This window comes from Chelonoidis abingdonii, chromosome 14 (genome assembly GCF_003597395.2).
Source record: "Chelonoidis abingdonii isolate Lonesome George chromosome 14, CheloAbing_2.0, whole genome shotgun sequence".
NCBI classification, from domain to species: Eukaryota; Metazoa; Chordata; order Testudines; family Testudinidae; genus Chelonoidis; species Chelonoidis abingdonii.
Window position 1 is genome coordinate 14,481,011 of NC_133782.1, and position 72,089 is coordinate 14,553,099.

General features: G+C 38.7%; 2 protein-coding genes across 6 annotated transcripts in view; one reads left to right on the forward strand and one right to left on the reverse strand.

Annotated features, from left to right (window-relative positions):
- Positions 1–2,118: 2,118 nt before the first annotated feature.
- Positions 2,119–38,082, forward strand: ZNF217 (zinc finger protein 217). 5 transcript variants are annotated; one of them, XM_032774704.2, is made up of 7 exons: positions 2,119–2,252; positions 2,839–3,024; positions 19,074–20,837; positions 26,631–26,756; positions 27,417–29,015; positions 34,141–34,266; positions 35,914–38,082. In XM_032774704.2, the coding sequence occupies exons 3-6, from the start codon at positions 19,433–19,435 to the stop codon at positions 34,248–34,250; spliced, it is 3,240 nt and encodes a 1,079-aa protein (XP_032630595.1). In that variant the 5' UTR covers positions 2,119–2,252; positions 2,839–3,024; positions 19,074–19,432; the 3' UTR covers positions 34,251–34,266; positions 35,914–38,082. The 5 variants fall into 5 exon arrangements, with proteins under 5 accessions (XP_032630595.1, XP_032630596.1, XP_032630597.1 ...); XM_032774705.2 differs by lacking the exon at positions 2,839–3,024; XM_032774706.2 differs by lacking the exons at positions 2,119–2,252; positions 2,839–3,024 and adding an exon at positions 2,279–2,769.
- A 24,818-nt stretch (positions 38,083–62,900) lies between these two features.
- Positions 62,901–72,089, reverse strand: part of TSHZ2 (teashirt zinc finger homeobox 2) — a 268,268-nt gene continuing 259,079 nt past the window's right edge. The window contains exon 3 of the mRNA XM_032774703.2: positions 62,901–64,781. The gene's annotated coding sequence lies outside the window, so the exon portion shown is untranslated. The remainder of the gene's footprint in view (positions 64,782–72,089) is intronic.

Consider the following 72,089-nt stretch of genomic DNA (forward strand, 5'->3'; position numbering starts at 1 on the left):
GCCCAGTTTAGACTAGGAAAACAAATTGTGGTTTAGAAACTGTTAGCTAACACGTCTAAATTAGGGATTGCCTCTGTTTAAACCCAGAATAATTTTAAATTTGATTTAATTTAAAATGATGCAGACAGGCCCTTTTAGTATCATGGGTCTAATCCAAAGTCCACTGAAATGTGGGACTGATTTCGATGAGCTGCAACTCAAGTCTTTTAGGCCAGGTCTACACTACGAGATTAAATCGATTTTAGATACGCAATTTCAGCTATGAGAATAGCGTAGCTGAAATCGAACATCTAAAATCGATTACTCACCCGTCTTCACCGCGCGGGATCGATCCGCGTGGCTCGTTGTGTCGAATCCGGAAGTCCGGTCGTCTAGCTGGAGTTCCGGAATCGATCTAAGCACGCTCTGGGATCGAGATATCGCGTCCAGACTAGACGCGATATTTCGATCCCCGAGCAATCGATTTTAACGCGCTGATCCGGTGCGTAGTCTAGACGTGGCCTTAAACTGTCTCCAGGAAAACAGGAGAAGCAACACAACTGGCAACTCACATGTCCCTTACACTATTCACTTCAATAAGGTGCTAACTTCAGGGTCTAGCTGAGAATGCAAACTGCTTTGCTAACAGTATTATGCAATTCTATTTAATTATAGCATCTAAACCACTCAGTTGGAGCTGAGACACTTAAAAATATTATTTTAACTCTCCATTACTTGCTACTTTGCTGAGTTCATTCCACTTTGGCATATATGCTAAAATCTTTTTAAAGAAACATAACCCACCAACTTCAGCAACTGAGCAAATATGTGAGCAACCATCACAACATGTTGCAAGAGTGTGGAATAAGCTCATGTTCTCTCTTTCTCTGTGTTACCATTTCTTTCCACTAGGTGTGTTCCAAAATCCTTTCAGTAATTTTTCACTAATTTTCCTAAGTAAGGCTATGACTGACAAACACATTGTCTATCTGCTGCCTTTTTTATGTATGCATGTTTCTTTATTGTGGAAAATGTGAATCTGTTCTAAACTTTAATTTATGTAAATTACTCTGCAGTAGCTAGTGGTCAACTGGAGTGTACTAGCAAGACAGAAGAAATAACTGTTTTCCCAGAATGATCAAAACAGGAAACTAATGAAAAATACTCACATGTATGTTATTTACATTTGCTAACTTCCATTAAAATATACCATAGTCATAGTCCAAAACAATGTGCCCTTATAATACTGCTATTGTGGACTATTCGTCTAGAATATTGTGTGTGCATAATATATATAAAGCCTTACTGTATTCTAGAATAATAGTTCTTTTATATGTTTTGTAATTCAGGAAGATAGTCATTCTTCCTGAATTACAAAACACATAAAAGAATGAAAACTAATTTACTCTTGATTTCTTAGCTGTGTAAGAGAAATATAAAAGCAAGTAATCCCATTCTTACACAGCTCCTTCAAAATGGAGTTACTTGGTAGCACAAAGGAAACAACTCAAATGGTGTTAATGGTCCCCATTCATAGCAACATTAAAGACAATTGGTCTGATTTTTCAGAGGTGCTGAGCAGCACCCGTTGAAGTCAACAAGACTTGTAGCTGCTCAGCATCTCTGGGAATCAGGCCAAAAAGGAGCAATTAGCTATTTCTTAGCACTTTAATGGTCTCAAGTCTGTTTCCATTCCCCTCTTTCCCAATTATTCAGTGTATTTACAATTTAAAAAAATATCCACTCTGCATCTGCTCCCCCCTGCTCGCCCCCATCCTCTCTGTTCTGTGCCCCTGCATCTCTACTGTTCTTCCTCCTTTTGCTCCCATCTCTCCTGCTCCTTCCCCATTCTGCCCCCTGCACGCTCTTCATCTCCCCTGCTCCCCCTTCTATGCCCTCCATCTCCCCTACTCCTTCCCTCTTCTGCCCCTTCCTGTTCACTCCTTATTCCCCCCCACATTCCATCACTTATTCCCTTGGTTTTGGCCCCTCCCACTTGTCCCGTACGTTTCCCAAGCTCCGCCCATGTTCGAGGCGGCTGCAGGCTGCAAGGCAAGGGGAGGGGTTGGGGCCTCCGAGTGGGAGTGGTATCGGGGGCGTGGCTCTGGGCGGGCACTGCTCAACAGCTGCGGGCTGAGGGGAGTAATTTATTACAAACAGTGGCCCGAGCGCGCTGGTGTAGCGGTGTCCGGGCTCCTTTCAGCAGCACCACGGCGGGGTGGCTAGACCCCCTCCCCCTCAGGATGCCGGCTGGGGAGGCGGCTTGCTCCCAGGTGAGGGCGGGAGTTCAGCTGAGGGCACCCCCAGAGAGGTCAGAGTTGCTCAGTTGCCTTGAGGCGATACAGTTTTTTCCGCTCATGAGGAGAAGGGAGGTGGGGGGCGAGCGTTTTGTAGGGGAACTAACCGCCTCGTGAGACGGAGACATAGCCCCCATCGCGAGCCCCTAGGCGCGCGCGGGGGGGGGTGTTTTGCATCTTAAATCAGCAAGGTGGCCCATCACCGTGGTATCTTGGCGCCTTCTTTTCCATTGAGGTGAGGTGAGGTAGGGGTATTGGCCCCCCAGGTGGGGGGGGCAGGTATGGCTGTGGGGGGACATAAGCCTCCCCTCCAAGACATGACGCCTGAGCAGAGCCGTAAAGAGGGTCAGGTGTGTGGAAGTAAAGCACAACAGCCCCCAATCTTCCCTGCCCCCTCCCCTTTCTTTCTCATTCAAGCCCCAACTCGTGTGTGTGTGTGTGTGTGTGTGTCAGTTTCATCCTCTGCCAGGCAGTGGAAGAGAAGGAGCAGCAGGTAAAGCAACTTCTTTCCCCCTTCTCTCTCTCTCTTCCCCCCCTCCCCCCCCCATATACCCTCTCCAAGGTCTGATCTTCATCCCAGAACCCCCCGGGAGGGTGGAAGAGGAGGAAAAAGAAAAGGCAGATGAAGAATCAACGTATCTTCTCTCGTCTCTTCCCTCCCACCTATAAAGTTGTCGCTTTCTCTGACTTCCCTCTCTGCTGCCTGGGATCACCTCCTCCCTGCCCCCCATTCTCCCTCTCCCTCTGTGTAAGTAGGTGCTTCAAACTTCCATTCTATACCTAGGTATTTGTTTTAAATATTCAAAATGTCGACCTCTTTAATCGGGGGGTGGGGAGGGAGGGAAGAGAAGAGAACATTTCTTTGTGAGTCAGGGATGTTCCTGGAAGAAGGGTTTGGTTTGTAGTGTGTGTGGCTTATCGGGGGGCGGAGGAGAAGAGATTTGGTAATGAAAAGTTTATTGATCAGTCTTGTCAGTTTCTTTTTGTTTCATCTTACTGCCTGATATGTGAAGTCTAAGAGCCTCCAGATCATTTAGTTGGTATTGTTTCTTTTCTCTTTCTTTAAACTAGGGGAAATAGGAAGTTTTAAAAATAAATAAATAAACCCCAACTGGTTTCTACAACAACAAAAGACGTTACCAAATGAGGACAATACAATTCCTTAAGTATTTGGAGATTTGATTTCACTCCCGGTTCTTAATATCTGGTGGGAGGTATTGGATTTTAAAAAAAAAAAGATTATATACCGTTGTGTTCCTGGGCATGTGTGACTTGTTTGTTTTTTCACATATAGAAATTCTAATACCAAAGCAAGCTCTTCTGTATGCGCTCTAATGAGCCATCCCATAAAATATGGTGTGTGACTTCTTGTAAGTGTTTGTTTGAACTGAAGTGTAATAGTTTTGAAGTGGTAGCCAACAAAATCTCTATGTTAGGTTATTGATCTACTGATGAAAGGCGTTTGGATTTGAAAAGGCTTTAGTGTGTTTGAAGTTTATTATTTTATTTTTTAATATATGGGTAGTTTTTTTATTTCTAAAATGACCTTGAAGGGTTTAAAGCTACATCAGTTTCTGCTCGGTGAGTTTGAGGGGAGGCAGCGCTTAGAAGGATCTAGTGCAAAGCGAAAATAGAAATAGGAACTAAAGTAGATGCAGTGAAATGTTTTCTCATAGAAGTATGTGAAAAGGGAAGTTTCTGTAAGTCTATATGAGAGAGAACGGGGAAATAACGCAGTTTCAAATGCAATGAGAGAGGATATCATTCTTCACATTTTATTAGGCCTTGAATGCAGGACTGATATGATCTGGAAGACACTGAAATAAAATGCCTAACTACAAATTGAATAGCAAGCATTGACTTGCTGACCAGTGCTTACATTGTTGAGGGCTGGTTTTGTGTCTGCAAAGGTATCAGAGCATAGGGCTATGACAATAGCTTGCAAATGCTTTCACGCCATGTTTTATTACTCTTATGAGCTCTTTCATTAACTGTACTTTGATTCCCAAACCTAATACTCTAATTTGTGATCTATTTAACCATTTTATCTGATCATGTGAAGGGACAGTTAAACTGCATTCTTCAGCAAAGGGGGAGGAAAGGGTGAAGTGGTGTTTTTTTTTTTGTTTTTTTTTTCCCCCCCCCATTCTAGTTTTGTGAAATGATGAGTCAATATTTATTATCTGTGGTAGCAGTGCTAGTTCATGATGGATCATTAATGACTTAGTTAATCTAGTATTAACGGTTCTTCTAAATTATAGAGAATACTAGCTCTCTGATTTAATGTTTGAAATTCATTACATCTTTTGGCCTTTTCTTTGAATCACTGAAATTTCAGGTTGTGTTGTAAGTTTTAATAGTTATAAGGAGGAATAGCAAATAACTTCAGAAATTTGACTATTACAGTAATTGTCTGGCTGTAAATCAAATCAAACTTCTGCACATTCTGGAGTTGCTGATTTTATAGATATAAAAATTTGTTTTGGAGTGTGTGGAAGTTGGGTTTTTTGGAATCATTAAAATGTACATAGTTAGTTAAAAACAGTAGATCTCATTTTTAGTTAAGGTTGATTCAGTTATGTCTTCATCACTTTAGAGTTGGTTGAATGACTTGACGTGAGATTAAGCACAACAAAAGAAAAGGCAGGGTAACAGCTGCCTTCCAGTACTGGAGCACTAGTGCTCTTAGCAGGAAGGCATTTTACCTTTTAGTATTGTGTGGTGTCAAGTAAGTTTAAATGTTAACGTTTATATTCATGATATATCATATGAACAGTCTAACAACATTGCATACTTAAGTCCTGTATGTTCCTATTGATTTTTGTCTTTTTAAAAACACAATATTTTAAGATCTGATATTAACTACTGGATCTATCTCATTAACTTTTCAGACAAAAAGTAGCAAAATGTTCACCACTAGTTTGTACTTGCTTAGTTACTGTGTGGTAAGAACTTTAAGGTGTGTCCTTAATGGCAGCTGACGATTCTTGCAGAGAAGTCTTGTTTATTTTAGGTAGATGTTTTATACAGAATTTCCAGTGAGACAAATATTACTACATTGACTGGACTCATTCTTTCTGAAAACTGACTGTAAGGCCTAGAAGAATAATTTTACCATGGTGTAATCAGAGTTTATTTTTAAGTCAGTCATTAAGGCTCCCTGCACGTTTTAAGAGCTTTTTCACTTCCTTTATTAAATATATTCTCAGGTACTACATATATAATATTTGCTTTTTTTTTTCAAATGAGTATAGAGAAGCTTAATATAAATAAGCATTCTTGACCTACATTCTTATTTATCAAAATGAAAAGACGCTTTTGTTGTAAACAAGTGGGTGTGAAATTTTTTGGGGGGGTTTGTTTACATTAAGGGGTCTATATTTGTTTCTTGTATACAAGGCTACTATAACAGGCTTCCTAGAATAGCTTCTAGGTTTTAGAAGTTTGGGTCAGGAATACTTGTTTTAGATTCAAAAATGGATAGCTCTGGGGTTTTTGCTTTGTTTTGGTAGAGAAGGGTGGGGGAAGGAAGATGAGGGGGCAAGGGTGAGTAGAAAGAGGAAGCTAATAAACTTCAGCACCTTTATCAGACCATCTGACAAAAGGTTACTTCATTTTGACTTCTAGATTCCTTAAACCCCATAATTACCTTCTGAACACTTCTTACTAATCTTTAAAATATTTGACTAGCGTATCTTTTATTCGTAATGTTAATTTAGAGTTGCATTGATAGAAGATGAATTGCTTGGTTTTTACATGATCAAAATAAAGTGCTAAGTTATCACTGTTTTGCAGAGAAGTGGTTTAAAAGAGAACTGGATTTCACTTGACTTTCAAAATGGTGATTACTGTAAATTTTGAGTTACAAGAATCTGAGGCTTTGTAATTAAGAAGCTCTGGGGGAATGTTAAGTAAGATTTAACCTTTATGTTTCTAGTCCTGATTTTTTTTGATGCAGTGAGTAATGTCTTAGTACAAGACTTCCATACAAGATATAGAACACTCAATACTTTAGCAATAATGGTTGGTTGGTTTGTTTGTTCGTTCTTAGTGTGTGGGAAGAACAGCTTTTTTCTCCATACCCTTTAGAGGTAAAGTTCCTTTCTTTAGGGGAATCTGGAAGAGGAGTGACCTTTGAACTCACTTGCACACTGCTTTTGGGATGATGAAATAACTAAGGATATTTGCCAGTGTCTTACACTGATCTTGTCTCCTTTTTTTTTAATGTCTAACTGTTCAGTTTTTAAATATAGTAAAAGTAGCACACTTCTGCCACAGCGGGGCTGCCATTAGCCAGGCTTACTACCCTGTTTTTATTTTTGAGACTCCTGATTAGAACATGAGGCGTCCAATAAGATACTTGTTTCTGCTTTTCATAATTACATTTGTTACTCCAAATAGTCTCAAACATGCTATTTACTTGTAATGAACTCCCTAGTATTTCTAAGGACTCTCCCTTTTTGTCACTGAAGTTATCTTTAAAAAGTTCAAGAGTTCTTTCTATTTCTGTTGCACTAGCAGGATTAGGGCCCCATTGTGCTTGGTACTGTACAAACATTCAGAAGGACATGGTGTCCTGCCCCAGGAGCTTTACAGCCTAAGATACAATGTAGGGAAGAGGATATAATCAAACTATGTATAAGTCTAAAATGCATGTTATATAAAATTGCACATCAACTATACCCAACTGCTTCTCAGCCTGAACTTAATTGTGTAAACTTCTTGTATGTGTCATAGAAGGAAGTGACTCTTGAAGGGCTTGGAATCAACAAAACAAACTGCTTTAATTTTATTTTTGAAGTGAAACAAAATATTTAAAATTTTCATTGCTGATCAGAACACAGTGACATGACAAGTTTGGTACCTGTTAAGTGGATGGCTGCAGTCTTTCTTCGAAGATTTTCATTGTGGTCATGTGACTTGATTGAGAACAAAGTTACTAATCTATTATGCATTCATATCATCTTGTTTTATTTCTTGTTGGTATATTTGTTGGTGAGACCTATGAAGTGATGTGAAGTACCTTTTTTATTTGAAATTAAGCTGGTGGTAAGGTGTTTGCAGTATGTGTTGAGTGAGGAATCCAATAAGAATAAGTACAGGTGAGAAACAGGTTAAAAAGATAATGAGTTAAAATCATTGCAGAAGATTGGATCAGTTATCAAATGGCCTTTAAGTGGGTATATCAAGAGAAAGCATAACAGGAAATATTACAATTGGATACAATATGTAGAATATTTGGGGAAAGTCTATTTTGATAAGTCATGCTTAGTGTCTTGGGTGGACTTCTAAATATGGTGTGTAAGTGAATAAATGACTGGATAACTATTTTCCTAATTGGTACTTTTAGTTGCACAAAATATACAGTACCTAAGTCTGATTTTTTGTTTATGCACAATGGGCACTCTTAACACTTTACTACACAATGTTTAAGTGCAATTTCATCACTTATCACACAATATATCACATCATATAAACTGCATACGGAAAACTGAAGACTCATCATTGTCCTTGTATCCCAACTTTACTTTATATAGTCATGTTATTTGCCTAAAACAGGTGTTGGGGAAATTCCTGATGTATGCTAAACTTTTTTTTTTTAGAGGTGTGGTGGTTTGTGGGGGGGAGGGCAGAGGGAGAGGAGGAGATAAAAGTGGTGGCAAACTATATGTACTAAAATCCACAATCTCGTTTTGAGTATTGTGTTGGATGGGGAGAATAGTGTAAGCTAGACATGAAAAATCATGGTTTTAACTGGTTGTTGCAATATTATGTGGTGTTTCCTTCTCTCTTCCCCTCCCCCCCAGTAAAATAGATTAAAATTTTAAATTGCTGTCTAATGTTTTTAAAGGTTGACATTTTGAGGGCCCTTCTTTAAAATCCTGCTCTTGGAGAATAGTAGACAATGCAGTTTAGTTTTGTGAGCTTGACTTCACAATATAAAACTGAGAACTGCTGCTATTCTTATTGCATATACCCATCAATTTGATGTTAGTAAATTGATATCTCTGAGATGAGGGGCAGTTCAGAATTGTCACATCGATATCTCTTTAGAGGAAGGACAATCCACAAGTTTCTGCTATATGATCTCCTTCCTGGGTAGAAAAAGAAGGCAACTATATCTGTGGGTCTTCTAGCTATATTTCTAGTTTCTGTTTTTCTTAGTATCATCAGTCTCTGACCCTGTGGCTGATTTGTGTAGTAGAAGTGTCTGTCTTAGAGACCATGCACTTTTTTTACAGTGTAGACAGAACCCAATTTTGTATAAAACTTGGAAACCGTAGGTCCAAATTCAGGTGGTGTATGAAAAATGATGCCCACTTAAAGCTTCTTGCTTGAGTGCATATTCTGCCTCTTCTGCTCAGATTTCTGTTGAGGGAGGGGTCTGAGTTTCAGTCAGATGGCAGCATTGGGAGGAGATTAGCGTCTGCCAACACTATTTCCTCAAAGGAGCCCTTATTCCACAGGCAAGAAGTAGTTTCCCAAGGCAAAGATTAACTCTGTACAGCTAAAGAGATCATAGAAATATCCAATCTAAAGGTATGGGGAAACTTCTATCCTAGGAGCTCTGGAGAAGCTCTTGGATACATAGGAAAGCAGTTATCTCTCAATAATGTAATGAGGCTTTGAGCCCAACTCAGGGAACTGCAGCTTACCAACTCTATCCACTGAGTGAGATTAAGCAAGGCTAACATCTTATGGTTAAGAAGCAGAGACGACCAATCCTGTTACATCCTTGTAAAGAATATTTCTCCATTGAATAAGGAAAACTAAATATAATACACCCTATGCAAGATCAGATTTAAATTATCTTGCTTCACCAAGGCTGCCTTGTGTGGAAAGAACAATATAGCTATTTTGAAAGGTAAAGGCTTAGTGCAGGTTTAAATGCATGAAATTTCTTGACTTAATGGAATTGTATCATCTCATGGCAGCAGTGAAATATATCATAGGACTTATAAACAGTGATCAGTATAGTGCTTTCTGATGATTCTTAGTACACGTATTCACCTTTTTCATGATGCCTAAAGTATACTTTTGTTTCATGGACTATAAGAAATCCTTCCATCATTCTGCCCAAATCTGAGAGAAGGAACAGTTGGCAGTCAGAACAACACTTGTGAACTTTAAAAACAAATTCTTAACTTGTCCAGTTCTTGGTATTTTTGCTAAAATTATACACTGACCTTCGGTATTGCTCAGTGGATACTTGGATGCAGAAAGGAAGTTTGTGCAAGCCTGTCACTTCTGATCTTCAGCAAAGGAAAACTTCTGATCTTCCTGATTTAAGAGTCATTTCCTCTACTGAGATGCAGAAGTTCTGTTGTCTCTCGAAACATTAAAGAGAGACTCCACACAGAGGTCTGTGGTGAGAATACCTTCAGAGATCAAATACTTGTTTCTATAGTATAGACCCCAAAATGGGTGTGGGAACTAATTATCTGCTAGTTATTTCCAACTGGAGGACATGGCTACATAGAAGAAGGTCTTTGACTTGCATTTGTGCAGTCTGGTATACCCATGAACTTTATGTAAAATTACAGTATAAAAAAGTAGAGAAGTTCACTAACTGTATTCACTAGTATTGAGAGATGTTTGAATATTCGTCTTTATCCTCCCTTTAACCTCAGGTGCATAGGGCATCCACCAGTTTCCACCATTTATTTCTGTCTTTGCAGGTGTGTTTAGGCTTCTGAGTGTCCTGTTAATGGATTTGGCTTCTTTCTGTATTCTACGGTGTCATGTTTCATTTTTCTGTTTTCAGGTAGTGTCCATATTATCTCTTACCTTGGAAACCATGTTAGTGACATCCTTAAAGCATGTCCTAAATATGTCCATCGTTGTCTTGCCATATTTGTGCTTTAGATTGGTTTGTTCTACTTAAAGTTTCTGATGTTGCAAGAAATTCTTTCCAAAAGACTCCAAAGATCTTGCACAAGCATTTTCGTTTGAATGACTTGATCTTATCAATTTCTGTTTTAGCTTTCCATGACTCTGCTCTATAAAGGAGAGACAGACATGATGCTGGTGTTTAAAAATTCATATCAGCATATAATGCACACTGTGGTGAAAACTTGTGTGGATTGGTTTCTGCTCCCTCATATCTATATTAGGGCTAGTCTACACTGGCAGCACTTTAACGTGGCTTATGTGGTCATGGCAGGGCACTGGGGGAGAGAGCTAGAAGATCTAGTTGTCTGAGGGGCGTAGCGACCAGAACTAGATACACTGGTGCTTTACAGCGCTGAAACTTGCTACGCTCAGGGCGGTGTTTTTTTCATACCCATGAGCGAGAAACTTGCAGTGTTGTAAATTGTCAGTGTAGACAAGCCCTTAGTAGTATTGCAGCAACCCAGTGGTGTCAGACTGGACAAGCTAATCACAGTTTATTTTTTAACAGTTCTTTCATATAAAGAAAAACTTGAACCATTTTTAAGGGGGTTAGTATAGTTAATAGGCTTTTAAAGCTTGTTTTTAGCGAAACTTGCACATGGAGGATGAATTGTAAAACCAATAAATACAATTTCTTCAACTGTCCATGAAGCTTAAGCGTACAATTTATTAGGGTTATGTCTACACTACACAGTTTTTAGCGACACGGCTGTGTCAGCACAGCCATGCTGCTAAAAGTCGCATAGTGTAGGTGGTGTTGGCAGGAGCGCCGACAAACAAAAAACTTCTACCCCAACGAGTGGCATTTGCACTGAGGGGGTGTGGGCTCTGGGCTGGGGCCAAGGGGTTTGCAGTGTGGGAGGGGCTCTGGGCTGAGGTTGGGGTGCAGGATGTAGCTCCAGGCTAGGGCAGAGTGTTGGGGTGCAGGAGGGGGTACAGGGTGCCTGCTCTGGGGGGGGGCTCAGGGCTGGGGTTTGGGGTGCAGCATCCCACCAGGCAATGCTTATGCCCCGTGGCTCCCACTTGATGGTGTAGTGTGGCTAGGCAGGCTCCCTGCCTACCCCAGCCCCACGCAGCTCCCAGAAGGGGCCAATGCGTCCTGGTGGAGGGCGTGGGACATGTGGCTCTGCATGTTGCCCTTCTCTGTAAGCACTGCCCCAGCAGTTCCCATTGGCCACAGCTCCCTGTTCCTGGCCAATGGGAACTGTTGGGGGGTGGGGTGCTTCAGGCAGGAGCAGCCTGCAGAGGGAGACCCCAGCCCCCTCCCACACCTAGGGCTGTGGTGTCTGCTTCTGGGAGTTGTCTGTAGCCAGGGCAGGCAGGGAGCCAGCCTTAGTGGCAGCCCTGCTGCGCCACTGGAGGGTTGGTGACCATTGCCCTAGAAAGTGGATTAATTAGGAGAAGCTTTCCTTCATTTAAGTGCAACAGCAAGCACTGATGCACCCTTTTAAGTATAGACCTATTGTGAGTGTCACAGCTAATACAAGATAGGACAGACTGTTTAGCATAAATAGTTAATGCATTTCAAGTGACCATGTAAGGTGAAGTGTCCTGTTAACACCCTCATGAGAGTAGTAGGCTGTTTAGGCTCTCCAAGTTATAGCCATTAAACTATTACCGTATTTACTTGTTCATGAGCCCGTTTATTTATAAGCCAACCCCCGCGCTCTCTCCCCCAATGGTTAGGTAAAAATAGCAAAAACCTTTCATAAGCCGATCCTATATTTCAGGGGTTGGCAAACTTTGGCTCCCAGCAGCTCCATTGGCTGGGAACTGCAAAATGCGGCCACAGGGAGCTGAGGGTTCCATGCCTGCAGACGTTCCAGGTAAATGTGACAATATATTATATATTCAATTCAGTGATTCCATAGTTTAAAATCATATTTTTGGTGTAGACCCGTTTATAAGCTGACTCCTGCTCTTTGATGCATCACTTTTTTTACCAAAAATATTCAGCTTATGAACGAGTATATACGGTAATTGTAATAAGATAGAGCTTGGAGATAAACTACTGATATCACCTGATTTTATCTGTGGATTCATATTAGTAGTCAGCAACATAAATGGTACTGTATCAGTAGTGCCAAAAACATTAGTTGCTTCAGAGGATTACTAACAGGATTTTTGTTCAATGCTGACATTATAGAGGACTTTCAAAGCCCTCTAGGTCCCTAGTAACATAGCAAAACAAGTTCTGCATATCAAATAAATGTAAGAAATAATAGCTTTGAATTCAGCTCTTGGATTTAAGGGTCTGTTAATTTTAACTGTATAAGAGGCAGTCTCCTTTATTTCCACTGGGAAAACTAGAAGTGCTGGTATGTTCTTGGTTTTTAAACAGATGTTGCGATGTTTGTGGGATAAATAAAACTTTAATGGGCCTTTGTTCCTGCTTTAACTTGTTATAATGTTGAACAATACATAACTTTACTAGTAGCATAGTATACCAAAAATATGCTAGTAACTGCTTTAGTACTAAGCACATAATCATGACTCCTTTTCTTCACTTAATTTCTAGTGTGTGTTAAACTATAACTGGAAGCTCAAAGGATGGTCTTATTTGACACGTCTCTTGGGGCAAGGGGGAAAGCATGTTGACTTAGAGAATTTTGAAGCAGAAAGGAGTAACAAGGGAAATAAAATTAGTCCCAGTAGGTCATCTCTAAAAGAACCTTTTTGAATACAGTATAAAATAATTTGTGTAATTTAATAAAAGGAAATCAAGCCTCTTCGCTAGTCTTGCATGAATGCTTTGAATGTCTTTTTAATTAATGGATTTTTATGCAGCAGCCTTTGTTGTTGTTTTTAGGTTAGGTAACAGCAACTGAAGTGAAAACACAATGGTCTCAGCCATTCATAGGCATCATCATAGAATATTCATTACCATAGAATCTGGGCATCACTATAAACCTGGTTTGTTTGTCTAAGGGTGACATAAGTAAATGCGTTGTGTTGTACACTAAAATTTGCTAAACTCAGGTTCTGGTGGACTTTTGAAGGGATTAAGTTCAAGAGGGAGCACCCTTCAGGTGAGAGTAACTTGGCTGCTGCTTTTGGACTGTAAAAATGTTTTCATTGACCATTCCAAGAATCTTGCTTAGCATGTCTTGTCTTCTGGGATGGATGGGTGATGGAGGGGATATCGGTCTATAAGGCATTTGAGCTCTGACTGCATCTTGAGAAACTTACCAAGGTTTATAAGCTGATGGGAGAGGAAGTCAAGAAGCCCAGATTACCTCCGCAGCAGAGCAGCAAAGGGAGGAAAATGCATATTTATCAGCTTTCAAACTTGTAACTTTTCTCCCCCAGCTATTAAAAGTAAAAGCTTCCATTTCCCCACTCAAGATACTTCTACCACTGTGAGGCTGATGGGTCAGTATCACTTCTCCCCCAGCCCCTTGGCTGCAGTGAGGAACAGAAATAGTGAAGAGAACTTAGCTACTGTATCCTTTCCTTAGGGCAGGTCTAAACTACCACTCTTATGTCGATATAACTTGTGATGCAAGTTACAGCAACCTAAGTACTGAGAACTTATACGGACAGGAGCGCTCTCTCCCCTAGGCATAGAGTCTTCACCAGACATCCTACAGCTGCTTCTGTGTTGATGTAGCGCATCTAGTGTAGACTTCTAGTGTAGTCTGCATTTTGGCATTCCAGTCAAGAGCAATTCCTGTGCATATCTACACTGCAGCTCATAGCTTTCCCCAGGTAGCGTCAGTTTTAAATTGATGTGATTCTTGACAGTTTAACTGCTGCCCAAAGGATTCTGAAGAGCTGTAATGCAGTAAAACAACATTTTTGGTCCTTGACTCTAAGACATTATCTTCACTAGGAAAAATACCTTTTTTTTTTTTTTTTTTAATCACGCATTAGCTCACAAATGGTAAAATACTACCGTGGCCAAAGCAGTTTGTAGTTTTTACCTGAGTTTGCAGGCATGGTAAACTGTTGTCTGCTTTACAACAGTTTACCTTGCCCCGTGAACACAGGTGAAAACTACAAACTGCTTTGGCCACGGTAGTATTTTACCATTTGTGAGCTAACTTGTGGTAAATTCTTCTTCTTGGTGCTTCCACTGGTGGAGTCAGCCATTTGGGGTTTCTGCCTCAGAATGATCACAAAAGTGCCAATAGCACAACCAATGTTCTGTTGTATCAATGTAGTCTTATTCTGAAAGTAAGTACTGGCAATCTGTTTACATGTTTGTCCCTCACTGACTTCCCAATTTACTTCAGTTTAGAAGTAAAAATGTTTTCCTAACTGCTAGTTCTATTAAACTCAATCTAGGATCTGAAAGTCAAACTGTATTCTTTCTCTGTTTCTTCCATCATCACAAGTATTAATGTTGTTGCAGATTGGATTCTACTTTGGGTTAACCTTGTTTCCAATGGCTTTGCCCAGTTGTAGCTGCAGGATTGGCCTTGCATTTGGAGTTCATATTTTGTTTGTTGAACCAAAATGTATTCCAACTCCGTCTTTGTCTCTGTAGTGTTCACAAGAGTAAAAAGTAGTAATTGTATAACTAAATTAGATGATAGTATTTTGAATGTGTCATGGACCATGAGTTGTGTGCCAGTTCTAGATAGAGTAAAACAATGTTTTACTTATTTTAAGTGTGCTTTTATTTAATAATTGGATAAATTTAATATTCTGATTCCTTTGGGAAAGGATTTCCTTAATTTCAGTAGGAAATTGGTGCTGCTATTTGTCTGAATTAATCTCTTGTCTAGTATTGATTTATTAATACTTGATTTCCAAACATAAAAGACATGCCCTACTCTTAAGATCTTTCTGACTGATGGAGGAAGTCTGAAATGTATCAGCCAGAAAACTCAGTCTTGTTATTTTAAAGCCCACCTTTCAATTTTTTTGACATTTACTGTTTACTTCAATTTGGTAGTTGAAATCTAATTCTCAATCTACCTGGAAGAGTCAACATTTTTGATGGAAAACAGAATGTGATCTCTAACTAGATTTCATGATCTAAAAATTACAGGTGAGAGACTCTTTACCAAAGGTAGCTCTTGTCATATTGAACCACATCTCTTTTGACAGCAATAATTGCCCTAATGGTAGATAAATATTTCGGACACTGAAATAGTAAGGTAGATAAAGTATGCTGTATTTCCTCAGAATGATGTGTTGAGGGTTAGTAATGACCAGATTTTCAGAAGTGCTCACATGTAAGTACCCATTAAGAAAAATGGAAGCTACTAGGTGCTAAGAACTTCTAAAAATCTGGCCTAAATGTGTAAATTACTTTGAAAAATCACATCTTAAATCTTCAAAGGAACCAGCTGCCATGACAGTGAGTCTGAGCTTATAGACCTGGGCTTGCAGTATTGGAGCTTGGGTTCTGAAGAGTGAATTATTAAACATGTGTTCATGAAACTTGCAAAATTCATCCACTATTTCCCAGCACATCCAGAGAATTCATTGTCTCTAAATGGGTTCCAGTCTGCAAGGAGTTTTTGGTTATCTTGTTGGATGGGAGTTAGAACAAAACTTGGCCCTGGAATTTGATATGGAGGCCTTCAGTTTCTACAAGAAAGTATTTTTCACAATTGGCAGTTGGTGAAAGCAGGTTTTGGTCTGTTACTAGCTTCATGGTGGTATTTCTCAGTTATGTAGTATACTGCAAGAAGGATCAAAGGATAGATGGATGAAGGACCCTCTCCTTCTGAATATTTGCCAAACTGACATGTAGATGAAAGTACATGGAAAAGATGCTTTCCCTGTAACTGAGTGCTTCTTCTAGAGAATTTCATTGCCGCACAACAAATTGAGATTGTCTAGGTGAAATAAGTTCTTAACCGTCTCTGGCACCAACAGCTTGACCTAGAACATATGTCAGTGTGCGGCAGATGCTGTTTAGAATGACTCTCTCATACACTTCAGAAGAACTTAATGTGCACACATTGGTATTAATGAATAGCAACTCTTTCTAAAATGGACCAGTTTCTATATTTTGCCTGAACATTCACTAAAGAGTTAGGGTTAAACAGATTTTTTTTTTTTTTTTTTTTTTTTTTTTTTAAATCCATACCTGGATGATAGCCCTCTTACCTAAGTGGCTTGCTGATACTGTGCTATTAGCTGCTCAGATTTTCAAAGCTGCCTATTCATCTGTCTTACAAATAAAATACCTTCATTTAGGCAGCTTCCATTATACAACAAAGATCACATCTGAGCTCTGCCACAGAATACCATCGTGTCCTGTATCTAATAATATTCCAGGAATGTTGATCTGGGTGTCACTCCAAAGCCTAAAATGTCTTAGTCCCATGTGAAGTGATGGAAGCAGCTACAAGCATGGTTGAGAGCTTTCCTTTTTTGAGTGTGTTCAGAATATCACCAGGTTGAATCATCATTGAGTTTCATGGTCTGTTACCACCCAGTTTTCAAGTTCTTGACCATTTTATCTTCTGAATTCCACTTGTGTGGCATACAGTTGCAGTAAGGCCTGTACTGGGTAACTTTAATATGCAAAGAGTCCTAGACCACTGTGATAGCGGTTAACCCCGCAAAAGGCCCTTATTCTACAGCTAATTTGCATGCAACAGTCCCATTGGTTGTAAGAAGGAGACTGCATAAATGATGAATTATTTTGCCCAGCTGCCACACCCATGCACTCATTTGACACCTGCGCAAATCCCCTAGATACAAATCAACACAACCACCTGCAGAATGAGCAGCATACAAAATTACCCCTTGTAACAGCACACACCCCTCATTCAGCACCCCCACAGAGCTACACAACACAACGAATACACACAATTACCCCAAACATACAGACGCTCCTTACTTAACATCCACACAAATCAATGCCTCTCCCATCATAACATACATATTCACTCATCCTTACTCATACTTACCATAAAATGATAAACTTGAACAGCAAACCATGGATCCATCACTAGTATATAAATACAGCTTATACAATTACTGAAGACACTGAACAAAGCAACAAGTGGAGATATAAAATAAAAAGTTACTGGTGAGTTCATATGTTTGTAATATACTTCAGTATTTTAGCTCCATGGTGAAATTTTGCATACTGCACCAAAATTTTCTAAAAACAGTCCTATATCACTATTTGTTAGTCAACCTGACATTTAACTAGAGTCAAAATAATAAATGAAATCTTTATGGCTGAAGTTCACTCCCAGAAAAGAGAGAATTAAATTAAGCTGACTGTGTCCTAGATTCAACCTGCTTAGTTATTACAAAAATTTCGAGACTGTATTTAGACAGGAAGAGTTGCCCCATGGCAGTGATAGATTCAGAATTGAGACCTCTGAATTCTACTTGAGGCTCTGGAGCCATCTTGGGCAAATAACTTAATCTTTCTGCCTTAATTTCACAGTCTATAAAAAGGGTATAATTAACTTACAGGAGTATGTTAAGGCTCGTGGTTTATGAAAATGTTTTTTGAGGTTTTCAGATGAATGATGGCACTGTAAAGAATGTTTACAAACAGCATTTGCTAAAACACTGAAGGAGTCAAGTACATTGAGGGGAAAAAATGATTACGTCCAGGGTAAATTTAGGTTGGATTTAGGTGGCGTGTTAGCTAAGCCCAACCTAAATTTGACCATTTCTCATCGAGATAAAGTACTGGAAGTATAACCCAAAAAAAACTGTTTTCAGAATACCGTAATGAGAACTGACATTATGTGGGGCGTAATAATGTGCCACACACAAACTGACTGGTTTGAAACATAGTAATTCAAGTTGTAATTTCTGAATCTCTTGTGGGAAATTCTTGATAAATAGTGGTAACTTGGGAAACTTCAAGGTTTAAGGTAAACAAATAAGTCCAGAACCTCTCTCATCTGAAGAAAGCAGTGCATTCAGAATAAGTAGGTGGTGTGTGTTAATTCCTTAAACAAAAACACACACACACAGTCCTTTGGACTCTGCTTTATCATTTTTATTTTGACTGTCCAAACAAGATTTATTGCAGTGAATAGATTTAATTTGTGTGTAATGATGTTTACAAATGTACAGTAAGTATAACTGGTTACATCAAAAATTTTAAATACTATTTAAGTGGTAAATGAGATTAAAAACATACAAATTAATTATTTTAAGCAATTCTAAATTGGAAGCATTTGCATTTACATTTTAGAAGTTGGGGTTTTTGTCATTCAAAATGAAGTGTCTGTGCAGTTTATGCACTTAAACACTAATACCTAGTTCATTTTTGTATACAATCTAATTCTTTAAGATTTTTTTTCACTAGAGTGACAGATTTTTAAATAGTGGCATTAATGAGGCTGTTAGTACAGGTATTTATAGTGACATTTTACTGTCTGCCAGTAATGTGAAAATAATTTCAAGCTGATCTAAGCTTGGAAAAGTTTTTAGAATTCTCCTCCTTCCTTTCCATAGGCCATGAGGATAAAATCCAAAGTTGTACAGTCTCTCTCTCTCTCTCTCTCTCTCTCTCTAAAAGGGAGTTTTCACAGCACTAACGTGTAACTACCTCAGCTTGTTGCATCACTTAAAAATGCATTAATATATGCACTGAAATAAGGATTTAGCAGACTTGTAATCTGAAATATGGGTCATGGTGAGGGATTTTTTTTTTTAAATGTAGCTGGGTGAAATGTTTTTTATATAACAAATTAGTATAGAAATTAGCAGGACAAAAATGAGTTGGTGTTCAAGATTATGCTGCTTATTCCCAGTAGGTCAGGGAAGAGATGTAATCTAACCCTTCTTTATGACATATTGGAAACATAGCTTGTATTTTCAATGAGTGCTACAGGCTTCTTCAATATAAAACTTACCTGTGTATTTGAGAGGTGATGATTAATGGCTCTTTAAAAAGTCTTACTGGTTTCATTTTTTTTTTTAAAAAAATTTTTTTAAAAGCTAGTTGTGGTTCTGTTTCTATAGGTGCCGGAGTTCTCTGTTCTACTGAGCCGCTTTTTGACTCTGTCCTGCACAACAGAAGTATTTGAAATATTACAAAGGGAGAAATAAGTGCAACTGACGACATCTACAGACTCTTCAATGTTAAATGAACTTAAACAGCAGAAAAAGTAGCTCAAGGAAACAAACCAATGGGTATACTTTTAATGGTGTATTCCTACAGATCAAAATCAATCTCCTTCGACATCTGTGGCAAGAACTTCCACGAGGTAGTCTTCTAGGCTAGCATATCTGCATGCATATATGAGTAGAACCTTACAAGTGTCCTTATTGTGACCTGAGACATTGCATTAATACATGTTAGGGAACGAAACCCAGGAAATATGCCAACTCAACCTCTTTTAGTATATATGGAGGGACCAGATGGGATAGCCAGTACTGTTGGTGCTCAGATGGAGAATAATGATGCCTCAATGCTGATAAAAGGGACCAACACAATTTCTTACAAAAACATGCAAGAGAAGTTCTTGATGCAAGCGGAGGGGTGTATGCCTTCGGATTGCATGTTCTGTGATCAGACTTTTAAACATCCTGAAGAACTTGGTAAGCATGTCTTAACTCAACATAGACCAACGCTTTGTGAACCAGCAGTTCTGCGTGTCGAAGCAGAATATCTTAGTCCTCTTGATAAATGTCAAGTTAGAACAGACTTGCCATCACCAAAAAACAACGAAAAGGACAATGAAGAATTTAGCTGTGAGGTTTGTGGGCAAACATTTGATGAAGCTTTTGATGTTGAGACTCACATGAAAAAGCATAAGGACTCTTTCACATATTGGTGTAATGTATGTGGAAGAAGATTTAAAGAGCCTTGGTTCCTCAAAAATCACATGAGAACGCATACTGGTAAACCTGGTTCAAGAAATAAGCTTCAACAAGGTTCTGAAAGCCCAATAACAATAAATGAGGTGATACAGGAGCATGTAACTGAAAATGTAACATCACCTTACAAAATCTGCATGGTTTGTGGTTTTCTATTTCTCAGTAAAGAGAACTTAATTGAGCACAGTAAAGTGCACACCAAAGAGTCGGCATCCAATGATAGCTCACAAGTCACTGATGGAGCCAATAAAGTAGTGGCTCAGAGAGAAGAATTTCTGCAATTTTTGAACTTAAAACCAAATGTGACTCCAGAAAAGAGTAAATCAGAAAAACCTGTGAAATGGATAGCTGAACTGGATCCATTCAATACATATCAAGCATGGCAGCTTGCAACCAAAGGTAAAGTTGCTATTGGCCGTGGACAGATTAAAGAACCAGGGCAAGAAGGAAGTACAGACAATGATGATTCATCATCTGATAAAGAAGAGCTTGGTGAAATTTGGAATACAAATAAAGGTAGCCAGGTTAGTCAGACAGAAAATACTGGGAAGTCAAAGGTAAATAAAAATAGCAGTTGTCCAGGAAATGGTACCCTGTCTCAAGAGAAACTGAAACATCCCAGTGGTGAAGTGCCTTCTATGGAGATGGATCCTAAATTGTCACAAAACAAAGAGAAACCAACACACTGCTCAGAGTGTGGCAAAGCCTTTAGAACATACCACCAGCTAGTTCTTCATTCAAGAGTACATAAGAGAGAGAGGAGGACTGATGCAGAGACTTCAGCCACTTCTAGAACCTGCTGTGCAGACTTAATTGTAACCCTACATGAAAATGGAGTAGTAGACCGAACAGAGGGAGGCTCTGAAGATGGATCTGAAGATGGACTATCAGACACACTTCATTTGGGTAAGAAGTATATATGATCATTTTAGATTAAAATAGCATAGATATCTGTAATTTTTTTTTCTAGTATGAAGCAAGGAAATGTTAAATATCTGCCTAATTTGTCCATCATAAACAAAGACCAGAGACATGAAATGTTAGAGGGTTAGTATTGCCACTTTGAGATCTCATTAACGTACATTAAATATTTTATGTCCTTGTGTTTATGCTTTGAGTTTAGGAAATTATGGCGGTAAATTAATTTATCAAACTAAATAGCAAGTGCAGGCAATGGTTAGGGGGAGAAAATCACTAAAATAACTGGTAAAGACTTTTTTAAATAGTTAATTGCCACAGAAAAAGAATTAGTTGTCATTGGAGGCTTGAAATTAAATGAAATATAATGTACAAGCTTAAGTTAGCATGTCTCTTTCTCCCCCGCCCCCAAAAGTACCATCTAGGAAAAGAACTAAAATTGTATAATCAGTCTTCTTATCCCCATTTCCAAGAATGCTTAATTTTATTGGGTTCCATTCTTGAGAAACTGCTCGGCAACTGTAGTCCAAATAGTGACTTTCTTTTGAAAAATAGTCATAGAAGTATAGGGCTAGAAGGGACCTCGAGGCCATCTATACCATTCCTGAGAAGTTTCTATCCAGTTTTTAAGAACATGCAATGATGGGCATTTCACAACCTCCCTCTAACTTATTCCAGTGTTTGTTTATCCCCATAGTTAACATGTCTTTTTCAATATCGAACCTAAATCAGCGTAAGCCAATTACTTGAACTATTCTCCATGTCCACTGAAGGTAGAACATCGCTATCCTGTTTTTAACAGCCATTAACATATTTGAAAACAATTATCATGATCCTCTGTCCCCACTCATCTTGTCTCAAGACTAAACGTACCCAGTTTTTTAACCGTTAATCATAGGTCAGGTTTTCTAAACTTCTCATCTGGATTGTCTCTCCAATTTCTTCACAACTTTCTTAAAGTGTGATGCCCAGAACTGGACATAGTATTCCAGCTGAGGCCTCACTTCTACTGAATTGAGAGGGACAATTACCTCCTGTGTCTTACTTACATCACTCCTGTTTAATACACCCCAGAGTATTAGCCTTTTTTGAAACTACATCATATAGTTGGCTCAGAGTCCATTTGTGATGCTCTGTAATGCTCACATTTTTCTCAGCAGTACTACTGCTACTACTAGATGGTTAAATCCTATTTTATAATTATGCATTTGATTTTTTCCTTTCTAAGTGTAGTACTTTGCACTTGTATTTGCTGAATTTCATCTTGTTGATTTCAGACCACTTCTCCAATTTGTCAAAGCTGTTCTGAATTCTAATCTAGTCCCCCAAAGTGCTTGCAACCTCTCCCACCCTGGTGTAGTGTGACCAGAGGAGACATGAAATATCGGGACATGGGGGCAGGGTGGTCACTGGCAGAGCCAAAAAAAAAGCCTCTGGAAAAATTGGTGGGGGCTGAGTACCCACTGGCAGCTCTCCACCCTGCTCCCCACTGCGCCGGTTCACCTCCGCCTCCCCTGAGCGGGCTGCCGTGTCCTCCTCCTCCCCCCTCCCTCCCAGTGCTTGCGTTGCCATACAACTGATTCACGCAAGCCTAGGAGGGAGGAGGAGGAATGCAGCATGCTTGGGGAAGAGGCGGGGCCAGGATGGGGTTTTGGGGAGAGATCCAATGGGGAAGGGAGCGGGTAGAGTCGGGGTGGGGCCGGGGCTGAGTTGGAGGCACGAGCCCCCTCCGCTTATGCGCCAGAGTTCAAAATATCGGGACAATTTGCGTCCCGACTGAACATCGGTTGGGACGCGGGACAAACAAGTAAATATCGGGACAGTCCTGATAAAATCGGGACATCTGGTCACCCTACCCTGGTGTCATTCTCAAATTTATTAAGCGTACTGCTTTATCATGTCATTAATGAAAATATTGAGTAGTGCTATGCCCAAGACAGACCCCTATGGGACTCTGCTTGATACATTTCCCCTGTCTGACAGTGAACCATTGACAACTACTCTTTGAGTATGGCCTTTTACCCACCTTCTAGTAACTTCATCTAGACCATATTTTTCTTGTGTATGAGAATGTCACGTTGGACTGCCAAAAGCCTTGCTAAACTCAAGATATATCACATCTACAACTTCCTTAATCTACTAGGCCAGTAACCCTATCAAAGAAGGAAACTAGATTGCCTTAGCATGATTTATTCTTGACAAATCCTATTGGTCATTTCTCATAACTCTGTTATCCCTTAGGTGCTTACAAATTGATTGTTGAATCATTTGTTCCAGTAACTTTTCAAGTATTGAAGATATACTTGACTGATCTACGGTTCCCAAGTTCTCTTTGTTACCCATTTTAAAGATAGGTACTATGTTTGCCCTTCTTTAATCTTCTGGGACATCACCTGTGCTCCATGAGTTCTGAAAGATAATCGCTCATGGTTCCAGTATCCCTTGAGGTAGTTCCTGATGTACTCCAGGGTGCATTCAAGCTGGCCCTGTCACTTGAGTGCATCTAATTAGGAAAACAGGTTGAATTCTATTTTAGCTTGTGTTCCTTCCCCCTTGTTGTTAATGTTAATTCTGTTAAGTGTCTGATCACAATTTACCCTTTTAGTGAAGACTGAAAATAGGAACACCTCAGCCATCTCAATGTCATCTGTTGTTCCCTTTCCTTCCCTGCTAAGTATAGGACCTACACTTTCCTTCGTCGGTCTCTTGTTACTTATGTGTGTGTGGCATTTCTTATTGCTTGTTGAGTCCCTTGCTAGGTATAACTTACGTTGTTGTGCCTTCATCTTTCTGATTTTTGTCCGTACATCCTTGTACTGTTCTTTTGTACATGTTTCCACTTTTTGTAGGATTCCTTCCCCTACTCCCCATGTTAAAAAGGTCCTAATGGAGTCCTGATGGGCTCTTTCCTCCATGTAGGAATAGTTTGCTTTTGTGTGTCTTTCACTTTGAGAGCTGGCAGTTTCTCCTGAACTTCTTTTCCCCTTAGATTTTCTTCTCACGGGACCTTAACTATCAGTTCTCTGGGCTTGTTAGTTTTTGTTTTTAAGTTAGTTGTCCTTATTTTGGTGCTCTCACTCCTTCCTTTCCTTAGAATCAATAATTTCATGATCACTTTCACTCAGATTGCCTTCACCTTCAGCTTTACAGCCAATTCTTCCTTGTTAGTCAGAATTAAGTCTACTTAATTACTACTTCCACCTTTTGAAACAAAAAATTGTCCAAGAATGTCCTGGGCGCAGGGCTGTGAGGGGGGGGGGGGGCGGCAAGTGGGGCAATTTGCCCCAGGCCCTGGCCCCACAGGGGCCCCCATAAGAATATAGTATTGCAACTTCTTTTAATGGAAGGGGCCCCCAAAATTGCTTTGCGCCAGGCCCCCTGAATCCTCTCGGCAGCGCTGCCTGAGCGTTTTGTATTTTGACATTTTACTTTTCCAAAAGATGTCTGGGCAATTTGTCCTCCCTTAATATCAGGTCTAGTGTTTTTTGGATATTTCTGTTTGTTCTAGAAATGTTCCCTATACCACCACCACCTCCTCCTGATTGGGTTGTCTATACTAGTCTCTGACCTTGACATATCCCCTCTTTTTGTGTTTCATTTTTGTTTTCTCCTTTTATTTTCTTCAGACTTTCAAAGGGGCTGCCTCTAATCTTTCTGGACCTATGAACAAGTGTATATTTCTCATGTCTAATGTAACACCTTCCTTTTTTTCCCCTGCCCATCCTTCCTGAAGAACCTATACACCTCTGTCAATATTCCAGCCATGAGATTTATCTTGCCCAGTCTCTTTGATGCCAATTAAGTAATAATTTAGCTTATGGACCAATATTTCCAGTTTTTCTTCCCCATATGGCCTTGCATAATCTGGAGAAATATTGTAAAAAAAGTTATTCTTCATTTTCTGCCTTTATTGTGGAGACAGGCAGAGCAGTCTAGTGTTTAGTATCTGCAGATATTAGAACTTTAAAAACTGAAGAATTAACTCTAAACAATTTGGTCGCTGCTCTTGTATGTAGCATATTCCCTTGAATGATGTGAAGTTAGAAAAATTCAATGTTTGGGACCAACAGCCTTAAGTTACCAGAAAGAGGAAAGGTAGGCAAGCTATTGGCATGTGAATCGACTGAGAGACAGGTATGCCTGAATACATTACTTGGAAGAAAAATGCTAATACATTACTTGGAAGAAAAATGCTAATACAGTTTCCTTGGCCAGAGCAGTCAGGATCAAACTGTTTGTTACTACTGAGATTCAAAGTTCTAATCCCTTGTAGGACAGGAATAATGGAACATTAAAACTTTAACAATTACTCTAGAGTTAACATGTATTGTATAGCAGATTAGGGTTTTACAAAAAAGGTAGCAAAGATGGTATTTTAACTGGTTAGAATTTAACTGTGGTCTTGCACCTTCATTTTGCATGTCACCTACTTTGTGTCCGCATTTAAAGAAAGGATACTTGCATAACCTCAAGACACAATGTACAGAATGTCCTGGCACACATTATTGCATTTTTTCCAGTTTTACAAATGTACAACCCTTAGTTTGGCTGCTGTGATACTGATTGAATTAAGAAATGCTAAATGTACTTTTTGTTGTTGATCCTTCTCAGTTGCTGTTATCTTCCTGCATAAAATAGTTATCACGAGATGCTGAGTCATAGTTCCAATGCAATATATCAGTTTGTATGGGTGTGTTTAAAACTACTATCACAAAATTTTCTACTAAATACTTTTCCAGCAAAACTGTGAGCAATTTTAAGCCACTTCAGTATTTGACAAACAGTAAGTGATTAACCAAGTAAAAGGATGGATTTACTTTATAAAAAAAAAATAAAAATAAAAATAAAAAAATTAAAATTAAAAACAAAATCCTTTCTAGTTCATTTTGACCCGAATAATGACAGTTGGTGTCCTCAAAAATATTCTCAGTGCAGCCTGCTTTTAAAAAAAAAAAAAAAAAAAAAAAAAAAAGTTGTTGACTTTGACTTTTATACTAGTCATGAATACAACTTTCTCCTTTTCCTTGTTAGACATCAGGCTGCACTTGCTACCCTCTAGTGGTAACTATTGGTGCTTAAACTTACAAAAAGAGAAGTTTCTCTAATTGTGAACTTGGGAAGAAAATGTTATTCTCTGAAACACTAGTCATGTCACTTCCTTACCCCAGTATGTTTGCCAAATCTCAACTTAAGTATTGATAGTTCCTAGGGACAAAAATGAAGACCATTTTACCAAGACCTGTTGATACTAAAATGGTCTCCCACAGGCACAATATTCCATTGATTTAGTACAAATTAATTTCTGCAGCAGTGTACTACAAGTCTGTATCTTATCTTTTTCTAGTTTAAATTCCTATCTTAAAGAAAACATTTGGTCTGTTTGTGACCCATAAAGGATTTATAAGATATGGCATACATAGTGGAGAGGCATAAGTGATTAAAGTTAATGAAATGTATTTGTTCAACTCTTAAGGCCTAGCTTTGCATTTTGTTTCAATCCCAATGGATCTTTCATCAGTCACAAACCACAATACTATCTGATGCACAACTGGAAGTCTCTTAAAACTTTCTTGACAGTTAGTTTAGTTAGCAGGCGTGTAGCAATGTAGATCAGAGGGGTTTTTGTAGATTTATATTTGGCGTTTGCATCCTCTAAATGGGGGCAGGTGATTTCTAGTAAACACTTGTGCTTTTGAGGTTGAAACACATGGAGCTCAAATTTGCATTTACTCTTCATAATATAGGTTTGCGTGTGTTTTGTTTTGTTTTTTTCTTACAAAGATAAAAATGAAGATGGCTTGGAAAGAGCAAGAGTTAAAAACCTTGGGGCGTCCAGAGAATGCAGCTATTGTGGAAAATATTTCCGCTCAAATTATTACCTCAATATTCATCTCAGAACTCATACAGGTAAAGAATTTAAAATCTTTAGGAGAAGATCTGCTTAATCCAGATCAGAGGGAACTTTAGATTCCTGTTAAGGACAAAATAAAACTATCTACAAAATTGCTGAAATTAAGATCTAAATTCTAAAATATCCAATGTTGCAACTGAACTGTAAATGAAACATAGCCTTAAACAGCTATGGGTATTTATTTTAATTTCCTAAACTCAAATCTACTGTAAATTAGACAAATATCACACTAGACTCTTATGTCTCTGCTACACTTTGATTTGTGACACACATCCTGCTTTTCACCCTTGTTTAACCCTGTCTAATTATCAAACTGCTTTTAAAAATTCAGAATATAACTTCCAAGTATGTGTGTGCCACTGCTGCAGTGTCAAGAGACTGGTGTCCCTGTCTTCAGTAAAGCTTCTTTTCCATATCCCACCCGTACTTCCCCTCCAAAGATACTCTCTGAGTCCGTGTATTTTAATGAATGTGTAGTTCTTAGGGATCATGGATCAATTTGGGGTCAGCATAAGAAGTGTGTGTTGAGCAGGGGGAGGAGAAAAGATCACCTGTATCTTTTTAGTCTTGTGAATTCTAAAACCCACTGAATCATTTAATTATGTTGATTTTAAATCAATATGAATCAAATTTATTCTCCGATGAAACTGTTTCAGGTGAAAAACCATACAAATGTGAATTTTGTGAGTATGCAGCAGCCCAGAAAACATCATTGAGGTATCACTTAGAGAGGCATCACAAGGAGAAGCAGGCCGATGTTGCAACAGATGTGAAAAGTGACAGCAAAGTTTTGTTACAGAGTCAGGAGATGGACCTCCTGTCAGCCACTGATGGTGCTCAAGAAATCAAAAACTTGAAAAAGTTTATTGATGGTGCCAAAGATGCAAAGGGCTGCCCACCTGTAAAGCAACAAAAAGAGATATTTTCTTCCTTTCAGAGCATATTGAGTGGTCCAGTCATCTTGACCATGAAAAATGATACTCAGGACTCAAAGAAGAGTGCAGTTGGTAATAGCTCAAATCAAATGAATGAGAACTCAGATGCTCCTTACCTGGAAAAGCTAAAAGCAGAGGAAGAATTAATGGAATCGCAGGCAAATGATCCCATTGATAAAAAAGAGAGAGATGCTTTAGTGACATTGGAAGGAGATGATATCCAGTTGATTGGTGCCTTAAAGGACAAAAGTAACATGGAAGAAATGAGAGAGAGCACCGAAAAATGTGCAAACAAGCATATAGTGGGCTCTCAGGAAAAGCCGTTAAATTTATCTACTGGGACAGTGCAAGAATGTTCAGTGATCTCAACTGCTAGAGGCTTGTTAGCAACCAGCACCTGCCCATTTTGTACTTATAGAACATTTTATCCAGAAGTCCTAATGATACACCAGAGGTTGATGCATAAATACAACCCTGACACTGTTAACAAAAATGGTTACAGAAACAAGGCTTTGGCTAAAGCCAGGCGTACTGGATGCCCACCAGCTCTTCTTGGTAAAGATGTGCTTCCCCTGTCTCTTAACCCTAATAAAAGTAAGGCTTCCCTATCTATGCACCCAAAACCGTTGCATACAGAGAAGGCTAAACAGTGTCCCCATGTACAGAGCAAAGTCCCTGTTTTTTCAATGGTAGATTCCAGCAGTTCAGCACCAAGTAACTTGAAGTCTTACAAACCACAAAGCATTGGAGCTCAGGCGAGTAGCTGTCAGCAACCACAGCAAGATTTGCACTCAAATCCTAGCATTTCTTCAGTAATGGATAGAGTAAAAAAAGGTGAACCTAAAGCAAAAACTCTAAATATATCAGCTTCTCAACCTAGTGTAGTCAGTAGCAGTATCAATAGCACCTATGATTCTCCCCTTAATGAATCTGCCTGGTTCAGTAATCGAGGAAGAGAATATCTCTGCAATAGATCTGCGGGTCACATAAACTTAGAATTTGGTGAACCATCTTCTAAAAGAGTGAAACCTAATCTGTTAGCTCTTGAACACATTGACTCTGCAAGAGTTAATTACAGAAGATATGACATGAGCAGATCACGTGTTGCAAACAGATATGCAAATCTGTTACCTCAGGAATGTTCACATGCCAAACCTGCATCCTCTGTTTTGCCAACCAAACAAGGGCTTCTGAATTCAGATGAAGTTGATTCTCGAAATGTACTGACTATTCTGAAAACCTATGAGCCGTATAGCCCTGAACCACTTTATGGTTCTTTTGGACCTAGCAATGGCCAAGCAACCAGCTCTCCAATAGAAGGTACAGTATTTTCTCTGTATATACTCAACTATAACTGTGCTAAAACTTAATTTTTTCTCTAATTTTAAGGTAAATGATTCAAATCGGATAGTTTTGTGCATTTAAATATCTCCACACCAGTAGATACTAGTGATGCAAATGATGGTTTGTCAGCATTTTATTATCTTATCAATGGCTTCTGATAAATTTGAGGTCATAGCAAGTATTCAGATTTTTAAATTCAATCATTTTAACTTGTTTGTTACTGTGTATATGAAACAACATCTGTTGCAGGAAGTAGAAGTTTTCTGAAAGGTTAATTGTTACTATGACTGCTACTCTGATGCTTTGATGTCAAATATGTACTACTGTTAGTACTCCCAACCTTCATTGCAGTGGGTCAGTTAATGTTTCTAGAGTATATTAAAGAATGATAATGTTAAACATTTAGCATCTCTTGCAAAGAAACCTTGGACTCCATGGAATGTTAATAGAATTTCTTCCAAAGAGAGCATTTTAAAAAAAGCCCAATCTTCAAAATATATTAAATCCTGTAAAACTTACTGTAGGCCTGCCTTAAACCTATATATTATACATCTGAACTAAAAACGTCAGTGGGTTACATTAATGTGTAATTAATTTTAATAGAAGCCGAACACTTTATTAGGATGTATTGTCTGTGTTTTAATATCCAAATTGAAAAGTCCTATCACTAATCAATAGTATTAACATTAACGTTTTACTGTAGGAACTTCATTTCACTCTTAGCCAAGATTTTCAAAACCAGGTGCCTAAAGCTAAATGCATGAATCCATTTTTAAGCTCCTTCCTAATTTTAGAAAATGTTGAACATCTGAGGTCAACGTAGACTTAAGAGACTAAATTTAGTTATGGGGAAAAAACTTGAACTTAGATGAAGATGGGATCTTGCTATTCCTATTTTCAGTTTTACTCTTGCACTGCAGTCTAACATAGCCACTTGAAATGCTGTACTATGTAGAACTCAGTGGCTTTCTACTTATAGACTGACATACGATTTGTAAGATATCTTTGCAGCTTATCTATATCAATTGCATTTTACTAAAACGGTCTCAATGTTAGACAGCTAAAGAATTTCTTAACTTTAATTATGCCTCATAACCCATTGAGCTCCATTGAGGCATGCATGCTAAGTACTTTTCAAACTTTGCCAGCAACGTGTCCTCTGTGAAAATAAGGCAATACATTGTTGTGGTGGGTAATAAATAGTGCAACACCACTTTGGGTCATAGAAGATTTGTGCTGGCAAGATATTAAGCCTGCATTTGGAAGTTGAAACATATAGTTGGTGTTGGTATTTTGGGTGGAGATGTGTAAACGTAGTCTTCATTAGTGGGAATATTGGAGGAAGAATGACATTTTTATTTCTCATATGACGGATGAGAGGTGGAATACAATATCTGATTCATTTCTGAGTGCTTGAAATTATATTTGGTTCCTGGTTACATGGACAGTGTCCTCAGCCTTGTGTAGGCCACAGCAGCACAGCTAAGGTGTTCAATATGTCTACAGAACATTGATGGAAGGGATTTTTCCATCAACGTAGCTAATGTACATGTCTGAGAGGCAGTAGCCAGGTTGAAAAAGGATTCTTCCATTAAGTTGATCTAACTATGGTGCTCAGGGCATGAAATTTTTCACAGCCCTGAGCAACTTAGCTAGGTTGGTCTAATTTTTAAGCATAGCCCAGGCCTTGAATGTATTAACATTGGCTGCTTAAGGTATGTGACTTGCTTTGGAGACATATGAAATAGATAATGAGTTTGGTATGGGTTGTCTCTGGGTTGGGAGGGTGTATGTTTTCATTCTTGTATAAATAACAAAGGGAGTAAAAGGGAGGAAATTATCTGATGGATGGGCTTTTTGGGAAAAAAAAAATATCAAAATATTTTAAGTAACTTGTCTGTTAGCAGAAGTTACTGATAAAATCTTACCTTTAGCTGAGCACTGAAGTTTTTTAATGTGGGAGTTTGCTTTTAGAAAGCATTTAAGTCTTAATTTGATGTGGACATTATCTGTCTGTAAACATTAATTTGCTACTATTATGTATTTTCAGTAAAACACAAGATAGCATTGGCTGTAGTGATAAAACCTGTAACTTCTTTGACCAACTGACAGCTAGACACAGAAATAGCTATCCACTGGTCAAATTTATAAACTTTGAAACAGTCTCGGCCTTTCATCTTTTGGTTATACTGCTTATTGTGAGTAACGTGCAGTTTACATGCTCAGAAGAAACTGATGGTCTGTCCTTCGGTCCAAAAAAGGGCCTTCTGGAGATCTTGAAGCCATTATTGGCCATGCAAAAGAAGGTCCTGCATCCAATAATCCAGGATTTCAAGAAATATTCTAAGCATTAATGAGTAGAACCCTGTTGGTTGGTTGGTTGTGGTTTTTTTGGTGAAAACCAAGAGGGGAGAAAGCACATTGAGCCCCTTGCTTGCGTTTAGTTAGCATGCACGCACGCACATATCTGTCTCAGGTCTGCCAGTCCTCTCAGTAGAATTTTTAAAATATTGACAACCTGAATGGCTCTTTTCCTGTCAGATTAATAAGAGTGGTGATGTGGAGGATGGAAAGGGAGGCCACATGACAGAATGGGGTACAATGGTATGCCAGTAGAAGTTATGGAGGGGAGAGATACACAGCCAGAGACAAAGGGAAATGAGGGAATTGCAGAGTCCCTGAAAATAAAGGGATGGGAGCTTACAGGGGTGGGAATGCAAGAAACTCCTTTGTTGCTTCTGTAGGTTGAACTCATTCACACAAAAGCATGAGACACTCTCTATATAATGCCTACATTGGCGTTCATCTGGATTTTCTCTTTCCTTTATACTTCTTAAAAACATCTGCAAACCTAGACCTCTTCCTAGGCTAAACCTTTATGGCATCTGAAGAAAATTCTACTTCTGAAATCTGAGCTTGTGGGCAACATAATTGCCACATGCTGCAGTGAGTATTATAATGTCTGTAGGAACAGTCCTACAGGTGCAGCTGTCTGCACCTGTAGGCAATGAGGTCTGTAGCATGCAGGTGAGAATTTAAACTTCATCAAATAAGTTCTGCAGTTTCCACTTCTTAATATCTAAAGCACCGTTTTTCCCCATACATGGCCTCAATTAGATACGACATTGAAGAAGGCCTTAGAAGTAGGTAGAAACCAAAGATAGACTTTCTAGGCCAATACATTTGAGATGACCTCCAAAAATAATAATTAAAACTCTTGCAAACTGTCATCTCATTGACTTGTCCCATTATCCTCCAACTCTCAGATAATCCCCTTGATGTTGCCCTATACACGAGTAAATTCAGATGGATTTGTGCTTTGTGTGAGGGAAGGCGGGGGGAGTTGGGAAGAGGAGACAGGCAAATTGTGCTTAGTATTAGACACTTAATGGGGACAGGCTGGAGATTGAAAAGAAGTCTAATGTTTTTCTTCTGTGGTATAAGTTACAGAGAAACTTTTTTTTCTTACCCATTATAACTAAAAGTAGTAACAACTAGCAACTCTTAAGGGATATGTTTTATAAGACAGCATATGCAAATAGTTGCAGGTGTACAGCTACAAGTTCTGGTATCCTTATTTCTCCCTGATGATCATCTAAAACATGATGATAGACCCCTTTTTATGGCCTGTGTTGTCTTGTGTAAACATTATTTAGGTCCTGTAAACATGTTATATCACGTTAAATGCTGGATCAAATTGTCATGAGAATATGTTCCACTTGGCAAACTTGATTAAACCCTGTTTATTGCTCGTAAACTGTGCCAGTTTGCATTGCCCTGAAGAGAGAGAAATATTCTGAAACCATTCAGTTTGTGTTACTCTCAAATTAGTCATCCTTTGCAGTGGCAACACTCTGTCAAGGGTAACCTGTTGGCTGGCTGATCTGGCCAAGATTGAAAATTGAAGACAATTGTTTAGGCATATTCCAGCAATTTTGTAGATTATGTTGAAATATTAATTTCTTTGCCATTTTAATTTAACTAAAGCCTTACTGTTTTTTTCCACAGTGCATTTAAGGCTTTCATGGAATATAGACAGTAGTTGAGCTTTTGTATCCTAATGGAGTATTGGTTCTTGAAACAGACGTGACCTTTTTCTAAGTTTTTTTTATGCAATGTTTTTGACATAAGCTAATAAGATTTAATATGACCAAGCATTGATGTAAACCTGTATTTAGAAATCTTAAGTGATCCTTTTAGTAATTAAATCAATAAGCACAATAATATCTTGGTAACATCATTACAAGGTCTGTCCATTGTAAATACACACACACACACACAGATTTAAAACCAAACAAAAGTGTAAACTTTCTGTACACTTACCACATTGAAAAGAAACTTAAACTTGAAATGCAACCTGTTGCCATGGCACATTAAATTATCAAAAACTTCTATTTGGAAGTGATGCATATGAAGCATATAGAGGAGGTAGAAATCCTGTACCTAGCACCACTGCATTTAGACAGATGACTTGTTCAGTTTGAAAATAAATTTAAATTGAACGTGTCTGTAAAATAAGTTACAATGCAAGCCCAATAAAAGTTATTGTGATAGACTTAAGGCAATGTGGATTCTAGTTCATTGGAAGTATTCACTTTGACTAGTACACTGATCTTTTAGTAAATAATAAAACTGTTTTGAAAAAACGTGTACAAACTGCATTACATTGTGCTTACATGTTGCCGATCTGTGTAAAAGGAAAACTTTTTAAGTAGAATGAAAGGCTGATGGAACCTTTATCTGTATATGGGAGTAATGTTTCATATAAGGCCCTAATATTTGAAGTTTTTATTTTTTTCTTAGATGCCTAAAATTCCATTCCACTTTTAGGATTGTTCTTCTGCAATATGTCTTTATTGTACCTCTAAAATTGTTGTGCTGTGCATTGGTTTGATTGCTGTCTTCCACTCCATAGCTGTCTGAACTTCAGTGGCAAAGTGTATGTACATAAGTAGTCTGTGTAAAGCGCTTTTGAATCACTGAGTGAAAGGCACTGTAAAATCACTTCACTCGCAAATGAAAAGGGTATTAAGTAAATTGTATGATGAGTCTTGTTTTCCAACTAATCTTGTTAATGCCTCTTAAAATTTACTTTTATCAGGAAAAAGGCCGGTGTCATACCAACACTTAGCTAACAGCATGCTACAAAAGCGAAGTTATGAGAGTTTTATTGGCAATGCACGTTTTCGACCAAATGACAAGAAAACTTGATTTACTTCAAGAAATGGTAAACAATCCTGTTAATTAAATGGTTTTATTTTTCATATTTGTTAAATCTGGCATCAAATATATTGGTGCATGGAATTATTAGAAGTTATGAAAAAAGGTGTGAATTAGGTCAGTGAGAAGAATAAAAGTCCCCTTTACTATGAAAAATGAACTAGATATCACTCAGTGTTTAGGATTTATTTTGAAAAGTCCAAATGACTTGGTTTAGAACCTTTACCTTTGATAGTAAATGTGGAGGGGCTTGTTTTCCAAAACAAATGGAATCATTAACAATATTTAAATTAAATCTATTAAACTAGATTAAAGGGTTACAATATCAGTCTATTAAGTGTTCAAGAGAAGGATCTACTCAAAGTTAAAATGTAAGGTTTAAAAAAACTACAAGGAAAATTGACAATTATAAATGAGGCAGCTGGCATTAGCTAGGATTCGTGCACTTATGAAAACTTGATCTCTAAACTTGGTATCTAAGCTATCATGTCAGACAAACTTCCCTGCCAGTATGGGATTGTTCACTGCACTGCATTTTTTAATATTCACAAGATGGTGTGAAATAACTAAATTGCCCCAGCTTGAGTCAAACTTTAACTATTTATTTTTCTGGGTAGAGATTGCATGGCATCCTGTGCATCATTCTTCAGGAAACACTTCCTGATCTTCACCTCCTTGACACTGACACTTCATGTGTTATGTGCTTGGAGTTATACAATCTTATTAGTCATTTTGTTTCTCCAAGAGAGGCAGAGGGGAGTCTTATAGTCAAGGCAGTCAGCTGTAACTCTGGAGTTGAGGCTTCTGTGTAACCTTAGTCAAGTCACATAGTCCACCTTTGTCTCAAATCACTATAATCCAGAGTAATTCTTCCCTCTTGCTGTTTAGGATAAGGTAACTGTTTTTGATGTGTTCAGATGCTCAGCTGATGAACACCCTAGAAAAGACTATACGTAAACAGTTCTGTATCTGGTTTTTACTCCTGATTTATGTATTCATTCTCTGTCTCTCTAACCACTTTTGTTCCTCTTTCTGAAATTCCTTCGAATTCAGGTAGATGCTGCTTGAATGCTGAAGTGTCCACACCTACGCAATAATTTACATATAGTTCTACGTGCTCCACAGATCTGAACTATCACCTTTCTAGTCCATAAAGCAACGCTTTTATATCTACAGCATGTTAGATTGTCTTGTTATAGTACTGTTCCTTGGGCCTCGTCTAGGGTGACCAGACAGCAAATATGAAAAATTGAAATGGGGGTGGGGGGTAATAGGAGCCTATATAAGAGAGAGACCCCAAAATCAGGACTCTCTCTATAAAATCAGAACATCTAGTCACCCTAGTCTCATCTGACTTTTTGCTAAATGCCTCCCAGTCAAGTTTCCCCACCTCCCTCCAGCTTGGATATCTGTCTGTCTCTAACTATTTCCTCCTTCTATTTCTGTTCATGGTTTGAATGTCTTGAAAAGCTGCTTTGACAATTTAGTCTACCAAATAGATACCACGCTTCATATGAAAACATTAATGTCTAAATACTCCTATTAAAGAATGTGTGTGTATATATAATTTCAATTTTAATATTTAAAGATCTTTCTCTAGCTGTATTTGAATTTTATTACAGTTTATAGCACAACTATTTTTGGTTTGTTCTAGGTCTGAGGACGCAAATGCATATTTTATGGAGTTATTACTTGCAGTTCATCCCTTGAGAGAAATGAATGGTGAAAGCTACTGAACTAAGCTGTGATTGTACTGTATATAAAAACACTACAGTTTTATAATATTGGTTCTGTTAACATTTGTACCAAATAGCCATAAAAAATTGTAGTCTGAACAGTTGGGTTATAAAGGTGTGGAGAATGTGTATCTCGATGTTGGTCTTTCATATTTTTCTTTAGAATTAATTGACCAAATATTTGGTAGGAATTATATTTTTATATACTTGAGCACTGCTGAAAAGAGATCCTGTTTGAAATAGTATATAATCGTTGCACCTCAGGTAAACTCTGTAAATATCTAAGCATGTTGATTTAAATACTGTTCCTTTTTCATAGAGGTGGCAGTTTCTCATATTGCATTTTTCTGATATAACTGTTAGATCATTTGAAAGTTATTTAAAAACTATGACATTAAATTGTTCAGTTTAGAAGTATTGTGATCATCCTAGCTAAGGTGCTAACTCTTGGCTGTTCAATCTTGCACATACTAGGACCATAATTTGTTGAAGCAAACTTTGCTTCTGTTGAATTGATGTTTCCAGCATCTTATCTTTAAAAAGCAAGAGGGAGAGGCAGTTCTTGTCATCATCCTGTGCAGGATCTTTCATAGTGTTCCTGGGACAGTCAGAATTCTCTGCTTATGTTAAGTTCATAGTCTTATAGATGAACATCTCCACCAACAGTTAAACTCTAATAGCAGAGTGTACAGAGGACTCATGGGACAACAGGAAATATTTGAATACTTCATGTGTTTAGGTTTTTACCAAATGTAATACACTCTTTCACTTAGGAACAACATAGTATCTTTATTTCTGCATCATTTTGTCCAGACTCAAAAATAACATATGTAACAGGCTTACAATAAAAACATAGGGAACTACAAAGTTTTCTTAAGGGGATGTGGCTTATCATGGTTTGGCCTACTTGACTGTGCTCAGAAGCTTCTTGATATCCCTCTAGCATCTTAATTACAAACTGGAGTGCTGGAAGTATACTAAGGAACAGTCTGCTATGGGAGAACTTTGCTGTCTTCATAAAAATACAAGGAACAAGAGATTTTTTTTCTAATGCACATGCAATTAAATTTAAAGGATGGCCAGATATCAGCCAGTTCAGTTGTTGCATATTTTGACTTTTGTTTCTACATAAAGCCTGTAATTGAGACTTGATTCTTCTGTACCTAGTTTTGACTTCCATATATCTTAGTTTTAAAAAAAAATTTTTTTGCACTGTTCATTTTGCTCTTTGCCCCTCATAGCAATTGTAAAATAGCCAAGCATAGAAATTCTTGTTTTCATCATGCAACTTGAGACATTCTAGTTGTGTGGCTAGTTCCTGTAATTTAAATGGAATCTAATTTTAATGTCTCTGTAAACTGGCAATGTAATGAAGTGCTGTGTATCAGGAAATTGTACACTATTTACTTTTTTCCTGTTCATAAGCTGAGCCATATGTACATAATCTAGATTGTTTTCCTAGTTTTGCACTTTTTTATAGCTTATTTTTTTTGAAGATGAATTCACTTGGAAGATGGCTAATCTATTTTTGTCTGATCTTTCAATGAGTCTTATAGAATGCATGCTGTAACTGTCTTTATACATCTTAAGGGGATATGTAATTAAAAATTCCACAGGGCTGCATTAAAAACAAAATCTGAATTGCCAAATCTGTCTTGAAAAGAATCTTTTTCATGCTGGTACACTTCTTTTTTTTTTTTTTTTTTTTCCTTCCTTCAAGTTTTTATTTTTTGGCCTCTTCCCAAATCTCTTGGGAATGGATTAGAAAACAATGTACCCAAAGATTTGCCCATTTCATGGAGTTACAACCCTGTACTTCAAAGTACATTTTTGTCCATCAGTATTAACTATTGGGATACTACTGGTTTTTATGTTTCTTTGGAGAGAACAGTACATATATAGAGGTACAAGTTGTTGATTTTGTTTTGTAATATTTATTTCATTTTGTCTGATTTTTTTAAAAAAATTGTTAAACCTTAAGTTGTCAAGCAGTAGACATACATTACTCATTTAATTTATAATGTATTTCACTTTAGTTGAGTATGTTATTACATGTGGATGTAAATATATCTTTGGTGTTTTGCAAATCTGCCTTTTCGTCTTTTTTGTTTTGTTTTAAAAACTTCAGAATATTTTAATGGTCACTTGAATGATGCTGGAGAGTTAAATGATCAAAGGTCAGTTGAATACAAGAGTCCAGACAACTAATTTGAACATCTATTTAGCTGTCTTTTTCTAGAAAGATTGCAAAAGAAGCCCATGCTTACCCTTGAGTTGCCTCCACTTGATTACCTCTCCTAGATTCATACTCTATGCAATGCATTCTTAACAATGGATGGAAGAGATCAGGAACTCTTCATAGATAATTCAGATAAGGGGTGATCTTTAAAGCTTCAGACGTGCTGTGGACTGTGGTCACTGAGGACAAATGCCTTCAGAAACAACTTGGGGCTTGTGTGGTGGTGGTTTTTTTGTTGAAATGCTGAGCACTCTCAATTCCAGTTGAAGTAAAGGGGTGCTGCTTGTGCTTAGCACCCCTGAAACTGGATTTGGGTGTACAGGGCGGGGGTGGGGGGGAGACGAGTTGGAAATCTGATGAGTTATAAAGGTATTTAAATGCCTAACTCCCTCTGAAATCAATTATCAGAGGGGTAGCCATGTTAGTCTGGATCTGTAAGAAGCATCAGTGTCCTGTGGTACCTTATAGACTAATAGATTGTATTGGCGCGTAAGCTTTCGTGGGTGAATACAAAGTGGGTCTGTTAATTTATAAGGTGCCACAAGACTCTTTGATTTCAGAAAAGTGACAATGTGAATTAAGTGCCTAAACATGTTTGAGGATCTTGGCTTTTATCCTCAATGAAGGGGAAGTCCATGGAAAGCCTGGAGCTTAAAAATAAACATGGGAATCAGAGCAAAAATGACTTTCTTTAAAGTAGTATGTATGGGGACTAGGATGGTTTCTCACTCATAACTAAAATTGTTTTAAAATAAGAATCTCAGTGGTGTGGTTAAGGCTTGTCTACACAGGTGAGACTTATCTTTTTAAGGTGGCGGTGTGGTGTCATCATTCATTCTAGCAAAGGAGGTATGTAGTAGATCCCCCTTTGTGCTTCAGTAGAAGACTACAGGATCTACTTTAATAAGCCTTGCTGTACAATCATTAAGCTGTAATTACTATCCTCTGATATCAACAGCAAATTAACCCATCCTGGTGTATGGAGGGTGGCTAATATATATGAAATGACTAAAATGCTCAATAATTTAGGGTCTCTTGCTGCTTCTAAAGTCTGAGATTTTTGCAACTCTATGGTGTTGCTTTTCTTCCTTCACTCTCTCCTCTCCCACTCCACATTGCTAACTGGAGCGAGATCTTCTCTCCAGGTTTTAGTTCCACATAGTTCATATGTACACTAACTTTCTGTGAAATAGTATCCCTAAGACCCTAATTCAGGTCAGGTGTAATTCCAGTGCCTGGGCACAAAGTGCCCAATATATTTCTAAGATCTCCATTTTAACTGATACTGAGCTGGGACTTGTCAAATACAGTGGAAGAATTAAATTGACCAGGAAGGGAAGCACATGTGGAGATTCTGCAGTCTGATGGTGTGCAGCCTGTGCTCCAGGAGTCACTTGTGCTGCTTTGGGGATCTAAATTGTGGCCCTCAAAGGCATCTGATTTTTTTGGAAGAATGTGAATTTAAATATGACGTAAGGGACCAGACACCAGCTATGGGTGAAGTGACTAAAACATGCACCAACCATTTCTCCTTCCTGACCCTAAACTTGCCTCTTTGCTGGGGATAGTGAGGAAGGAGGTATACAAAATAGCTGTGCTTGCTGAGAATCAAAGCATGGGAATTTCTGTGGCTGGTTTCTGTTCCCTTTGTAGCACCTGAATTGAACAAAGGCAGTGGAACAAGGCTGAGAATCTGGCCCTAAATGATGATTGTGGTCCTCTGACCTTTTGATATACTCATTCCTCAAGTTGCAATGACTGGACTGCTGTGGTGCCACTTACTGGTTAGGTGCTTGTCACTGGCAGCTGTATGGGGTGATACCTCTTGCTTTTAGATCTTGATAAAATCTTTACACGACATACCAGAAAAATTCAGGAGACTAATTTCTAGTGAAGGGCTGGAGCTCTTTGTTCACATACAGGTACTCACAGTTGGGAGGGATGTTGATGCATTCTCATCTGCACCTGACTGGACAAATTAGACATTTGCTCTTATGCAGGTTCACTGCTTTAATGGTTTATTTGCTTTCTGGACTGAGAGGACCCGCTGCTATCAAATAAATATCAGACCCTTAATAGAGCTGGCCAGACAAAAATTTCCTTTTGTGAAAAATTGAATTTTTTTACACTTTTGGCAACACAACAAGAGACCTTTCAAATTTTTTCTTGAAAAAACACTGGACACTGATCAATTGCTCTCTTCTCAGTCTTTCCTGTTGGCACTGCTCCACTTTGTATAAATAAATATTTATGGGACTGGAAAGAAGACTGACTTTGGCAGACTACTGATTAGGGTACTTGCCTGTTCTTTTCCCCACCTCAAATTCCATGTTGCACCTGAAACCTTCCAAACACACATTGTCAAATTGCTTCCACAAAACATTTTAGTTTTGACAAAATACTATTTTTCAAGGCAGCTGTACTCTATTCATTTTGTATATATTCGCTGCTGCTTATCTATTTGTATCACTAGAGCACATAGAGATCTTGACTAAGATGAGCAGTGCTTGTGCCACTTGTCTAATAAACAGGAAAATTGAAGTATCAACCCCATTTTTTAGACAGAACTGAGGTAGAGATTAAATGGTTTACGCTTTGGGTGTGTCTTCACTACCAGCTGGATTGGTGGGCAGCGATCAAGCCAACAGGGATAGATTTATCGTGTCTAGTCTAGATGCAGTAAATCGATCCCAGAGTCCTCTCCCATCTCCTCCTGTACTCCAGCTCAGCGAGAGGCACAGGGGGGAGTAGCAGCAGTCAACTCACCGCAGTGAAGGCACCACAGTAAGTCAATCTAAGTATGTGGACTTCAGCTACATTATTCACGTAGCTGAAGTTGTGTAACTTCGATTGATTTCCCTTCTTTCCTCCCATCGTCCCCCAGTGTAGACCAGGCCTAAATCATACACACCAACTCCATGTCATAGCTGGGATTAGAACTCTGCATCTCAGTTCAGTGCATCTCTCCCAGTAATAATTTTTTCAGTTGACGTCATTTTCAACCTTTAACTATTGCTTCCACCATTATTGAAAATTATTGTGACCCTGAGACTAAATCACTGTAGTGATGATGAGAATAGGCTAGGGAAATGTGTGAGATTGTGCCAGCTGATATAAAATCTGTACTGGATACAATTTTGGTTAGAAAATACAATATGCAAGAGGACAAATGTCAATGCAATTTTCAGGTCTACTATAAACAGGTCTTTTAAAATGGCTTTGTTAATCACTGATGTATAATACAAAAAGCTTAAGGTAAACAGCAAGAAATGTGCTGAATTGGGGAAAAAAAATTCACTGTTTTTCTAGATTATTATAGTAGGCATCTGTATTAGCACTTAAATACTACATGTGCTCTGTTTTAGCCCTTAAGGCATTTGTGTCCATGAAATGCACTAACATACAGATAAAGCTAGCCTGGACTCTTCTGACAAACTGAAATTTGTGGGGAGGAAAGGGTTTGTTTTGACATTCCTTATTTTGTTCCCTTCCCGACTCTTCCACTTTGGCATTTGAAAACTTTTTTTTATTTTCAAATTTAATAAAACTTGAATAAAAATGTAAGTCCCATTGAGATGAAACATTTTAACTGACCCACTCTGAAATATTTTGATATTTAGTTCATGAAAGCTTTTCAGATTTTTGACTCAGTTCAGCAAAGGAAGTTTTTTGAAGTCTATCTCATGATACAGGAAAACCGTTTCTCACCCAGCTCTCTACATACAGACACTGAATTAGGCCACATCAGTGTATGCAGCCTGTAGTTTCAAATCACTGATACGTACCAAAATCAACTCATTTAGCAAATTATTTCTGAAATATGGAACATTCAAATGAGGGATTATATTAAAGGGGTGCGGTGGAACATACAGTCCAGAACAGAATGTGGAGTGTTTGAAATATTAATTCCAAAACACCAAAGAACTGGCTTTGATTTACTGTAATTATATCAGTGTAAGCTCTTCAGTTTTAACTGTGGTGAGTTAATATATTTTTACTTCACATTAACTTACTTGATGACCTCCAAGGTCTTTTCTCAATATTTAAGCCTTTCCACTGCCCTGTGAGAAGTGAGCATTATCCCCAGGTAAGAGCTGAGGAAACAAAGGAGTAAAGAGGTTAGAGGTCTTGAACAGGGTCACTAACTTAGGGCAGGGCTAAACTAGAGTTTTACAGTGTGCAGTGAGCTCTCCTGGTGGCTTCAATACTCTAGCCCCCATGAGCTGCAGTAGCTATGTTGGCTGAAGAAGCTCTCTTCCCGACATAGCAATGTCCAGACCAGAGCTTATGTCAGTGTAACTTTAGATCACTTGGGGAGGTGGTTTATTCACACCCCGAGCAACATACGTTATGCAGACATAAGCGGTATGTAGATATAGCTTTAGTCAGGAGCAAAAATAGTACAGATCTGTTCACTGTGCTCCATTTCTGTTACATAAAGCCATTCCAGATTTATCTTGATTGTCTGCTATGAAGTTCTTCTGGATCTATGGAGAACAGGAACTAGATTCAGGACTTCCTGCTTTAGCCACTAAACTAGCCACAGTGCAAACTAAGAATTTATATGTAAACAAAATTAAGCCTGATCATAGTAACTATTTCATTTTATGTAAAGCACTATGTTCCATTCCACCTTCAAGCACAGTATCATTTCAGGGCTTTGAGTAATGTCTAAAATGCTGGAATATATAACTAAAATGTATGGTTTCTTCTACTACTGTATTAATAACTGTCAGATCATTTGTGTGATAGCATTAATTGTAATACTTGTTTGGAGAAATTCATCCCTGAGCTTTTAGTAAAATTGTAGTCAGCTACATAACCAAAGAAAATGTTCTATTCTTTGCTTTAAAATTATAAGGAAGCACCATTCATTTTCTCTTACTAGGAGGGTTTAGTACTGACTTACAAAGCTTAACACCTCACCGCGCTTCCCCCTCCCCCCGTTCTTCTTAACAGACAAAGAAAACATGGGGGGAAATTGGCAATATACAGTACACTACAGCTCAATCTTTCCAAGGTATAAAGTATTTCTTCACTAATTTGTGCACACTTAAACATACTACATTTAATTAGGATTAGCAATTTTTTTAATTGCAGGTGATTTATGGGGGAAAAGTCACTTAGTTCTGAGTGCATTCATGCATAATGACATTAAAATATTAAACTAAAATAGGTTAACTATTGGACTAGTGAACTTCATACTTCATTGCACCTGGGAAAAAATAGTTTAGAAAGTGGCTCATATATAGTAAAATCCTTTTGTTGGGGAAAATATGGTCCACATTTTCAAACAGGAGTGCCACTGCAAATGTATAATTTGTACATCCAATTATGCAAATTGAGTGCACAATAATCAGGCATGCTCATTTGCATATGCACTTTTGGGATCTGTAATGTACTGCAATCACAGCAGTGATGTATGTGACTTAAGTGTGAAATTGTTTATACATTTTTTTTATGTGTGCAAGTATTTCTCAGTGTGAAGGAACACATTGCCTTGAACATAAATATATTTTTTAAAAAAAAATAGAATGGGGGAATATATATATATTTTTTTTATTCACTAGTTGTGGATCCTTTTAGTGTAGTGTCATGTCCATTCTCACCACAGTCTACTAAACTGAGCACAGGACTGGAAATTAGCCCCTAGTATGCTGTCATCTTGGTCTCAGTTTGAAAACACTGCTCCCAAATTATAATATATTCAAGTACTGTACTGTAAAAAGGAATTAAAGGTAGATAAAAATAATGGCGTAGCTCATGATTACAGATTAACCTGTGTTCTTCCTGATCACTATCCATTCATGTCATCTATCATGCTTTGCTGTTGAGTCTAATTTACAGTAAGCTCTTGGGGATAGGGGCCTGCCAGCTTTACGTATTTGTGCATCTATGTACACATGTTACTATATAACTAATGGGCCAAATTGTGTCTCTATGCAGGAAAAACCCCTATATTGGTCCAGGAAACTCCATTAGCTTCCTCCACAGTCTTCATTAGTGATTCTTTCCCCGCCTCCCCCTGCCCGCCCTTCATGGATGAGACAGGGCAAAATTGCAGGTCCCTCACAATCCCCAGAGGCCAGGCCCTCAGCTCAGAGTGCTTGTGCTTCATGAACCTATCTTGATCTATCCCTGAGCGTGACTTCAGTGGAGCCAGACTGATGGGCCTTCCTCTGATGGAGCAACCTCTGGGACTCGTGACGGACTGTGGTGTGGTTCCCCTGACTGGAGGGGGTCCTAGTTAAGAGTTAGTGCAGCCTCCAAATTCTCCATATAGGTCAGGGGCAAGGAAGGGGAACGGTGCACAGTTCAGCTCCCCTCAGTCTGGCAAATCACTAGCCCTGAAGAGGGACACCCAGGCAGAAATGGAATGACAATAGATGTTCAGTCCACCTGTAAATAGGCTTCCACTTTTGTGAGCACAAATAACTGCAGATGTAATTTTGCTCTGGCAATCATTTGTACCCCTACTTTAGGTTCCTTGGACTTTTAAGTACCTTATTTGTAGGTGATGCCCCAGAGTATTTATGGGTGTGACTTTTCAAAAGTGCTCAGGATCAGTCTCACTGCTGCAAAAGAAGTTAATGGCAAAACTTTTAATTTCGATGGGATCGGTTAGGTGACCACTCAGCATATTTGCAAATCCCACTTTAGATACCCAAGTGTCTTAAATGGTGTGTACAAATACATAGGGCAGAAAAATTGGAGGCCTTCTGATAATCCAGTCCTAACTGATTTGGCTGACTGTCAAAGGAAGTCTGTCAGAACCCATGTTAGTACCTGGGGTCCTTGCTAATGCCTAAACCATTAGATTAAGTGCTAAACATAGTAGTCTGCTATCTTGTGCTGTTACCATCTGTTTCTTGATCCACCTTAAACGATACAAGCTTTGGGACAGGGGTCATCTTTTCATTGTATATGTGTATACTACCTAACACAATGGGGCCCTAATCTCTGACTGGGGCATCTAGGTCCTACCATAATAGAAATATAAGATACAATATAATACAAATAATATCAGATGAGAATGGGAAAGAACTCAAGTGTTCCTGGTTCCCAGTTCTGAACTCAGTTTTCTTAACTGTCTGATGTCTTGGGGCTCTGTCTACAGTGTGGAAATTTCATAAAAAAATATCTGCTATTAATTCAGCAGTTCACCAGTGTTAGCAATGGTGGAAGCATGAGCAGAGACAAACTGATGATTGCTAATATGTCAATCACTGGGTCAAGTAGATAGGGCCTAAGGGGAAGTCTCTCATTTTATTCAGTTGACATTGTATCCTAACTGCCACAAGTAACACACATTGGGATTTCCTATTTTCCAGTAAAGACTGAGAATGTTTGAGCATTAGGTGGCAGTGTTAGCATGCAGTAATCATTTGGAACAGATGCTAAATGAAGAAAGAGAGACTAAAAATGTCAAAGGTACTATATATCTGAAGGCCAAGTTTGTGCTATGTTCCTAAATTAATAGGGAGCTGCATGAGTGGTGGTAAAAACAAATAAACATAAAGCCAACCCAGAACATACCATGCACACACAAAGATTTTGATCTATTTCACTGACTTGTGTTAAAGGAATCACAGTACATACATAACCAGACACTTTCACTGACAAGTGAGATGAACCAAAAAGGAAGCCCGCAGAGACAGTAATGTTATCTCTGATTTAATCTCTTCAGCTTTTCAATATTTACTGAAATGTGCTGCTGCAGAACACACTTAGTGCACAGTTTGGCTCCTGGCTACCATTATTTTTGACTGTTCAAGATGTTTAAGATTAATTAAAAGTTGTATTATATAACAATACATATCACTTTGTGACAGACAGCCCTCTGACTGGATTTTAATGAAAGCTCTCCTTGTTCATGGATAGAGCTGGTCAAATTAATTGCAGGTAATAATTGTGGTGTACTCGGACATTAAAAAAATCAAATCATTATTTACAAATGTTTTCATCTGTAAGCCAGCTGTCGAGGTTGTCCAATAATGTTCTGCAAATAATATGTGATGCATTTTTTTTCTGCATTGAATAAATTTCACAAATACTTTCCATGACCCAGCTCTTCTCTTGCGACTTCCAGATTATTGGAGCGGGAGGAGAAAAGGTGGAGTGGGGAAAAATGAAGAGGAGGAGTGGACTGTTGATACATGTTTGTAAATGTGTGCTATTTTCAGGGCTCCGTTAAGAAGAAGTAGCCATGCACTTTGTTTGAAGCTGAAGAAATGAAGATGAAGAAAAAGAAACGTTACCTGTGCTGAAAATACCACCTTAAATGACTAGAAATGCAACAATTTTACAACTGTGCTGTGTTTTTCACTATTAATACTGTTCGTTTTATTCTCTGCATTTCACTCTGCATGGATGGAGAAATTAGGCTGGCCAGTATTGTTTCCCTTGCATTAACTCAAAACTGTTGTGTTTGGGTTCAAATCCTCTGCCAGAAAGTATTTAATTGAAAATTTAAAAAATAACTGAACAAAACATTCCTATTCAAATGAAGTCATGTAAGAATCCTTTTAACCAACTCTAAATTTTAGGATTTGACAAGATCCTGCCTCAAGTTTTCTTCCCTGGTAAGAATTTGTGGTATTTACCTGGCTGATTCCAAAGACCTGATTACCTTTAAAGCGCCAATTCTTTAAAGAAAGATTTTTGTCATGTAAAAGGTCTGACTTTTCCCTCTGGCAGCTAATCAGTATTACAGTTCTTCTAAAAGCTGTTGCTTTTCTAATTTGATGTAACCAAAATGCATCCAGGACCACACTGATAGTGTTCAGTCCAAGCTTATTGATATCAACTTAGCTGCATCAGTTAAGCAAACAAACAACTTGTTGCGCTGCTTGGCTATTGTTAATAGGATTTTTCAAATCACTCATTACAAATATGGACCTACAATTAATTTCAAAACTGACCAGTGATTTTCAATGCCTCAGTTTTGCGTTCCCAACTAGACACCTGAAAGAAGCCTGTTCTTCAGAGAGTGTGGAGCACATGCCCTTTTAACATGTCTGAGCTGGGCCTTCAAAATATTTAAGTCTGACTATTTCAGCCCATGTATTTATTCTGAGAATATATTTTGTGAATGTTATAAAATACAGATCAATGATACTTGCACACAACCCCAGATTGCTTAGGTTAACGCCTGCTCATTGAGGAACCATGGCAATGTTAATATGATGGTAATAAATATGTAGGTGTTACTTTAAAACAAGCATCTACTAAAAATATGATGTGTATGTATGACTTTGACTGGACAATACTGTTTTGTCTAATCATTTTTGATTGTTTATCGCAGTGCTCCTAAAGACTCCAAGCATGCAAATTATGTAGGAGATATTCCTTGCACCAAAGAGTTTGCAGTCTAAATACTAATGCTTACCCTTTTTATGGCACCTTTTGGATTAAAAAAAAAATCTGTGCAACTAAGGCCAGTTACACTGGTTAAGGACTGCCAGTTTAGCTATAATAGTGTAGCTAGCCTGACAAACACTCTTAACATAGACACAGCTTCAACAGACAAAAAAGGGTTTTTCTTGATATAACTTTTGCTATTTCCCTGAATTAAATAAGCTGTGCTGCCCAAAGCAATTTTTTTAGATGATATAACTGCATCTACGCTAGAGCTTTTTTCTAGTATAGAAATGTCATAAAAAATCACACCCCACCAGCCATTACCATACTGGCAAAAATATCTAGTGTAGACCTGGCATCAGGCTCCTAAGTCACTTAATTGCTTTCGAAAATGTTGCCTCTCATCTGTAAATCTCAAGGAGCTTCACGAAGGAGGTAAGTATTGTCCATTTTACAGATAGGTAAATTGAGGCACATTGGGATGAAATCACTTGCCAGAAGTCACCCAGCAGGCCAGTGGAAGAGATGGCAATTGAACCCAGTTCAGTTAGACAAGATAGATATATTTTCAGAGGAAAGGAAGTATTATCTCTATTTTATGGATGCAGAACTAAGATACAGAGAGAGTATGAGGGTAAAAGTCACTGAGGGACTTGAGCATTGCAACTCTAAGCTTCATAGCACCTAATATTTAGGCGCCTAGAAAATCACAGGAACATCACTGCGATCCTCAAGCTGAGTTAAGTGCCTAGGATCCCTATACAATGAATGGGAGAGAGAGGCACCTAGCTCTGCTTAATGATCCACAAATCCTGCCACCTGGAATCTGGTGACTTAGGCACTTCTTGCAGGGCTGCATTACATGCTCCACACAAGCAGTGGCTAGAAGTAGTGCTGCCAACCTTATAACTTGTAGCCCAGTAGTTAGAGCACTTGGGAGGGCTACAGGTGATGCAGGTTCAATTCCCCCATCTGCCAGAGGAGCAGAGAGGATTTGAGCAGAGATCTCCTACCTCTCTAAACAGTGCTTCAGTTATGGACATAGGGGATATTCTCACATGGGGGTTCCCTTCAACCTCTCCCATTGAAGCTGTTGCACTCTGGATAAATAATGACAGAGTGATTGGAGCATGGTGATGATTGGACCCAAGTTCTTCCACCTCCTATATAGATGCTCTAACTACTAGACTACAGAGTCTCCTTTCTGTTGATCTCTTCCACTGACTAGTTAAGTGCTCCAGCCACCAGCCCACCAAGTGCCTGCCTGGTGGCAAGCCACGGGGGGCGCCCTGCCGGTCGCTGTGAGGTCGGCAGTCAGGCTGCCTTCGGTGGCGTGCGTGCGGGAGGTCTGCTGGTCCCGTGGATTCGGTGGCAATGCGGCAGCGGGTACACCGAAGCCGCAGGGCCTGGGACCTCCTGCAAGCGCGCCGCCAAAGGCAGCCTGCCTGCTGTGCTTGGGATGGCAAAAAAGCTAGAGCCGCCCCTGGATAAATGGCACAGAGACCGCCCAGCAGATAGGGCCCCTCATGTGGCTTATGCACTAAATAGGCTTTATTTCCCTGGGCAGTGAATCACTCAGGCTTAAGGATAAGATAGGTGTCTAGTTGCTTACAGTGAGGCAGCGGCACTCTGCATGCCCTGAGGTAGGTACCAACAGAACTTTTACTCTGAAAATGTAAGCACTGAGGGAGTTTAGAGTTTTAGTGGATCGCAGGGGAACCAAAGCTGAGACTTAGGCTTCTAGGTACTTTTGTGGATCCCACCCTAAGGTCACAGAGTCTGTAGCAGAAGTAGGAATTTAACCCAATTCATCCAAGATCTAGTTTAGTTCCTTAACCTCAAGATTATTATCCCACTCTAGTTTGATATTAGATTGTGCTTTTTAGGCATATCCCAGAGTCAGGAGTGATGTAGGCTGTTTCTCCAAACCTCTCCAGAGCACTGGAGGGCACATACTTGGGACAATATCCCTTTATGGGGGCCAGCTTGTTCCCCTTGCTGAATCTCCCGCTCTCCCTTTTGTGCCACTGCCTATCGATGGGGAGTCTGTGAGCTCTTCAAGGTAGGGATGTACCTAGCCCATTGCGGGCATTCCCTTCTCTCACATTATGCCCCCATGTTAGGGCCAGGTTTGTAAGTCCCTTGAAGCAGCGAGCACATTCCATCTTTGTTTGGTACGGTGCTGAGTATACTGTTGAGGAGCAAATGTTTAATTGAAAAATCACTTAAGTTATTTGCAGAGCCCCTCTGCTCAGCCTTCAGGGACACTTGGCCTAAATTTCCAATCTTATTTGCTTCAGCTGAAGGTACTTACATCGTGTGGAAAATCATGGCTCACTGAGTTGCTGAGGATATATAATGATCCTCCTCTTTGATACATAATCTGGCTATCTATGAGGCAGCATGTGAAACAGGAAGACAACGTGGGGAGGGCACCCTGTGTAACCTATAAAATCCCAGCCATTCCTCATTCTAAACTGGGAAATTCCAGAGTAGGGAGTCTGTCGCTAAAATTGGTTCTGCTGACAAGCAGACCCAAAAGCCGAGTCTGAAGTGCTGAGTACCCGCAACTCTAGTTAAAACCTATAGGGTGCGAGGGTGGGCAGCATCCCTGATTGTGATTCATTCCTCAAATCTCTGTTCTGTCCACAAGGAGGAACCTCCCACAAATGGGCAAGAACAGGAAGCTCCACAGAGCACTGAAAGACTGAAACTTGTGGTAATGTTTTGTTCCAACACACAGCAGACTGTGACTTCCATAGTTGGCCTTGGACTTTTTTTTTCTTACTCTTTATCTCCAGTACATTTCTTAAATCCAGGGGCAGATTACAACATTATTTGCAACAGCGTATCACCTTTTTGCCTTTCCTAGGCTCTTTTTGTCAACGAGAACACAAGAACTTCACTGGATGCTGTATTAGGTGGATGTGTGAAGCATACACATTTCGTCCTAAATACATGACCATAAGTACCTAAACAGAAAGCAGAAACAATATTCCAAGTTGATCAAGAGCCAGATTTTCAAGTATAGTCACAAAAGGTGTAAATACTTCGATGAGTAGACAGGCAGGCGCAAATTGACTGTGGCTGGTTTGAGCCCACAACTGGCTGTCGAGTTTTCTGGGTGCACATCATTTTTTTCAGATATTCAGTTTTCAAAAATTTGGCCCAGAATATAGATTTAGAAAGTTTGGTTTTGGCTACAGCCCTTGCAATAGTTGAGGTCAATTGTGTCGCCATTACTAACAATCTCTAGCTTTGTATATCTGGGTTGGAGATAGGTTGTTCTGAGTGGAAGCAATGTTGGAAATTGTTGTCCCCTCTAGTCCAACACCCAGATCTTGTTGAACTTTATAGAATGGCTGCAAGGCTCAGGATCTATCCTCTCAGACTTCTGCCTCAGGAAGTGGGGAAGAGTAGATTATGAATATTGTTGAATTTATGGGACAGATCTATTTCTTCTGCTATTGTTCAATGTACTGGCACACACCATACATGTTTTTTTTTTTTTAATTCTCTGATGGTGAGTGCCTCAGTGTTTTGTTTCAGAGTAGCAGCCATGTTAGTCTGTATCCATAAAAAGAACAGGAGTACTTGTGGCACCTTAGAGACTAACAAATTTATTTGAGCATAAGCTTTCATGGACTTCTTCATCGGATGCATAGATTGGAACATATAAGAAGAGTATATATATATATACACATATACTGAGAAGATGCCATACCAGCTCTAAGAAGGTAATTAATTAAGATGACCTGTTATCAGCAGGAAAAAAACTTTTGTAGTGATTATCAAGATGGTCAATTACAGACAGTTGACAAGAGGTGTAAGGATAGTTATAATAAAGAAATAGATTCAAGTAGTGTAATGACAGCCATTCCCAGTCTCTATTCAGGCCAGAGTTAATGCTATCTAATTTGCAAATCAATTCAAGCTCAGCAGTTTCTCGTTGGATCTGTTTTTGAAGCCTTTCTGTTGCAAAATTGTTTTGTGCGCCTCGTGTGCTGCTCGATTTTCAGAAAGGCTGAGCACCACAACTTCCGTTACTCAACATCGTGGAAAATCAGGCCCTGGGCAGCTCAAATAGAGCCTCTAATAATGAAGACACCCAGTATTACTGGATACTTGAAAATGTGACTCATAATTTTCTTTTTAAATATATACAGGGGCAAATCATGTAATGTTTATACATTAAATGAGAGTGTATAATAGTAGCTCCATTCAAGTTTCTAGCTTAAAGAAGCAAAAATGTTATTAAACTAAGATGTCAGCTATTTTTGGTGTTGTAAACTTTAGGCCATCTCCATTAAAAAGGAAGGGCACATGTGAATGGAAGATATAAAGCAAACCTTTATTTTTTAACCTAACATTTTACACTTTTGGTGAAGGGAACTGGAAAATATGCTGTAAGGCCACCCTATACTAGTGGCCACAAACTGAAACTATGAAAACTTGTCAGATGTCACCTGATGAAACTTTAATAGCATCTTCTAGAAATGATGGTTTGAAACATTTTATTTTGGAGCAATATTTTTGCCAACATGTCTGAATTTCTTAACTACCCTTTTCTTTCTTTTTTTATAGAAATAGGGGAAAAGAGATGCTGTCTGAGATGCCAGGAGGCACAGCCTAGGGGGAGCGGGTGCAAAGGTGGTTTTAAGCAACTTTTGAGACTCCTAACATAGATTAGAGCAGCCCCCAGTCTGCCCTAATTTGTAGCAGGCTTCTAATGGCTGCTTATGGGCTGCTCTACAGTTTGGAGCAATCCAGGCTCCATAGTAATGTGTGCTATATAGACTCCTGCTGTCCCTGGGCTAACCCTGACATGCAACCTTGCAGCAGAGTTCTTGTGATACACTTACAATTGTGGCCACATGCTGAGGAGTGGGGAACAGAATCTGTCTCTTGGTCTCCAAGCGAAGAATATGGCAGTAGGTTAGCCTGTAGGAGGTTCTTTCTTTTCATAGACTTCATACAAAATATGTTAGGTCAAATCCTGTAGTGTAGTTTGTATACTGGTGACACTCTCATTAACTTCAGTGGGAATCTCACCTGAATAACAGCTACAGGATTTAGCCCTGTATTTATAAATCATACCTAGACTCTGAAATAGTTTTCCGAGTTAAGTGACACAGAAGCCCCACTGCTGGAGCTGAGGCTAGACGAAGCCATGGGGACCGTTCTATAGGGAACACTCCTGTATAGGCAGACAGCAAGATGAACTGGATGATCTAATAATCTTTTTCCATCTCCAAGTCCAACGAGTCATTTGTTATTTTAAAATAAATTATATATTATATATATTTTACCCTAGAGCAGGGGTGGGCAAACTTTTTGGCCCAAGGGCCGCATCAGGGAATAGAAATTGTATGGCAAGCCGTGAATGGTCACAAAATTGGAGTTGGGTGCAGGGGGGGTTGTGGGTTCTGGGGTGTGGCTGGGGATGAGGAGTTTGGGGTGTAGGAGCTCTGGGATGGGACCAAGGGGTTCAGAGGGCAGGAGGGGGATCAGTGCTGAGGAAGGGGTGCAGGAAGGTGTGCAGGTTCCAGCTGGTGGTGCAGGCTCTGGGGTGGGGTTAGGGATGAGAGGTTTGGGGTGCAGGAGGGTGATCCAGGCTGGGATCAAGGGGTTTGGAGAGTGAGAGGGGGATCAGGGCTGGGGCAGGGGGTTGGGGCATGGAGAGACACTCAGGGAGGTGCAGGCTCCGAGCAGCGCTTACCTTAAGCGGCTCCCGGAAGCAGTGGCATGTCCCTTCTCTGGCTCCTATGCAGAGGCATGGCCTGGTGACTCTGCATGCTGTCCCATCCACAGGCACCACCCCTGCAGCTCCCATTGGAGCTCATAGGAGCCGGAGAAGAGCCGTTTTACTGGCAGCACTTTACGCTGCAGCACAGGAGAGGTTCCAGAGTAGCCTTGGGACCTCTCACTCCTTGAGATGGTATAGTTTTATCATAGGAATGAGAAATTTGGGCTCTAGATCACTAGCACAGTGCTGGCCACATCCGTCATCCTGGCTGGAAGATGATGTTACATGTGGTCTCATGGGTGGCAGTCATTCAGATCAAAGGATGAAGAAGGGGATTGTGGTAGGTCCCAGCATGAAGGCAAAAGAAGATCCCCCCCATGGGATTCTAACCTGACTGGCATTTAATTTGGATCAGGCCTATCTGTAGGGCTGGTCTTATAAAATGAAAGGCTCCAACACGCCGGAGATGATGTGTCATGAGTTGCCTCTTCTGATTTCACTGCTGTAAGAGGAAATCATGTGGTGTATTTCCACCCCTCTGGTCCCACTGCCAAGAGGGCTGGAGTATGCAGTGAGTGGTCTCCCCTTTGTCCCTCTGAATGCAGGGAGAGATTATTACCTTAGTCTATTGGACGCAAGTTTGTACAATGCCCCATGCAGTTACTTGCACTGTGTGTATGTAAGACTGGCCCTGCGTTATCTCTCTCAGGACTTCTGCTTCCTGTTACCATCAAGAATACTGGGTTGGCACCTGCTTTTCTTCTTATACTTTATCACCCAGATGCAGAGCAGTGGCAATTAACTATAGCTAACAGATGATACTGTATCCATCATAATTTAATGAGTATAAGGCTTGGGAATCTCTGCCACTGATAGCTTCAACTCATCTGCAGTAAATAACAAATCATTTTCTTGTGTGGTATAAGCTTCTGCTCCTGAACTCCAGAATGTGAAACATCACCCAATTCAGAGAGAACATTAAGGGAAACGAGGGAGTACTTAGGGAAACTAAGTGTTAAACAGAACCATCCGTCTGAGGTGGAGCACTTGAGAGCTGGGTATTTGGTATCTCAATCATGCCTGGTTTATGGCTAGCAATCCTTGAATTTGTGTGACAGCAGCCAATGCCTTTCAGTAGATTATATCATAAATAGCCCAGGCGTGAAGTGGTCAGAGAATCCAGATGAGAGAAAGCAAAAGATATGTAGAAATAAATGTGGGGTGGTGTAGTTTGATTTTTTTTAAAATAATTATTAAGAGAAGAGGGGATGCTAGAAATGGGTCACGGAGCTTACTCAAACAGGCACATTCCTGTGATTTTATTCCCACAATCTCTCCAGGTCAGACTTTTTCTCTCTGTGTTGAAGGAAAGGAGAAAAAAAGAAAGAAAGAAAAAAAGAAAAAGAACCCACACAGAAATCAATCCATCAAATGTCATTACAGATTTATTAAGCCTGATGTAGAAAGACTTTTAACAGTAACATCTTCAGAAAGCATAAAAAGAGCACTTCTGTTCAGTCTTGTGCTTTGAAAATCTAAATATATTTTTATCATATAAATAATTCTTTTCATGTTTTAAGTGCATCTGTTTTTTTCCCTTTTCAAATTTCCATTTTACAATTGGCCAAAACTGAAGTCTGCATTGACTGAAATGAAGCCATTTGCAAAGCTAATGATGTTGTGAAGCATGTCTATGGTGAACCATATCAGCTAGATTTCAGAAAGGTAGTTCAATGAGTGCAGCATTAAAATGAGGGACAGCCTCCAGCAAAATCATAATTGAACACACCCAAGTCCTTAATGTCTGTAGTTCGGTTTCCTGATGCAAATTACGATAACATTTCAGATGTGAACAGTTGCTTTCCAATAATAGCAGTGAGAAAGAGACATTTTCTGCTACAAAGGAAAGAATTACCATGTTTAAAAATGTAAATCATATATGTATAGAAACCTTTTTTATGGAAATGAGGCATTCAGGATTATATGAACGGTTTGGGATTTTTTTTCTTTTAAACACAACAGATAAAGATGCATCATCTATTATTTGGGACTTTAATTACAGTTCTAAAACGAGTGATTTTATTTGCAGTGATAAAAAATTATAGAGCAAAATATCATTGGTGAGAGATTTCAGTGCTGCAAAATCATACACAGAAATACATCTTACATGTACCAATACACAGCTATTCTTTTGTCAATCAAACAAGGCCTTAGATAAACAGGTTTGACCTGATTTAAATTTAATGAGATACATAAGACCTTGATTGTTAATAATTGGTTTTGGGGACACTAAAACAATAAAAGCAGTAATCTCCTCTAGTATAAACTATATGAATTTATTTAGCAATCAATCAAAGAAAAAAATGCCATTAACATTTTCAATTTGTTATTTAGTTTAAGATAATGATAATAGACAAATAATTTGAAGCAAAATTGCCACTTTTGAGAACCTTGGATTTGAGAAAGACAGAGAAATATTGGGAAGATGCATATCTGTGATGAATCTTTTTGACCGCTAGGTGGTACAATCCTCCTAGGAGAAAGGATTTCTGTTTATTTTATTCATTTTTTTTTTCATTGTAAGGACCATTCATAATCATCAAAACCAAGTGAAACATGGTTTTGATTAAAACAGCCTGTTGGCTCAATAATCTTAGTAATTTTAAAAACATCCTTAATGTGGAAGAAGAACGCTGGAATGTCAGAAATGGCCTTGGGGCCCATTATAACAGCAACAAAATAAATAAGGAGGAGAAATGAGAGGTCATGAAAACAAAATTAAGCTAATGTTTCAAATTTTGACAATTATGAATTGTTCCTCTAAGAAGACATTTTTTAAAGCAAAAAATTCAGGCACTATTAGATACAATACAAAGGGAATAATTGTACATGTATGGGACTAGGCATGCCTTAAAAGCAAAATTTGGACTTAGATTTTTTTCCCCCTCCCCTATAGCCTGCAATTGGGCAGGTCTCATGCAAACACAGACTTGCTTCTCATAGTTCCTCTGTAAACTCAACTCTAACTCCTTTATAAACCATAAAAAGATGACGGCGAAGGAAAACAAAATAAAAAAAATTACAAGCATATTTTTGATTAAAAAAATTATTCCCCGGAATGGACCAGTTTTGTAGGAAACAGAAACAAGCAAATATAACAAAATCTGTGTTCATAACATGGCAATATAGTTAATATATACAAATATGTACAGTATAAAAATGCATCAAAGGCTTAACTTTCCATCCAACCAAGCTGCAGTGCACAATGAAAAGCAGCTTGATGTGCCCCCCTTCCCGTCCCCTGCCCTAAGTATACAGGCAATATATTCTGTACAGCATGCACTTGTTACAAAATGAGTGCATAAGCACCGAAACATTCTACAGATAAAGTCACTGTGATTTCTCTTTGAAAGGAGTCCTGTTTGCTTTGTTAGTATAAAAAAAAGTGTTTACTTTTATTTTTGCAATTTGTGGTATATACATTGTTTTTCGTCTGACCGAAGAGAAGTAAGCTTTTGATAACGCATTTTAACCTTTAAAACAAAATTCTAGAGCTAACACCTATGGTCAAGAATGTAACCTGAAGATGCTGCCAATATCAAACTTATTAAATACCACAAGCGTTTGTTCAGAGCAAGAAATAGCTGACTGTCAAATTTACTGGGGTGGCCAACTGTGCTGCATTATTTTAAATAGGGATGGATATTTATGATTCATGCTGACATATTCAAGACATTAGGAAAAAAACAAAGGATGGGATTAATAAGTGATGGCTATGCACTAGACAAAAAGGTATATTGTACCAGAGATATATGACAGTTAAGTACCCTGAGCCAAATAAAAACTGTTTAGCTTGTCAGCTTTTGCAACCTGTATTGCACATTCCAGCATTTGCTGCATTATAAAGCCAAAATACTGCATTGTATGCCCTGAAGAATCCTGCTGTTTTTGCTCAGTGCAAATACACACAGCTGTTACTTCAGCCACAGAATGGTTGCATGCTTTTTATATATATGCATATTGTACATCAATGCATATATATCTAGATATCTGTCTGCATCTACATAGCTATCTATATCTATCTGCTTATATCTACATACATACAGAGAGATATATAATTCCTGAATGTTACATGGATCATTTAGTACGTGAAAACCTTACCATACAAATCTTTCACATTTGAGATATAATTGCATGGCTGTTTCAGTTCTGTAAATACAACTCTTCACTTGGAGCTGATACCCAACTGTGGATTTGTATTTCAAGATAAATCAGTCAACCACCTTGCAATGTATTTGTATTTTTGCACAATTGTTTGTTTGTTTTTAAAAGTAAAACATTGGTCATTTTCCTGCCATCTCATCTGGAATGTTTAAGAGAAGATAATATCTGTACTAACAAAAAAAATGGGGGGGGGGGAGGAGGCCTGCACAGGTAGATAACCTAATTCAAGTAGAAGCAAGTGTGACCTGCTAGGATTAGTATTTAATCTGTTTTATCCAACAGGGCATTTTACAAAGGCTTGAAGACATTTCACCAGCTGAGAATGAAGATGAGCTGGAAGTTGGAGTTTATTATTCTTGGTAAGTCCGATGGAACAGCTACATCACTTGTTAAAATACTCTCAGAAGAAAATACTATACAGACACTTGGTACAAAAAGCAGCTTTACCCTAGGCTTTGTCTATACTTAAAAATTTTGCCAGCATAGTTAAATCAGCAAAAAAACAAAACAAAAGAAACTCTAGTGTAGATGCAGTTATACCAGTATAAAAGTAATTATACCAAGATAGTTTATTCCAGGTAAGCGAAGCAAAATAAGCTGTACTCATATAGCTATTTTTACCCTACAGCTTTTACTGGTATAACTATGTAATGAAAAAAATCATATTAATAAATGACATAGCTATGCCAGTAAAACTTTTTAAGTGAAAACCAAGCCTTAGATGCCATCTGACATGGGCTGGGGACTGCATTTGCTGAAGGTGTTTTAAACACCATTTAGTACATAAGGAAAACAAGTTTAGAAACAGTGGAGCTGCATTCTGATCTTATGCCCTCAGAAATCTAGAGTAACTGTATTGACTTCAGAGAAGTTACTCTGGATTTGTACTAATGTAAATGAGTTCAGAATCTGCCCCATAATTTTAAAAGTTGGTTGAAATATGGCTTGGTCTTGTCTACCATGGCTGGCTGAAATTTGTTGAAACCAAATCAGACTGAGCTGATTCTAAACAATATCTGAAACTAAGTTCTCAGCCCAATGGATACAGGGCCTCTCTCTGGGATTGCACATTAATTTTCACTGATTGTACTTATTTTGATTGATCCTATTTAAAACAAAACCCAGCCAAACAAAACAACCCAAAGCCTTCTTTCCCCACTGAAGAGGATTAGAGTAATGACAAAACCCTAAATTGTGTGTACATGAATAAAGTCAAATATTACAGGAAATAAAAAATATCCGGAAGAGTTTATTTATGGAGTTATTCCTTTAAAGGCCTGATCCAGTGCCCAACAAAATTAATGTAAGGACTTCTATTGACGCCAAGTGATATTGGGCCAGGCCCTTAGTTTGATGAAATGTAAACTGAAAAATCTACCTTAAAGTGCTTGTTTTTTCATTGTTTAGATACTTCATGCATCTCAAAATCCAGCAATTTTACTCTCTCTTTTTTTCAGCATAACAAAGAAGGACTCAGGACAATATTTGCCTGAGTTTACAGATTTCATTTTTTGCAGAGACATTATTGAAGAACTAGGTGCACTAAGGAAAATAAATTAGCATGTTAGTATCTTGATATACTTTTTCAACAGAAAATAATTAGCATTTGTTTAAAAAATAAACCATGGCAAATTATGAGGAAAATTCTGGCAGATAAAGATACTTATGAGGAAAGCTATGCCCACTGAGATAGAATCTCACTGGATTTACTATGGCTTTCTTCAAAACCCACAGAGAAACTAATTTACAGGTCCTCTGTAATAAGAAGCACAGAGAACTGAGGTCAGTGGGTCAGGGTTACATATTTACATGAGTACATAGCATCACACGGTCTCAGAAATAATATATCAGGTTATGTGTAGGGCCATTGCAAGTATAGGGGCACATGCTAGTAGTACTTTTTCAACATATAAATTTACCTGTTTAGGAGGTGGTTATGTCAATTTCCCTGCAAGGTGACTGATGGCCTTTAAACCCTATTGTAATTGTGTTGTATTGATTTGGAATCTGTGATTAATATTGTCTTTACTCAGAAAGTTTTAAATATAAATTGCATCGTTCATCTGTTTGTGAAGGCAAAAGACAAATGCTACCGAGATCTATTTATACTGGGCACAACTGCGTCCTTTGCAGTGAACTTTGCAGTAGGAGGCAGGGTAGCATGCGGGGGGTAAGGAGGCAGGGATCTTTCTTCACCCCAACCTTCCTTCGTGCTGCTGGGTAGGGCTGCATCTTGAGCTGGTTGGGAAAGTGTGACAAAAATGGTACTGACATTTTTCATTCCCCAGCTCCATTTTCTCACCAAGTGTAATTGCAACATAGCATTCCAGACTGTGCTCCTACTCCGGCTGGCACACTAAAACACGGCCACTCATGCGGTGTTCAGCACCTGGCCGCATTGAGTCCTCAGTAATTAACAACAACAGGTGAACCTTGCATAAGCCAAATCCCCTCTGAGCTGTGCCCAGCTCCCACCTATGCACTGCCTCAGGCCCCAGGCCTCGAAGGGCCTTTTCTTCAGCCTCACAAGGCTTTGCAGACCTCACCCTGCTTTCTTCCAAAGCCACCACTCTCCTAAGCCTTATTTCTTAATGCAAATTAGAAAATGGACCTTTGGTATAAATGGCCTCGTTTATATGCCAATAAATATGACACTTTATTTATTATGGTAGTTTATTAAAAATGATTGGGGGAAACAAAGAGAACATTAGAAAATAACCCTTGCCTTATAAATGTATGAGAGTTGACACAATAACTTGTAAAAACTCCTTGGAACTTCACCCTTTACGGTGTTAATATATAATTATTGATTTTTAAAATGACTTCTTATATCCTCTATGATCGCTAAAGGAGCCAGTGAGGTCAGTCTTGTAACTACTTTTACAAGTAGGTAATAAAAATCCTTATGAAGTTGCGTTGACAAGTAATTACTGGCTATGTTAGCTGATTTTCAAAGGTTTTTTTTTTTTTAATTGTAATTGAACTAATGATAGCCGTTTCTAAAAGCTAGATATCATCTTCTCCACTCCCACACAACCCCCTGATGCCTGGACAATTAGGGTCTTATTTACAAAACTGCTGAGCACTTCCAATTGTCATATTTTAGGCTCTAAGTAGTTGCTAATTCTACATACTCCTTTGAAAATCATTTTTTAAAAAAGGTGAAATGGCTTATTTTGACATGTACAGTAGCAGAAAGGGGACTATGGTTTCTAAATAAATCTTGCAAAGCCATACAGAAGGGTAACAATTCTTACTGCTTTATTGCAGTGCAAAAGCATAAGCAGCTTGCATATGTGGTGTACCAGTATGCCACTTGTTAATAAGCAAAGACATGAATCATAAATATTCGGCTGTTTGATCACCAGGTTTTTAATTAATGTTTTGATGATCTCCAATAAGAATAAAAGTCAGAACAATAGATATTGAGTAGATGCGACAGAGAAAAGATGCAATGATTTTCTGTGTTACCTGATTTATATGACAGATAAAATATCAACTCATCCTGCTTCAGACACAGAAAGAGAGAGAGAGAGATGTATATTTTCTTTTTTTATATATCTTCTTGTAAAAAAAAAAAGAGTCACTTAATTCAAAAGTGTATCTAAAATGTTCCCAAAGGACAGTGATGCAGGCAAAATAATCAAAGTTTAGAATGGTGTAATAAAGGTTTGTGCCCAGATTCTAAATGAAGTAGCTGTTCCAGCGCTTGACTATGCAATACCTAGTTTTCTTGAATAAATCAGATTCTGTTCTCTAGGCTGGTGTCGATCTTTCACTTGTGTTCTTTGGGCCAGAGCTGCTTCTGGTGTAAATTGGCATAGTTCAGTTAAAGTTAAGGGAGCTATGCAGATTTACTGTAGCTGAGAATCTGGTCCAACAGATCTAGCCCTGTGACATCATCAAGCTCTTGCAAACTTGCACTGAAGAGCAATGGTGCTACTCTTGCAAACTCGCTCCCCACCCCCATAGCTGCCACAGGCATTTTTGAAATCTTTTCATACATGCAGCAACCTGTTATTTACCAAATAAATAAATGAAATAAATAAAACAAGGAGAGAGTGCACCCTGTGAAAAAGAGAGCACAGACCTTCCACTAGAGAAAGTGGTAACTTTTCATCTCTATTTGCACTCACTGGTCCCAACATGATTGTGTGTCAGCATAATTCATATTAGAGTGCATGTTCTATTACCCAGTTTCTACAAATGCCTCATTTTACATATCTCTCTGCTGAAGGAGATGGTCAGCTTGAGGGAAGGAGGGTAGTCCAGGCATGACAGATTGTAGAGACAGAGTTTCCTTTTGAAGAAATGAACCCATAACTTCATGGTTAATCTCACTAACAGGGTGTCAGAATCTCTCAGGGTGAGAGAACCAAAGGCCCCTACAGCCCAAAATATTGAGGCTTGAGTCCCCAAGTATCACCTCATCACCCACTGACTTGGATAGAATGGAGGAAGCTTAGTTCCTCAGCACTTTACAGAATCAGGCCCGCTGTGCTGTTAAAAAAAATAAAGGGCAGGAAAAATGTGTCACCTATAGAGCCTGCTTCCATTGAAATCAATGGTAAAATGTCCACCGGCTTCAGTGTAGAGCAGGATTAAGACTGTCAGAAGTCAACAGGAGGTTTGCCAATTGAGTGCAGTGGGAACAGGATCAGGCCCCAGCCCCTAGTATTTGCTAATGTATTTTATGTCACAAAATGGATTTATTTATTTATAAAGAAAGAGAAAAAAATCTTGGTGCTGGAAATATCCATGTTTCCCCCAAGTGGAATTTGATAGTAGTGCTGGACTCACACTGCAGGAACCACCCCACCTCCGCCCCACTACGTAACTTCATTTAATAATCCTGATTTGGACAGTGCAATTCAACAGCTTCAGAGGAACCCAGTGCTAATGCATTGATTTCACTTTAACAGAATTTTGTTGTCAATGGACAGGGCTTGGCACAGTGCAGGCTTCAGTCTTAACCCATCTGAAGTCTCTGTTCATTTCCAGTTGAGCTCCGTTCATTTCCAGTTGAATAGGTTAAGCAAAGACAGACCTCACTGTTCTCAATTCACTTTATGATCCTCCCATCATAAAAAATAATATCAGCACCTCACTTTTCACATCAGGACTACATTTGAGCTGCTATTCCCTATGCCCATGAGTAAATCCTGTAAAAGCTGCCCCGTTGTACTGTCGCTATTTTTCCTTGTGGATGATTGATTGATGGATGAGTGCTGACACTTCAATGAAGTTATTTCGACTGCCATCTCAATCCGATGATGTGAGGGGTATATTTTCTGTCCATGCCTCATTACTTCAGAATGACATTCCTGGAACTTCATTTACTTTTTCCCTCCTTCCCTGAAGCGCCATATTTTTTCCCATCTACGTTATGCATGTCATAAAAAAAGCAATTTGCTATTATATGTGGCATAAGGGCAACACATTTCCTAGGAGGTAAATAACAAGGTCCCCGCCTCCTGATGTTGAGTTTAGGGATCATGTCAAAATTTCCCAAGCAATTCCAACATAGCCCACCTTGCATTGGAAATAAGCAATATAATAAATATATTTAGATTCATTTTTCCATGGCTAAATTTTTATTTTATCATTGATCATCTAAATAAAATAATTAAAAAGCAAAGCCCCAAACCCTCTTGAGTTTGAAAAAGATCCACATCTCAATTTTGTGCCTAGCATACTTTTAATCTTTCATCTATAACTGAGTAGCAGTTTACATCTTGATCCAGACTTATTTGTCTTTTGAGAATAAGGAAATTCATTCTTTAAATGCAGTGATGAATTTATCTATTATAGGTTGCTTTAGTTGTATGGCAAATGCTCAGCTAGAGTAAACAGAGCTGCGCCTGATGAGCTTGATTTTCCATACAGTGCACTAGGTAATGTGAGGTTTGTAATATTAAAACGTCCTGGAAGCTTTTCTGAGTTGACTTAGAACCTGATTTTAATCTGTGTAATACTGTATTCCCGTTAATAATAATGTATAATTAAGACATCCGTTAAAAATCCATAACGTTAATTTAATGGAGAAAATCTAATACAGTTCTATTGGAATTTTTACGTTAAATTAACTTTAACGGGCTTTTAATGGATGTCTTAATTAGATCTCATTATTATCATGAATATTCCACAAATTAAAATTGGGACCTCTAAGTTTTAATGAAAAAAGTTACAGGAACAAATTTTAAATTGAAGCCCTCCCCTCCTACCCCACTGGGTTTCAGCTGATTTTAAAAGTAAGCTGTGCTTTGTGTAGTAATAGACAGGATGAAGGCCAGATTCTGATCTCATTTGCAATAGCACAAATCCAAAGTAACCCCATTGACAGTAATGGAGAGAAATTTGGTTCTTATTATATATATATATATATATATATATATATTATAATACTCAATGATCTAACAATAGTGCTTTTGTTTAAAAATCACTCCATTGCATATGTCTTGTCATATGCACTAATGGAGACTTAAATATATATATATATCTGAGGAATAAAACAAACTGAAAATAATCCATTTTAAACAAATCTTTGGCAGCAACTTGGTTAAGCATAATTATTTGAACAACTTGCACAGAAGATTAACATTGTTCAGAGTTTTTTTGGCTCAGAATCTATTTTAACTTAATAATTCTTCTACTTACTGTGATGTATTGATCCCTAGTGCAATGACTGGATTGAGCAACCCAGGTGCAACAGTAATAGCTGCACTGAATAGAAACATTTCCTTTAGACAAACTATCCCAAAGGGGTTATAAATAGGAAATGGACATTACCATGAAAAGCAAAGCTTCCAGTGTGACGGCATCTTGTGTAGCACACTTGGACATTAAACTATGAAGAAGCATACTTTTTTCTTTTCCTGTCAAGTGTTACAAATTGATGAAATAAGTACATCAGTGTTCTCAGTCATTATCTTACTTCAGTGGCACTTTGTTTTAGTGACAGCAAAAAGGGACAGTGGAGACTAGACAGCCCCAGTGCAGTTTATCAATGAAAATCTAATATCGTCCATAAGCAGGGGAGTGGAAATCAATACTTCATTACCAAATTGTTAGTGAGGATGAAGAAGAATAGCTGGAGTGTTTTTGGCAGTCTTCTTGGTCCGGGTTGTCGGGAGTTCAATGTCAGGAGTGGAGTGACACGTGGAGACGGGCTCAGTGCAGGAAGCCTGGGCTGGAGAGCTGGAACTAAGGCATTTGTCCTGTAATCAGAATAATAATAATAATAATAATATATATGTATATATTGTTATACTTAAAATCATCAATTAGGTTTTATCAAATATATATTTTTCTCAATAATTTCCCAGCTTCAGTTTCTGTGACATCCCAGAACAAGTCAGAGGCTCTCAGAAGCCAGAGATTGACCAAAAAAAGAAAAAAAAGAAAATTAAATCCATTTGTGTCCTGGGATAAGCGTCTGTAGCTCCAAGTGAAGTTGAGTTGTTGCAGCTGCTTATGCCATATCTGAATCTGGCCCACCAAGTCCATCACCCTGCATGTCCCAAACATATACTAGGCTTGCCATTCTCTAGCAATGAGCATTACTTGTTTGGTACAATGAACCTTGTGTTACTCTGATCAAAGGGATGTTGTAAGATCCAGGCTGCATGGATATTTTGGTATCTGTTCACATTGCCTCTAAACTTGGAGGCCACCATCATGTTATTTCTGGTCATTCCTGGAAATAATGTTCCCGTCCCACAGCCCAGCTCTCTGCTACTAAAACTGTGGCTCTTCCGTGAAAAATTCTGCCATCCCACAGCCACTGAACATGCCAAGTGGCTTATTTTGTGATGTGACTTCTAGATGTGATGTGACTTTTACCTAATTTTAAGTTGTGGGCTTAAAAGTTTAATTCAAATTTGAGTGCTTTTTGGTTTAGGTCCTGGGAGCAAGAGACTGAGAAAAACAGACAAAAAACACACAGTGGAAAAATAAGATGAAAAATGGAACAGAGACATAAACAGAGTGAAATCCAATACAGAAAGAGGGTGAAAAAAGGATCAGCAAGGGCCAGAGAGAGAAATGTGTTTATGACAAAAATACAGACTATTCAAGGCTCATGTACTCTGCAGCAAGGAGGATGAAATTATGTGGAATTGTCCCTTAATCTGGCTCAGCAGACTGCAGAACCAATGGTAGTTTCATTTAAATTAAAAATAATGTGAGATTTTTCAATAAATTCAATACGAAAATGAAAACTACGAACAGTAGAGTAGATTCCATGTTATTTATTTTGATATTCAGTTTGCTATACAACCTCCCGATGTTTGCAGATGGATGCAGAGTTTTGCACTGACCATGCACCACTGTAATGGAGAAGATGGTAGAAGAGAAGCTGGAGATTGTCACAGTGGGGAGGGCACCCAAGCTTTCAGGACCCAAGAATGCACAATTGGCAGTCAGATGGTGGGTAAGTACAGTAGCTGCATATTTCCACTAAAATGGTAAATGCCATCGTTAACAATGACATTTTAAAATGTTGTCTTTACATTTCAGAGTCAACACTCCACTGAGATGAATGGGGTGATTCACGCCATGCAGGGCTGATGCTTCAGGTGGCTTTCTGACTGAAGGACAACACTGCCTCACTTTACACCTCCTTCACATTTTCAAGGTTTTCTTCACAGACAAGAGGGCTAAAAACAAAATTATTAAAAAATGAAAGCTTAGGGTATGGTTACACTATGAGTGCTACAGTGGCATAGCTGTAGCTATGCTGTTGTAGCATTGTAGTGTAGACACTTTCTGAAGTAATGGAAGGGGTCTTTCCATCACTGCAGTAAATCCACCCGCTCCAGGCAACAGCTAGGTTGACAGAAGAATTCTTTTGTCAACTTAGTGGTTTCTACAGTGGGGTTTAGGTTGGCTTAACTGCATCTCACAAGGCTGTGAATTTTTCATACTCCAGAGCAACATCGCTAGTTTTAGATGTGGCCAGGCCTTAGATTCTGCAGTAAGGAAGAAGTGGATTCTGTGGCAAATTTTACAGTTGCAGAATCACTGCACACAAAGGATCCTGAGTATGTATGCTGCACACAGACCGCACCAACTTGTGCATCAAGCTTTTTCTAAACCTAACCCAGAATGAAACTCATCTGTGGCACTCTTGCCGTTTGTTAGGGCTGTGTTCAGGAAGTCTACATACTCCATACAAGCTGAGAAGGCAGTCTCTGGATTGGCCCCATACTGGCCAGAGAATATTGCTTTCAAGGCAGGCTGGGGCAGGACTTTGGGAATTTAGTCAGTTTTGTCTGAATCCCCATGCAGTGCAGACGTGATGTATAAAGGTAATTGTTTACGTATTTCAGTATCAAGTCTCAGAGAGAAACAGAGTGTCATTAGAGAGCATGAGCATAATAGGTTGGTTTTCAAATGGTATTCGTTAGGAAAGCTATGTTGCTGCCTGGGCATTTATTGTAGTGTGGCTCAACTTTCATTATCAAGAAAGGTAAAGTATATAACTTTAATTATGATCAAAAAATTCCTTTGGTGCTGTTCATTATGCTGGTCTTGTGCAGCATATGTGAAGCATTAGATGCAAAGACATTGAAACTTTGCTTTTATTTAACATTAATTATCAAGCCATCAACAGATATAAAAGTTATATCTATTTTAATGCAGATGTGTCAGGACTCAAAATTCCTTCCCATAAGCACCTTCCCACTCATACAGCAAACACTCTCCCTCTCATTTGAATCCCACCATAAAACTTCTGTGAAGCCTTTTGAAGAGCAGTTCTTCGGTGTGTCTGCAATTTGAGATTGGACAGTTAACCATTTGTCAACAGCTAAAGGACGTGTCTGTGTACGTGTATGGAATCAGAACTGCTCAACTGTGCATCATAGGCCCTACACTGCCCTCAGTTCCATGCACGAGGCACTGCACTTTATCTGCCTTCTCTCTCATCTCAATCAAAGGTTATACTAATTGCACTGCAGTTTACATCCAGTTGGTATGATAGAATGTGTTGCCTATGCTTTTCACATCAAACCTTTTCCATGGAGATTTATATCACAAATGGTTTGTCAGAACCTATGGAAGAACTATGGCCCTCAAGACCCAATAGGACAGGGGTTCTAAAACTAGGGGTCGGGACCCCACAGGGGGTCGTGAGGTTATTACATGGAGGGTCATGGGCTGACAGCCTCCACCCCAAACCCTGCTTTGCATCCAGCATTTATAATGGTGTTAAATGTACAAAAAAGTGTTTTTAATTTATAAGGAGGGGGTCACACTCAGAGGTTTGTTTTGTGAAAGGGGTCACCAGTACAAAAGTTTGAGAACTACTGCAATAGGATGATGGCAGACTCATCTGTTTACTGTTTTTCCCTACAGTTTCAGGCCTTTTAAAAAATAGTTTTACCAATTCTTTATCAGTTGGATAATAATAATAATAACAATAATTAATAAATAATATAATTAATTAAAAATGATAATGCTTAGCTCTTATAGGACCTGATCTGCCCATTGAAGTCCATGAAAGACATTGACTTCCATGAGTTTTGGATCAGACCCATATAGTGCTAAAACAGTTGGATATAAGATGCTAATTCGCAGCAGTACAGAAAGACACAGGCAATTGCTATGGGGTTAGCAAACATTATTTCTAGATGTCATTTTTTACCTATTTTTGTTACACTTTTATGGCAGCAGAAAATCTGTTCCTTAAAGAATAAATGTTCATATGTACAATATCCAACTAGTAAGAAAGAAAGATCTGGGTGAATTTTGCTTGATATAAGACTCTTTTGACAACTAATGATAATATTACAGACTCTAAATGCTGTATGGTTATCCATAATTATAACTGAAGGTATGTCAATCTAAATATGCTACTTTAAATTATTTATGCTGATTATACAAAGCATTTCTTCTATCTAAGTTTTGTCTACATATCCATAGTAAAGCCTAATAGCAGGAGTAGCCTTACGGAAGGGCATTTAATAGCACACTACAGTTTCATAGAACATGTTTTAGTTTACAAAACAGAAATTCCTGTATGATGAGCAAAGATGGTTATGGCTTAAATATAATTATTATTAATGCAATATTTTGTAATAATATTTTACATTCATTTAATATATGTTCCAACTCCCACTGAAATCAATGCAGAGACTCTCAATGATTTCATTTATCAGAGGGGTAGCCATGTTAGTCTGGATCTGTAAAAGCAGCAAAGAAAGAGTCCTGTGGCAGCTTATAGACTAACAGACGTTTTGGAGCATGAGCTTTCATAGGTGAATACCCACTTCGTCTGATGCATCACCCATGAAAGCTCATGCTCCAAAACGTCTGTTAGTCTATAAGGTGCCACAGGACTTTTTGCTGCTTTTATTGATTTCATTGAGATCAGATCCATATTGCACTTCCTCTTAAGTTTCCTATAGTGTTTCTGAACTACATTACATACATGTTGGAAGTGGCCATCAACTACTCTATAACACCCCAAGGAGAATATGAGGAGAGGTGAGATTTTGGTGAAGGATATCAGGGCAACTCACCACTGATCTTTAATCTCTATGCAGAGCAGACAGGGCCTTGAATATTAAATCTTTGTGATATCACACACACAGGGCCTTGGATATTAAATCTTTGTGACCACACACACACACATACATACACACACAATGGGAGATGCACTTGGCATTGTTTATTTAAAAAATTGTTTGCTGCCCATGATATAACTATCGGAATGAGTGACAACACAAAGGAGGAAAAATTTGTTCTACAGTCCAGAAGATATTGAAATGCTTCAGTCTGTATGCAAAGGACACTATGGTCAACAAACATGTGGGGGATTTTGAGTTCTTGTTGATTGGGATTAAGGAAGCTACATTTGGAAGATACTTGAAGGACATTAAATTTGTATCCATTTGAGAAGAATCTTTCTAGAAAACACAGTTTAAGAGACTGAAGTCCAGAGGATTTCACTACCAAGATCATCACAATTATCACAATCTCTCTGTTAAAGTCAATGGAGTTATGCTGATTTACACTGGCTAAGGGTCTGGCCCATTAATTGCAAACATAAATAATCTCCTTGAAACGTATTACACTGAATTTTTTCTCTTCTGTTTTCTGAGTTTCTCTTGTTCTGATTTCTGTGGAAGCTTTGCTATAGAGTTCCCCACTTTGACTCTGATTCAACAAAGCTCTTACATGTATGCATAAGTACTTTACCGAATGGGGGCATTTGTGACCAGACAATACAAGCTTGCAGAAGCCGTTCAGTTCTTTGTCAGCTTCTGGACAGGAAGAGGCTGGAGCATTGGACAGGGAGAGTCAGACGGCCTGAGCCTGTTGTGAATGGTTTTGGGCAAATCACATCCCCTTTCTGTGCCTCTGTTTCTCTTCCCACCCTTTGTCTGACCTGTCTGTTTAGACTGCAAGTTTTTGGGAATAGAGACTGTCTCTTACTATGTGTGTGTACAATGCCTAGTACAATGCCAAGTCCTGGGGTGAAATCAGAAGTCAGTGGAAGTTTTGCCATTGAATTCAAAGGGGCCAGGATTTCACTCCTGATTTCATCTGGGGCCTTTAGGTGCCACTAGAATATAAAGGCTAGTTAACAAATAAATAAAAATACACCTGACATCTAACAGGCACAGGCAAAGAAATACAGTGACATTTGACTAGTCCCCTCTAATCACATGTACACAGGAAAGAAACACACAGGTATGTGGAAGGATGGCAAGCTTGAAAAGAAAAAGGCAACATAATTTAATTTGTTGTTGTTTCCATAAATAAGGCATAGTCACCAATTTTGTGGTATATTTGAGAGCACATGTTATTGAAAGCATGTTCCTAAAGACAAAAAAATGTGTCTTTTTGGCTAGTTGCTGCATTTTCTAAAAAATTAAATTGTTCATTGTACAGGGCACCATCTGCCCTCTCTGGAAGATACTTTGTTGCTGGCAGCTGTATTGAAAAGGTGGACGACAAAGTTGACTTCTGGTTTCTTTTCAAATAGCAACTGTCAATACAGGTCACAGGCAAATTGTGACCTTTTCTGGGTGCTTTAGTTTAGACCTCATACTCCAGTGTAAGTGTTGTTATTAGTCTAGTGGGTTATACAGTAAAAATAAAAAGTCTGCACCAAAAGGTTCATGAGACACTGGGTGCCTTTAGGCACTCAGATATGACAGTGATAGGGGACATAGACAGATAGAAAAGTGAAATTTGAGGTAAATGTAGATTTCTTTGCTGATCTTCTCCTCTGACCAGGATGTGTGGGAACAGTGGAAAGGAACGGTGATAAGTTTTAACAAAGGGTATATCGATACTGTGTGGAAAAACCCGTGGCATCAAGTCTCAGAGCCTGGGTGCATTGACTTGGCTCATGGGGCTCGGGCTGTGGGTTTAAAAATACCAGTGTAGATGTTCAGCCTTGAGGTGGAGCTGGGGATCCGAGATCCTCCCTCCTCACCAGGTTCCAGAGCCAGGACTCTGGCCCGAACAGGAACGTTTCCACTGCTATTTTTTGTCCCACAGCCTGAGCTCCACAAACCGCAGTCGACTGATCCAGAATCTGAGACTTAGTACATTGTAAACATACCCTCAAATTATTAGAACAATATTCTCCCTCTTTCCTGTCACCCACACCTTGCTGCGAAAGGTTCTTCATAGTTTCAAGTTAGCTCACAATAGCTCAGAATGAACACCACACAGATATTTCTCTGAAAAAGCAGACAATGTCAGAGCTGTGAAAAAACTCTGGGAGTTTGTGTCACAAAAATTTAGCATAAATGTTTAAAAAAAAGTTTTGTGAAATTTTGTAAGTTGCACATAAGATCAAATTCTAGCTAATTTTCTTCTGATGATTTTCACATCTTCTGCAATGACAGCTACTGCTGCTATCACAGTAAAATATGAAAATAGACTGAGCCAATTATAACACCTCTGAAAATCAGCAGAAATTTTGTATATGAAAGGATTTGTTTAAGTTCAGAGAAAATGAGTTTGCCATGAAGTTTGTGAATTCCAGTCAGTTTAAATCATTTGTTTCAGTATCTTTCTCACATGCATCCTACGAAGTGGGTATTCACCCACGAAAGCTTATGCTCCAGTACGTCTTTTAGTCTATAAGGTGCCACAGGACTCTGTCGCTTTTCCTAAAATGTTTCATTGTAACAGAATGAGAAGGTCTTTTCAAAACAGAAAACTCTTTCTTATGGGAAATACTTGCAAAACTACATTGTTGAGAAATTGCTATTTTAGGGTTTTGGTTTTTGGCCTTTTGCAAATCCAACCAAAATCTGAAATGTGCACGTTTCACTTTTGAAATGAAACTTTTCACTCAGTTCTATGTATAGTCCCCTCACACTGACTCCCATAGCTGGTATTCCCAGCCCATTCAAACTACTCAGGCCAAGTCTACACTACGGGATAATATCGAATTAGCTAAAATTGGTTTTATAAAACTGATAGTATAAATTCGATTTCATGCGGCCACACTAGGCACAGTAATTTGGCATTGTACATCCATGGTCCGAGGCTAACGTCAA

Coding starts and splice junctions, on each gene's coding strand:
- ZNF217 (XM_032774704.2), top strand. CDS start 19,433: ATGCCAACTCAACCTCTTTTAGTATATATGGAGGGACCAGATGGGATA. Junction 20,838..26,630: donor ATCAGACACACTTCATTTGG/GTAAGAAGTATA, acceptor TTTCTTACAAAG/ATAAAAATGAAGATGGCTTG. Junction 29,016..34,140: donor AACCAGCTCTCCAATAGAAG/GTACAGTATTTT, acceptor TACTTTTATCAG/GAAAAAGGCCGGTGTCATAC.